This window comes from Rutidosis leptorrhynchoides, chromosome 6 (genome assembly GCF_046630445.1).
Source record: "Rutidosis leptorrhynchoides isolate AG116_Rl617_1_P2 chromosome 6, CSIRO_AGI_Rlap_v1, whole genome shotgun sequence".
NCBI classification, from domain to species: domain Eukaryota; kingdom Viridiplantae; phylum Streptophyta; class Magnoliopsida; order Asterales; family Asteraceae; genus Rutidosis; species Rutidosis leptorrhynchoides.
In genome coordinates this window covers 426,677,426-426,749,514 of record NC_092338.1, presented here as the reverse complement: position 1 = coordinate 426,749,514, position 72,089 = coordinate 426,677,426, and the positions used below count along the sequence as shown (strand labels likewise).

The following is a 72,089-nucleotide window of genomic DNA, read 5'->3' as shown; positions in this document are numbered from 1 at the left end:
TAACGAGTATGCAGTAGGCTTTGGTGGGTTTATTTTGGGTCATACCTGGATAGAAAAACACGATTGTAGCAGCAATCAATGGTTAACAAAAATGGTTCGGTTTGTTGCACATCGAATACAATGAATTATGATGGTGATTGATAAATGACTAAGTGAGGGTGGTGCTTTAGGGTGATCATGGGTTGATCAATGGTTTATGTTGGTGAACCGAATAGTTGACAAGAAAACAAAAGGTGACGGTTATCGTAGTTTATAAGTCGAGTAGTAGGTAATGGATAGTACTAACTTGGTGATGGTCTAGTAGTTGCAGTGGTGATGCTTGTGGTTATGATTTATTCTCAGTGATGGTGGTTTCAAGAATAAAAGAGAAGGTAGCAAGTGATATGGTGATCTACGGTTGTGGATCATGGTGAGTTTTTGGTTCATGAATGAAGAAAACATAAAGTGATTCGTAGTGATGATTGTGGGGAAGACAAAAGTGATGGGGTTTGGTTTATTACTAAGTAGAAAGAGATAGATTGATTCAATTAGAGATAAATCCATTTATGCAATGAAACAGACAATTAAGTTGTTCAAGTGGGGTGCATTATTTTTCAATTTATGTCCACAATCAATCACATGCATACAGGAAATCATGAATAATAATATCTAATTTTGATTTATAAATGTTTTCGTTTTTATCTGATTTTTTTATGTATATATAATATTTGATATTAAATATTAATAAATATATTAGCAATAATAATGATATTATTATTAATGACAATAATTTTCATAACACAAATTTTAACATTAATAATTATGTTAATAATAATTATTAATGGTAATAATTATTACTAAGAGTATTAATAATGATATTAATAATAATTATAACAAATTAATATTAATTCATAATTATTTATATAAAATGAAATATTGTAAATTTTTACATATTTTATTTATAAATTATTTATACTACAACGTTTACATATATATAATCATGTATAAAAATAATATATATTACACATATCTATTTAGATTGTTCGTGAATCGTCGGGAACAGTCGAAAGGTAATTGATTATATGAACAGTTCAAAATTTTGAGACTCATCCTAACAGACTTTTCTTATCGTGTCGAAATCATATAAAAATTAAGTTTAAATTTAGTCGGAAATTCCCGGGTCATCACACATAGACACTCTATATGTGAATGTTGGAGTTAGCTATACAGGGTTGAGGTTGATTCTAAAATATATATAGTTTGAGTTGTGATCAATACTGAGATACGTATACACTGGGTCGTGGATTGATTCAAGATAATATTTATCGATTTATTTCTGTACATCTAACTGTGGACAACTAGTTGTAGGTTACTAACGAGGACAGCTGACTTAATAAACTTAAAACATCAAAATATATTAAAAGTGTTGTAAATATATTTTGAACATACTTTGATATATATGTATATATTGTTATAGGTTGGTGAATCAACCAGTGGCCAAGTCTTACTTCCCGACGAAGTAAAAATCTGTGAAAGTGAGTTATAGTCCCACTTTTAAAATCTAATATTTTTGGGATGAGAATACATGCAGGTTTTATAAATGATTTACAAAATAGACACAAGTACGTGAAACTACATTCTATGGTTGAATTATCGAAATCGAATATGCCCCTTTTTATTAAGTCTGGTAATCTAAGAATTAGGGAACAGATACCCTAATTGACGCGAATCCTAAAGATGGATCTATTGGGCCTAACAAACCCCATCCAAAGTACCGGATGCTTTAGTACTTCGAAATTTATATCATATCCGAAGAGTGTCCCGGAATGATGGGGATATTCTTATATATGCATCTTGTTAATTTCGGTTACCAGGTGTTCACCATATGAATGATTTTTATCTCTATGTATGGGATGTGTATTGAAATATGAAATCTTGTGGTCTATTATTATGATTTGATATATATAGGTTAAACCTATAACTCACCAACATTTTTGTTGACGTTTTAAGCATGTTTATTCTCAGGTGATTATTAAGAGCTTCCGCTGTCGCATACTTAAATAAGGACGAGATTTGGAGTCCATGATTGTATGATATTGTGTAAAAACTGCATTCAAGAAACTTATTTTGTTGTAACATATTTGTATTGTAAACCATTATGTAATGGTCGTGTGTAAACAGGATATTTTAGATTATCATTATTTGATAATCTACGTAAAGCTTTTTAAACCTTTATTGATGAAATAAAGGTTATGGTTTGTTTTAAAATAAATGCAGTCTTTGAAAAACGTCTCATATAGAGGTCAAAACCTCGCAACGAAATCAATTAATATGGAACGTTTTTAATCAATAAGAACGGGACATTTCAGTTGGTATCCGAGCGTTGGTCTTAGAGAACCAGAATTTTGCATTAGTGTGTCTTATCTAGTTTTTTAGGATGCATTAGTGAGTCTGGACTTCGACCGTGTTTACTTTAAATATGATTGCTTAACAAATTTTGTTGGAAACTATATATTTTTAACATGTGAATATTATGTGATATATTAATCTCTTAACGCGTTTGATATTATGTGATAGATGTCTACCTCTAGAACAAGTCCCATTGACTCACCTAATAATAATGAAGACTCAAATGTAAATTGGAATGATTCGTGGACTGATTCACAAGTTCCCGAAGAGGAACCGGAAGAAGAGTCGGAACCGGAAGAAGAATCGAAACCGGAAGAAGAATCGGAACCGGATGAAGAAATAGAACCGGTGGGAGAAATAATAAAACGGTTAAGTAAAAGAAAATCCTCAACCAACCGACCAAGGTTAATTATGGTCAATGGTGTTTCCGCCAAGGAAGCAAAATATTGGGAGGATTACCAATTCTCCGATGAATCGGATTCCGACGAGAATTCCGATGATGTTATAGAAATTACCCCAACTGAATTAAAAAGGCAAAAGAAAATAATAAGGGAAAGGGCATAAAAGTAGAGAAATCTAATTCCAACCCCGATGAACTTTATATGTATCGTCAACCCCCGAAGTCCTTAAGTTGTAACAATGACCCGGGAACCTCTAAACCACCAGGTTTTTCTAAACCAATGTGGATAACGACGGCTCGTATTAGGGGAACATCATATATCCCTAGAAACTTGGCAAAACGAACCAAAACCGAAGAAGAAGAAACAAGTGAGTCGGAATAAGATAGTTGTATTCGTGTGGTGTAATATAAGTAATATAGTGTGCTTATGCTTTATGATATATGTAAAAATTGCTTGTATTAATAAGTATTTTTTTTTTATGAATCTAACTCTTGTCTATTTTACAGTATAAAAACACAAAATGGATAGACAACCCAATATTTTAAGAGACCTACCCGGAGACATGATTGATGAAATCTTGTCTAGAGTCGGTCAGAATTCTTCGGCACAACTATTTAAGGCGAGATCAGTTTGTAAGACATTCGAAGAACGTTTCAAGAATGCCTTGGTTTATAAAAGGCTTTCGTTCGAAAGATGGGGGATATCACATTGGGAAATCCATAAGTTACGATGTATTTACTTTGACGCATATATTGCGGGGAACCCAAATGCTATTTTACGCAATGGGTTAAGAAATTATTTTGACTCAATATATCCGAATATTGGACTTCGTGATTTAGAAAAAGCGGCTAACATGCAACATAAAGAAGCATGTTATGCTTACGGATTAGTAATGTTCGCTTCTCACCAAAGTGAGAACAAGAACATTGGGCTACAACTATTAAACAAAACGTTCCCACAAGTGACGGAGTCGGTAATTGGGGTAAGAAATGAGGTTTTTAGATTGTTACGGGACTGTTGGACATTACGTAACCCTCGTCCCTTTGACGACGTTACAACACGCTGTCTTATCAATGGCCATAACGGTTATGTTCCACAAGACCAAGGATGGGAAGTAGTCCTAGTAAAACCAGAATGCATGACTTGTTTCTGGACGTATGAATTATGTGTCTTTATTGCCTTTGCTGAACAACTTGTGTACTAGCTAGAATTATCTTCACAACCATCTTGTATCAAATTTATTGTGTGCTATATTTCATGCTATATGTAAAATAAGCGGTATTGTAAGTTTGTAAAATATTGTGTAAAAGTTTGAACGCGAAATATTATTATAATCAGTTTTTCATATAGAATTGTAGTAGTTGAATTGTATATTAGCTACTAAGTATGAACTTAACGGGTAGGTACTACCCGAATTTAAACTTATAAAAAGCTAATATGAAGAAAAAGCTTTTATAAATGAGTTCATATTATGCTACGAAATACTATTAACTACTCTTAATATTCTGTATGATTAACTTGTTCCATTTGACTATTTTGAAGGAAATGGCACCGACTACTCGACACACTGTGAATATGAATGAAGAGGAATTCCGTACTTTTCTAGCTTCAAACATAGCCGCAGTACAGGCTGCGCTACATACCAACAATAACCTTGGATCTAGCAGTACAGGAAATCGTGTAGGATGCACCTACAAAGAATTCACTGCCTGCAAACCTTTGGAATTTGATGGAACCGAAGGACCGATCGGATTGAAACGGTGGACCGAGAAGGTCGAATCGGTGTTTGCCATAAGTAAGTGTACTGAAGAGGACAAAGTGAAGTACGCTACGCATACCTTCACAGGTTCTGCGTTAACATGGTGGAATACCTATCTAGAACAAGTGGGACAAGACGATGCGTACGCACTACCGTGGTCAGCATTCAAGCACTTGATGAACGAGAAGTACCGTCCCAGAACCGAGGTCAATAAGCTCAAGACAGAACTTAGAGGGTTACGAACCCAAGGATTTGATATTACCACGTACGAAAGACGATTCACAGAATTGTGCCTATTGTGTCCGGGAGCATTTGAAGATGAGGAAGAGAAGATCGACACGTTTGTGAAAGGATTACCGGAAAGAATCCAAGAAGATATAAGTTCACACGAGCCTGCCTCCATACAACAGGCATGTAGAATGGCTCACAAACTAGTGAACCAGATTGAAGAAAGAATTAAAGAGCAGACTGCTGAAGAGGCCAATGTGAAGCAAGTCAAAAGAAAGTGGGAGGAAAACGGTGATAAGAATCACCAATACAACAACAACAGCAATTACAACAATAATCGCAACAATTATCCCAACAATCGTAACATCAATCGCAACTACAACAAACGGCCCAACAACAACAACAACAACAACTACAACAATCATCCCAACAACAATAATAACCGCAACAACAACAACAATCAGAAGCAGCTATGCCAAAGGTGTGAAAAGTATCACTCGGGGTTGTGCACCAAATTTTGCAACAAGTGTAAAAGAAATGGTCATAGCGCGGTGAAGTGTGAGGTCTACGGACCAGGGGTTAATAGAACGAAAGGAACAAATGGTGTCGGAACGAGTAATGGCGGAGCAAGTAGTTTCGGAGCAAGTTATGCCAATGTAGTTTGTTATAAATGTGGAAAACCGGGCCACATTATTAGAAATTGCCCGAACCAGGAGAACACAAATGGACAAGGCCGCGGAAGAGTTTTCAATATTAATGCGGCAGAGGCACAGGAAGACCCGGAGCTTGTTACGGGTACGTTTCTTATTGACAATAAATCTGCTTACGTTTTATTTGATTCGGGTGCGGATAGAAGCTATATGAGTAGAGATTTTTGTGCTAAATTAAGTTGTCCATTGACGCCTTTGGATAGTAAATTTTTACTCGAATTAGCAAATGGTAAATTAATTTCAGCAGATAATATATGTCGGAATCGAGAAATTAAACTGGTTAGCGAAACATTTAAGATTGATTTGATACCAGTAGAGTTAGGGAGTTTTGATGTGATAATCGGTATGGACTGGTTGAAAGAAGTGAAAGCAGAGATCGTTTGTTACAAAAATTCAATTCGCATTATACGAGAAAAAGGAAAACCCTTAATGGTGTACGGAGAAAAGGGCAACACGAAGCTACATCTTATTAGTAATTTGAAGGCACAAAAACTAATAAGAAAAGGTTGCTATGCTGTTCTAGCACACATCGAGAAAGTACAAACTGAAGAAAAGAGCATCAATGATGTTCCCATTGCAAAATAATTTCCTGATGTATTTCCGAAAGAATTACCGGGATTACCCCCACATCGATCCGTTGAATTTCAAATAGATCTTGTACCAGGAGCTGCACCAATAGCTCGTGCTCCTTACAGACTCGCACCCAGCGAGATGAAAGAATTGCAAAGCCAATTACAAGAACTTTTAGAGCGTGGTTTCATTCGACCAAGCACATCACCGTGGGGAGCTCCTGTTTTGTTTGTCAAGAAGAAAGATGGTACATTCAGGTTGTGTATCGACTATCGAGAGTTGAACAAACTTACCATCAAGAACCGCTGCCCACTACCGAGAATCGACGACTTATTTGATCAACTACAAGGCTCGTCTGTTTATTCAAAGATTGACTTACGTTCCGGGTATCATCAAATGCGGGTGAAAGAAGATGATATTCCAAAGACTGCTTTCAGAACACGTTACGGTCATTACGAGTTTATGGTCATGCCGTTTGGTTTAACTAATGCACCAGCTGTGTTCATGGACCTTATGAACCGAGTGTGTGGACCATACCTTGACAAGTTTGTCATTGTTTTCATTGATGACATACTTATTTACTCAAAGAATGACCAAGAACAAGGTAAACATTTGAGAAAGGTGTTAGAAGTATTGAGGAAGGAAGAATTGTACGCTAAGTTTTCAAAGTGTGCATTTTGGTTGGAAGAAGTTCAATTCCTCGGTCACATAGTGAACAATGAAGGTATTAAGGTGGATCCGGCAAAGATAGAAACTGTTGAAAAGTGGAAAACCCCGAAAACTCCGAAACACATACGCCAGTTTTTAGGACTAGCTGGTTACTACAGAAGGTTCATCCAAGACTTTTCCAGAATAGCAAAACCCTTGACTGCATTAACGTATAAAGGGAAGAAATTTGAATGGAATGATGAACAAGAGAAAGCGTTTCAGTTATTGAAGAAAAAGCTAACTACGGCACCTATATTGTCATTGCCTGAAGGGAATGATGATTTTGTGATTTATTGTGACGCATCAAAGCAAGGTCTCGGTTGTGTATTAATGCAACGAACGAAGGTGATTGCTTATGCGTCTAGACAATTGAAGATTCACGAACAAAATTATACGACGCATGATTTGGAATTAGGTGCGGTTGTTTTTGCATTAAAGACTTGGAGGCACTACTTATATGGGGTCAAAAGTATTATATATACCGACCACAAAAGTCTTCAACACATATTTAATCAGAAACAACTGAATATGAGGCAGCGTAGGTGGATTGAATTATTGAATGATTACGACTTTGAGATTCGTTACCACCCGGGGAAGGCAAATGTGGTAGCCGATGCCTTGAGCAGGAAGGACAGAGAACCCATTCAAGTAAAATCTATGAATATAATGATTCATAATAACCTTACTACTCAAATAAAGGAGGCGCAACAAGGAGTTTTAAAAGAGGGAAATTTAAAGGATGAAATACCCAAAGGATCGGAGAAGCATCTTAATATTCGGGAAGACGGAACCCGGTATAGGGCTGAAAGGATTTGGGTACCAAAATTTAGAGATAGGAGAGAAATGGTACTTAGAGAAGCTCATAAAACCAGATACTCAATACATCCTAGAACGGGGAAGATGTACAAGGATCTCAAGAAACATTTTTGGTGGCCGGGTATGAAAGCCGATGTTGCTAAATACGTAGGAGAATGTTTGACGTGTTCTAAGGTCAAAGCTGAGCATCAGAAACCATCAGGTCTACTTCAACAACCCGAAATCCCAGAATGGAAATGGGAAAACATTACCATGGATTTCATCACTAAATTGCCAAGGACTGCAAGTGGTTTTGATACTATTTGGGTAATAGTTGATCGTCTCACCAAATCAGCACACTTCCTACCAATAAGAGAAGATGACAAGATGGAGAAGTTAGCACGACTGTATTTGAAGGAAGTCGTCTCCAGACATGGAATACCAATCTCTATTATCTCTGATAGGGATGGCAGATTTATTTCAAGATTCTGGCAGACATTACAGCAAGCATTAGGAACTCGTCTAGACATGAGTACTGCCTATCATCCACAAACTGATGGGCAGAGCGAAAGGATGATACAAACGCTTGAAGACATGCTACGAGCATGTGTTATTGATTTCGGAAACAGTTGGGATCGACATCTACCGTTAGAAGAATTTTCCTACAACAACAGCTACCATTCAAGCATTGAGATGGCACCGTTTGAAGCACTTTATGGTAGAAAGTGCAGGTCTCTGATTTGTTGGAGTGAAGTGGGGGATAGACAGATTACGGGTCCGGAGATTATACAAGAAACTACCGAGAAGATCATCCAAATTCAACAACGGTTGAAAACCGCCCAAAGTCGACAAAAGAGCTACGCTGACATTAAAAGAAAAGATATAGAATTTGAAATTGGAGAAATGGTCATGCTTAAAGTTGCACCTTGGAAAGGCGTTGTTCGATTTGGTAAATGAGGGAAATTAAATCCAAGGTATATTGGACCATTCAAGATTATTGATCGTGTCGGACCAGTAGCTTACCGACTTGAGTTACCTCAACAACTCGCGGCTGTACATAACACTTTCCACGTCTCGAATTTGAAGAAATGTTTTGCTAAAGAAGATCTCACTATTCCGTAAGATGAAATCCAAATCAACGAAAAACTTCAATTCATCGAAGAACCCGTCGAAATAATGGATCGTGAGGTTAAAAGACTTAAGCAAAACAAGATACCAATTGTTAAGGTTCGATGGAATGCTCGTAGAGGACCCGAGTTCACCTGGGAGCATGAAGACCAGATGAAGAAGAAATACCCGCATCTATTTCCAGAAGATTCGTCAACACCTTCAACAGCTTAAAATTTCGGGACGAAATTTATTTAACGGGTAGGTACTGTAGTGACCCGAACTTTTCCATGTTTATATATATTAATTGAGATTGATATTTACATGATTAAATGTTTCCAACATGTTAAGCAATCATACTTGTTAAGACTTGATTAATTGAAATATGTTTCATATAGACAATTGACCACCCAAGTTGACCGGTGATTCACGAACGTTAAAACTTGTAAAAACTATATGATGACATATATATGGATATATATATATAGTTAACATGATACTATGATAAGTAAACATATCATTAAGTATATTAACAATGAACTACATATGTAAAAACAAGACTACTAACTTAATGATTTTTAAACGAGACATATATGTAACGATTATCGTTGTAAAGACATTTAATGTATATATATCATATTAAGAGATATTCATACATGATAATATCATGATAATATAATAATTTAAAATCTCATTTGATATTATAAACATTGGGTTAACAACATTTAACAAGATCGTTAACCTAAAGGTTTCAAAACAACACTTACATGTAACGACTAACGATGACTTAACGACTCAGTTAAAATGTATATACATGTAGTGTTTTAATATGTATTTATAAACTTTTGAAAGACTTCAATACACTTATCAAAATACTTCTACTTAACAAAAATGCTTACAATTACATCCTCGTTCAATTTCATCAACAATTCTACTCGTATGCACCCGTATTCGTACTCGTACAATACACAGCTTTTAGATGTATGTACTATTGGTATATACACTCCAATGATCAGCTCTTAGCAGCCCATGTGAGTCACCTAACACATGTGGGAACCATCATTTGGCAACTAGCATGAAATATCTCATAAAATTACAAAAATATGAGTAATCATTCATGACTTATTTACATGAAAACAAAATTACATATCCTTTATATCTAATCCATACACCAACGACCAAAAACACCTACAAACACTTTCATTCTTCAATTTTCTTCATCTAATTGATCTCTCTCAAGTTCTATCTTCAAGTTCTAAGTGTTCTTCATAAATTCCAAAAGTTCTAGTTTCATAAAATCAAGAATACTTTCAAGTTTGCTAGCTCACTTCCAATCTTGTAAGGTGATCATCCAACCTCAAGAAATCTTTGTTTCTTACAGTAGGTTATCATTCTAATACAAGTTAATAATCATATTCAAACTTTGGTTCAATTTTTATAACTATAACAATCTTATTTCAAGTGATGATCTTACTTGAACTTGTTTTCGTGTCATGATTCTGCTTCAAGAACTTCGAGCCATCCAAGGATCCATTGAAGCTAGATCCACTTTTCTATTTTCCAGTAGGTTTATCCAAGGAACTTAAGGTAGTAATGATGTTCATAACATCATTCGATTCATACATATAAAGCTATCTTATTCGAAGGTTTAAACTTGTAATCACTAGAACATAGTTTAGTTAATTCTAAACTTGTTCGCAAACAAAAGTTAATCCTTCTAACTTGACTTTTAAAATCAACTAAACACATGTTCTATATCTATATGATATGCTAACTTAATGATTTAAAACCTGGAAACACGAAAAACATCGTAAAACCGGATTTACGCCGTCGTAGTAACACCGCGGGCTGTTTTGGGTTAGTTAATTAAAAACTATGATAAACTTTGATTTAAAAGTTGTTATTCTGAGAAAATGATTTTTATTATGAACATGAAACTATATCCAAAAATTATGGTTAAACTCAAAGTGGAAGTATGTTTTCTAAAATGGTCATCTAGACGTCGTTCTTTCGACTGAAATGACTACCTTTACAAAAACGACTTGTAACTTATTTTTCCGACTATAAACCTATACTTTTTCTGTTTAGATTCATAAAATAGAGTTCAATATGAAACCATAGCAATTTGATTCACTCAAAACGGATTTAAAATGAAGAAGTTATGGGTAAAACAAGATTGGATAATTTTTCTCATTTTAGCTACGTGAAAATTGGTAACAAATCTATTCCAACCATAACTTAATCAACTTGTATTGTATATTATGTAATCTTGAGATACCATAGACACGTATACAATGTTTCGACCTATCATGTCGACACATCTATATATATTTCGGAACAACCATAGACACTCTATATGTGAATGTTGGAGTTAGCTATACAGGGTTGAGGTTGATTCCAAAATATATATAGTTTGAGTTGTGATCAATACTGAGATACGTATACACTGGGTCGTGGATTGATTCAAGATAATATTTATCGATTTATTTCTGTACATCTAACTGTGGACAACTAGTTGTAGGTTACTAACGAGGACAGCTGACTTAATAAACTTAAAACATCAAAATATATTAAAAGTGTTGTAAATATATTTTGAACATACTTTGATATATATGTATATATTGTTATAGGTTCGTGAATCAACCAGTGGCCAAGTCTTACTTCCCGACGAAGTAAAAATCTGTGAAAGTGAGTTATAGTCCCACTTTTAAAATCTAATATTTTTGGGATGAGAATACATGCAGGTTTTATAAATGATTTACAAAATAGACACAAGTACGTGAAACTACATTCTATGGTTGAATTATTGAAATCGAATATGCCCCTTTTTATTAAGTCTGGTAATCTAAGAATTAGGGAACAGACACCCTAATTGACGCGAATCCTAAAGATAGATCTATTGGGCCTAACAAACCCCATCCAAAGTACCGGATGCTTTAGTACTTCGAAATTTATATCATATCCGAAGAGTGTCCCGGAATGATGGGGATATTCTTATATATGCATCTTGTTAATGTCGGTTACCAGGTGTTCACCATATGAATTATTTTTATCTCTATGTATGGGATGTGTATTGAAATATGAAATCTTGTGGTCTATTATTATTATTTGATATATATAGGTTAAACCTATAACTCGCCAACATTTTTGTTGACGTTTTAAGCATGTTTATTCTCAGGTGATTATTAAGAGCTTCCGCTGTCGCATACTTAAATAAGGACGAGATTTGGAGTCCATGATTGTATGATATTGTGTAAAAACTGCATTCAAGAAACTTATTTTGTTGTAACATATTTGTATTGTAAACCATTATGTAATGGTCGTGTGTAAACAGGATATTTTAGATTATCATTATTTGATAATCTACGTAAAGCTTTTTAAACCTTTATTGATGAAATAAAGGTTATGGTTTGTTTTAAAATGAATGCAGTCTTTGAAAAACGTCTCATATAGAGGTCAAAACCTCGCAACGAAATCAATTAATATGGAACGTTTTTAATCAATAAGAACGGGACATTTCATGAAAGAGGAGTCAAAAAAATATTCTAAAATCTATTATCGATTTGGACTCCTTACGAAACTTTTTTAAACTACAAGGACTTATCAAGTAAAAAAAAAAGAACTTTCAGATTGTGTTAATTATTTTCGACAAATCCTTCGGACTTCCAGTGTAATATTGTCTAAATATACATATATTAAGTATAAATATAATATTAAGATTAAAGGTATAAATATAAATATGCATATAAAATGGATATATATATATATATATATATATATATATATATATATATATATATATATATATATATATATATATATATATATATAATGGAAAGATCCAGAACTAAACATCTTTTTGGGATAAGTGGATAAGTAAATTTTAGCCACACAATTTCAGGTCGTTAACATACATCGAATATATGATAATATTTTAAATGAACTTTAACGTGTAAAAATTAATGTTACGATGTCGGATATTAATTAAAATGAAAGTTAACATGATGTTTAAATGAATTTTAAGGGATTTAAAATATTATCATACATCTTATGTATGTTAACGGGCTAAAAATCTGTGGTTGAGAATTATTTATCTCCTTATACTCAAATTAGTACTTATCTTTTGCATCAAACGAGAACCACCTAAAATGTGAGAACTGCGAATACTATTTAATTTAACAGTTTTTATGTGTTTAAATGCAATAAATTACATGCAAATGTTAATTAATGCACATATCATTAACAAACATATGTTCATTAGCTCAAATTACATGTTAAATTGTTAATTATATGAAACTGTTCACATGTTCGGAAACAAATATGCACATGTGAACGAGAAACTATATATTTAATTATATAGGTAAAATATAAGTATTTTTCAACTATTTTATGTTCATTCATACTCTTCATCAAGGTTATGTGTGATCCAATCTAGTTACATGTGAAAATCTTTATAAATCAAAAGTCCTCGCAATTCTCGCCTTTTTTATGGTTCTCGTTTGAACTTTTGACTATATATATATATATATATATATATATATATATATATATATATATATATATATATATATATATATATATATATATATATTCAGAATGATCTCAGTGTGTATACAGACTAATATTTTATATACATATGGTAATTGCATCTAAAGATATTAGTCTGAATAAGAATAAAGATGCATACGGTAGATGCTTCTAAAAAAACTTATTGATTTAAAATCATTCCACAGCTATGTTGATTAAATTCAAAACTTAAACAATTTCAATCAGTCTATCTAACCCTAAAAATCAAAACTTAAACAATTTCAATGAAATTGAGGTGAATTGAATGGATCTGGGTAAACGTACATCAGAAGCAGTGTAAAAAAAATAGATGAAGAGGAAGTTGTGACAAATTGATTGATACAACAAAATCAACCCGAACGTGACCAATGTACAGAAAATTGGAAGTTGAACTCGTAATTCTATCGGGATCGAACATACCTGACCGTGTCATTTCTTACAAATTGGCCAAGCATTTCTTTTTTCCTTTAGTTCTATAGTTTCTCTCATATCAAAAGTTCTCTTTGGATCCTTTCAATATATATATATATATATATATATATATATATATATATATATATATATATATATATATATATATTACTGATATGAACAGTTTAAATCACAAAATTGAATTGAACTAGTAACAACTTTAAAGTTCATAGAATATAATAAGAAAAGAACAATGGAGTTGTTACTGAAATTGACTTTATTAAAAGGTCAACTAGTTTACAGAGAAAGGGGGAAGAATCGTGTTCTGACACACATACAAATCAATATTTTCCATTATTAAGTTTGTGAATAGTATTTATAGCCATTCCACACTAACATGATCAATACCTTAATTATAGTGTATTCATTTGATGAGATCATTGCAACCAGCTCCTTTGAAGTCACGTGTGAGTTGTGAGACACATGTTTACTTAAATGGACTCATAACAATCCTTCCTTCTTGAAAACATTCTGTCCACAAGAGTGAAATGTAGTCACGGTGAACTCACGCAAAATGTTGCATTGTGTCATTGATCAACTTGGCTATGACAACAATGTCTTCATACACTAACTCAGGTTGTTCCGCCCTATCTTGAAATTGAATGAGAAGTCAATGTTGATTTCTCTTAGTTCCCTCTCCAGAGCAGAAAGTTGCATCGCTTTATTTAACTTCATGTGATACCCAAGAACTAAAACTGGACTTTCTGAAGGAATCCCAAAGAGTCCCCTAACAACATCCCATTTTCCACATAAATTTCCATACAAGTGGATCCATAAAGAATAAAAGGTATGGCCGAGAAGGTCAGAGAACATCTCTATAACTAAGAACCTCTGAGAGTCCTGTATCTGTTTCTTGTGTAGCTTGTTTCCACGCATTATCTGCTCTCATGCATGTTGTCATCGGATTGAGAATATAAACTGGTCCAACATCAAGTTCTTTTAACATGGATTCTAACATGGGTAGCAATGGGTGAAAGTGTGAGCCAGTAAACAATGTAGCTAAATTATTAGGTACAACTAAAATAAGACAGATATGAGGACTTCGTGCAACAACAACTACTGTATTGTAAGCTCCGAAAGACTGGCCAACAAGATATATTGACATCACAAGTGATTGGTTATTCTGAAAAACATTGCTTTCAACTAGTTTTAGAGTTTTGGGAATGATGTTCTATCTTCTAAATCCATTATCACCACAACTTGTCAAAATTCACATTAGCCTTTTTCTTTTTGTACCATTTCCAATTGTCAAGCTCTAAACTGAATACAACAACAAACAAGAACAAAACTCAATCTCACAAAAGTGAAGTGGGGTATGTGGGAGGTAAGATGTAGACAATAATCCCCTATCCTAGAATAAAGAGAAGTCATTTCTTCACCAGAGTGAAACACCCCAAGAGTAAACAAATTCCTCTCTCTCAATGTTCTATGAATAGAGAGATTGCTTTCGAATGGACATCCGTCCAATAAGTAGGTTAAAAAAGTGTGAGACGCCATGAATATAGTAGAATCAAATTTTCATGGGTTTTAAGCCTGCCTGAAGTTCAATTTAGGCTCTAAGCGACAGTTCAATTTAAGCTCTAAATTGAATGATGTTTCCTTATCATTTGTGTTTACAATTATCACATGAAGAGCAATTCCATCTGTGTCATATTGAAACTTATTAGGGTGCAAACCAAAGTCCTACATCGGTCATGGGATAAAACAAATTATGTATATTAGTCTAAGGAAGTCCCTTTATCACCAATTGGTTTTAGAAAAAGGATGGACTCTTGGGCTTATATTGCAGGACATGTTGTTTGGGCTATCGATCCTAACAACTGGTATCAGAGCTACGACTAAGGTTCTTAATTGAACAACTAGGGTTTGCAATCGAGAAGAAGGTGCGTTTTACAAATTTTGAGGCAAATTATCAATTGGTTAGGCAAAATGGTCGGAACTAAGTTTGATTTGGAGAAGTTTGATGGCAAGAACGATTTTGGTCTCTGGAGGTTAAAGATGAAGGCATTGTTAGTTCATCAAGGCGTAGCTATATCCTTAGAAGGTGAAGAAGCTCTCCCTGATACAATGTCAGATAAAGAGAAGAAAGAAACACTTGAAAAGGATCACCAGTATGATCATTCTCTGTTTAGGAGATCGAGTATTGAGAGAGGTTGGCAAGGAAATAACTGCAATTGGAATTTTGGAAAAATTGTAAAGTTTGTACTCCCTTCGTCCCAAATGTATTGTCTCCAGACAAAAAATACACAGTTTAAGAAACAATATATGTCACATGTACCTTTTTGTTAACTTTTCAGTTTTACCCTTTACTTTTTACCCATCTTTTTGTCTAACATGAATAAAGTATGGGTACAAAAGATTTTTATCACATTATTCTTTTCCATTTATGGAAGTGGACAATTAATTTGGGACATTCCAAAATGAAATACTAGACCATAGATTTAGGACGGAGGGAGTATATGACAAAGTCTTTGGCTAATCGGCTATATTTGAAGAAGAGAGTGTATATATTTTAGATGGATACATGGAAGACACTTGAAGATCATGTAGATTAATTCAACAAGATCATCTTAGATCTTGAAAATATAAACATCAAGATTGATGATGAAGATCAAGCCATTATGTTTCCGTCATCATTGCCATCTTCTCATGAGCACTTTGTAGATACTATGTTGTATGGAAGAGACACTCTAACAATGGAAAAAGTCTTGCCAGCAGTTAGCTCAAAAGAATTGAAGAAAATGTGTGATTTTAGATCTGACACGGGTATTGAGGGTCTGTATGTCAGAGGTAGATATGACAAAAGGAATCATAAATGCAGAAATTCTGGTAGGTCTAAGTCAAGAACCAGAGTTAGAAAGTGCTTCATTTGCCATCAAGAAGGTCATTTCAAAAACGACTGTCTTGACAAATTTATAGAAAAGAAGAAGAATAGAGAATCATCATTCAAGAATAAAGAAGCAAGTGTTGCATATGCCTATTCAGATGGTTATGATAGTGCAAATGTTTTGATGGTGACCACACCAGTGATTAAGAATTAGATAATGAATTCTGGATGTTCTTACCATATGACCTCTTGTAAAGAATATCTGTCAAATTATCAAGAAGTTGATCATGGATATGTAATGCTTGGAGATGATAGTCCCTGTGATGTAAAAGGAATTGGTACAGTCACCTTCTCATCAGATAATGGTGGTACATATTATCTATGTGAAGTCATGCATATCCCAAAACTTAAAAGAAATCTTATATCATTAGGCAATCTTGGAAGTAAAGGCCTAAAAGTGTCAATGGAAATTGGTAAAGTCAAGGTAGTCAAGGGTGCTATTTCTATATTACAGGGTACAAGAATAGCCAATAATATTTACATTTTCACTGGTCACGTTATAGTGAACAATGTAAATGATGTGATTGACAAAAGAAATGATTTAAGGTGCGTTTGTTTACCTCTTAATGGAATGGTTCAGCACTGAATGTTGAACCATTCAGCATTCAGTGCGTTTGTTTCTGACCTCTGAATGACATATGGTGCTGAATGGTTCAGAATTAAGCTCTGAACCATTCAGAGCAGAAACACTCTCTTAACCATTAAGAGCCTAAATTTTCTGTAATATTGTCCTGAAATTATATCCCGATCACTTAACTAACAAGTATATTAAATTTTTTTATTAATGTAACACGTTAATAAGGTAGTTTTACTCAGTTCATATCGTTCATTCTAAATGATTATCAAACAGCTTATTTTCATTCTGAGCAAACTTTATTCAGAGGCTCTAAACTATTCAGATTCTGGACCATTCAGCACTAAATCATTCAGTTTTATCAAACGCACCCTTAACCATGTTGTAGCACAAAAGAATGGGGCATATCAGTAGTCAATGCTTAGTTGAGTTAAACAAAAAAAAAGTGGTATCAGATCCAGACTGTAGCCCGGATGTGGTGGACAGCGCATGTGGCGCACCTCTCAGCGCATGCGTGTGCACCCCTGACGACGATGAGTCGCTCCTGGAGCCTTGTACCGAAATCTCCCTGATCTTAGACCCAATCAGGTGGAGAGTTCTGAGGTTGCGGCGGTAAAGGTTGGACCGGACTATCGTTGGAGGGGAGCCCCTATGTACTTGGATTTAATAGGAGGTTTGTTAGGGTGCAAACCAAAGTTGCAAACCAAAGTTCCACATCGATCATGAGACAAAATAAATCTATGTATATAAGTCTAAGGGGAAGTCCCTTTATCACCAACTGGTTTAGAAAAAGAATAGACTCTTAGGCTTATATTACATGACATATTGTTTGGGCTATCGATCCTAACAGAACTCTTGAACTAAACTTTTTACTTGATCCAGAGTCCTCTTTAAGTAACCAATAACATTCTTCAACTGCAAGAATATACTTACCTGATTTATTCTAATGAAAACGATAAAAAAAAGTACTCAATCCTAACTGATTAATAGTGGTAGTAGCCCCTTTGATCCCAAGCAACAGTTGTCATTATTTACTTCATCTGAAACTTTAAGACTAGCTGGTGGATCAACATTTCTCTTCATATGGTTGTAAAAACAACCCACTTTAGACTTCCATTTAGGCTACAAGTGCATCCGTGACTTCCTTTTGAATTGGTTCTTGAAATTCTGAAACCAACAGAACTCCCTCTTCCTTGCCACTTCATTTTGAACTGTGTGCTTCTCAAACCAAGTTTGCTTGACCCATTGCATCTTTGTAACAGTGGCGGCCTTCTTCCTGGTCCTTGATTCTGATTTTGATCATGTGATAGCAAACATGTACGCATATCATGAACTAGGGTAATATAAATGGTATTTGGGTGATATAAATGGTATTTTCATGTTCATCTTTTAAATCACTCTTAACCACGACTACATCTTTGGTTTCCTCTTTCACGACTACATCTTTAATTTCTTCTTCCTAATATGATAAATGGGAAGTGAAACTTAAGGAGGAGGGGTGAGGTGGCTACTGGTTGCTGTGCGATGGTGTGTGGTGTTTCTGACATCGAAAACACATTCATGGTGGCAGTTGATGGTGGTACCTTCTACCTAAAACGATAAACTCAAAAATAACTAATATTTTTGTTTCTACAGCATCAAGAACCAAAAAGTTTTATACTTATAATTCAAAATAAAATAAAATAAAATAAAATAAAAAATAATTAAAGCCATTTTCCTTCAAATGTTAAGAAATAAATTACAAGTTTTGACCATCCAACACCAATACTTGAAATTACCACCTCCGTATAAGCAACTCCTCCACATTGGCCACTGTCACCGGTTCTGAAACCACCGTCGTCGGATATGAAACCACCGCTCCCGCATTCATAGATTTTTTTTTAACATCCAACACAAATCAATACGTTAAAGATGGTGAAATTCAGTAACATGTAACCAAAATGTGGTTTTTTTATGGCTAATACACACAAAATAATAATGTCTAAATTTTAAACCCATACTTGTTTCAAGAGACTCATATTAATATAGCAATTTAAATATTAGATTAGATAAATCTTGATTACATTTAAATAAACCTACAGTGGGTTGGTTCCTCACGAATTAGCCACTCAATTAACCTCTACAAACCACAATCCAAACAGAAATACCAAGAATCTCTCTCTCTCTCTCTCTCTCTCTCTCTCTCTCTCTCTCTCTCTACTCTGGTAATCACTATCACTATGTTATGGTTCATGTGGGGTTGACCCAAGTGCGGGCCCCATTGTCCGATGACGGCCCACCTTTGATCCCAGCCTGAAACGCCGCATCGCTGTTGAGAAGCTGCATTCCCTCTTCACCAATCTGCTGAACCTCGGAAGGGGATAGAATCCTGATGCAACGCACGCACCCAACAAATTCCCTGCAAGTTACAAAAACAACAAAATGCTGTTAAACACAATATCACTTTTAAGTACCATTAGGTTCTTAATTACAACATGGCCCGTGCGGGTCAAGTAAAAATTTAATCATTACAAATTTAACGCTTCAAAAGTCGCTCAAAAGTTTAGTTGTATAGCAAAGAAACAGAACTTACTCCCATGGATCATCTCCAACAAGAAGAACATCGTTCTCAAAATCCACGTACACCAATTTCCAACAAGATCCTCTGGTGTCATTTAGTAACCCCTCGAGCCCAAACATCTTTTCAATTTCACTAGAGAGTTCATCATAGTTCTTGAAACTCGATACATCAATAGACCTACCCACTGATCCGGCCTTTTGTATCTGCAACATGCAAAAAAAGAAGGAAAAAAAACAATTACTCTACCAAACGAAACCATAATAAACAAAACCCGTAATGCAAAAACTTCAAATTATGAAAAAGTTTGGACCTTTGTATATGTGCGAACACGTGCAGGCGCAGTAACTTGTTTCCACGAATTATTCTGCAAGAGTCCGCTATCATCGAATTCTCCGTTGCTAGAAGAGGCCCCACCCGAATGATCAGGCAGTTCTTGCACAGAATAAGATTGGGAATCCACAAGACTAGCTGAAGTGATTTGTGACTGAACATCTTGGCTTGAGCTTAAATTATTATTACTCACTAAATAACTTGAAGGATTTTGGAACTCGGTATCTTTCAAGTTGCAAAATTCGTCCAATACTGTCGTTGAAACTGAAGGCTCAACAATGGTACTACCAGCATTACTATCTTCAAAATTGAGACAATTGTATAGATTTCCATTTTGAGTAGTAGTGTTGTGTTGATTCTCATCGGATAGGTCTTTAAAACCGTACGTGCTTGATGGATAGGTGTTTGATTGAAAAAAAGATTTGGAGTTATTGTTTGTTTGTGGGTCCCACGTTTCATGTCCCAGAGACGGATACGGGTTCAGTACGTTTGTATCAAATAGCCCGTTTAAAGTTGAAGAATCAATTTGGGGTGAATCGAAGTGTTGAGTTTGAAGAACAGTTGAATCGAACGGTGACAATGGATTAAGTTCTTGTACAAGATTCTGAGTATTCATTGTTTTCGAGTCTGATTTTATTGTTTCCAACTGTTGCGGCGGAGTGTGTGACAATACGGCGGCGGTGTTGGTTGCAGTTGTGATAGTGTTGGATTGAATGTGGTGAAATTGAGGGCGGTTTTCAAGTTGAAACTGGTTTCTGTTGGGAAAAGTTTGTTGAATATCAGGTGAAACGGTTGTCATGTTGTTACCATTTTGAGGTTTCGTTAACATGTTGACAAGTTGTTCTGACCATAAGCTAGAGATAGAAGGGTTCGCAAAATTTCCAGTTAGGGTTTCGGGGGCCCGCATGAATGACCGGTTAACCATATTGTCCCATTCAGGTTGTGCTCCTAATACATTTAAAGAAACATCACAAAAGAGTATTTTGAAAGACCGTGAAATCACTACATTACATATTTGATGTGCACAATTTATGTAATGTATCCTTGGAAAAGGTTTAGTTGTTGCTGAAGTTGTTCACACATGTAATCAAGTGAACTATAAACAGGTATACGAAAAGAAAAAAAACATGTTTTACATTTATAAGCATGGAGACTTAAGGATTTTGCTGACGACAGCCCTTAGGGCTATCGTTAACGTGCATAAAATGGTTGTACAATCCAATAACCGCCACCATAGTGTAACCACCGTGTACAATCATTTTATGCACGTTAACGACAAATAGCAAATTCCTTTTTGGAAATTTGAAGCCATTAAATTATTAAATTAATGGGAATATATCAAATGTTTAGAAAACACATTTCACGCTAGACTGCAAGAAAAGCACACACTTTACAATGTCTGTATAATATGAATATGTTTTACTAAAGTATGTTTACATGTTTGATTATGCGTAAAAAAATGTAGAACGAGAAGATGGAACTCACCTAGAAAGGCAGAATTGAAGGGTCGTTTAAGACTTGACGTAAGAGAAGGGAAAATGAAGAGACTTTCGGGAGCCTCGATATCCCACGGGCTCACCCTACTTTGCTTATCACCACACCCTGGCTCATCCCATTCAACCTAATTACATAACACATTCAACCATCAAATTAAGATTGACATTTTATGATAGTTAATCTAAGTAAAAATAGACGAAGTAGATGTTCACATAACACAGTAATTACCTGGAGGTTATGCCACTTAGAACCGGGCCATCGTAATGGATCAAGGTCACTTATACCGACAATTGTGCCCATATATCTGCATTAATAACAACACAGTTGATTAGGCCAAAACAATCTTTTACATAGTTCAATAGTATTATTAAGGCTATGTTTGGCGACGAGCTTATTGGACCTTTTTGGAGTTTTTAGCATTTAGCTTTTATGAAAAAGCTCTTATTTAAGAAAAAGCTCTGTTTGGTTAGAGGAGCTTAAAGCTTTAGGACAGGGGAAAAAGCTAAAAGTTACTTGAAGTAGTGTTTAGCTTTTAGCTTCTAGCTTTTTGTCACTTTACTCTTTATTTAAGAGATTCAGCTAGACAAACATTAAAATATATTTAAAAAGCTAAAAGCTACCAGCTAGTTTTTCCAAACATACCCTAAGTACTACAAATATCGGCATACAAATACCTGCGTTTCCCTGACTCCTCGGTTTCAAACATCATTCCAAACCGCATGCCTACAGAAATTTGTGTCCCATAAACAGACTTTCGATATCTCGCCAGTGGAATAACAAAATCCGAAGGACAAGCCCTAAAATCAAGTGAAAGTATAGTTGATTAACAGATATAAGTTTTTGAGTACAAGTTTTCAATATTACACAACTACCTAGGATTGTAGAAAATCGTAAACGGACTTCTGTTAGCAGCAGCATGGGCTGCAGCTGCAAGGACTCCAATGTGCATACTATCAGCAGATAAAACCGATGATGGCAAAGAAGTTTGTTGACGATTTGCTCGTCGTACTCCCAATAATAATTGTGACTTTTCATCCCTAAAAACAAAATTATATTTAATATGAGTATTAGGTTGTGGGCTGAAATATGTGTTAGGACATGAGTGTGTCGGTTTATTAACAGTTACAAAATATCCTTTAAGGGGATGCATTAGGTATATTAGATAGTTTGTTTTGATCTGTCAAATTTGTAAACCCATTTTAGAAACCAAAGAATTGATACACAAAAAACCCTTACAATCGTCCTGTGAAAAATGTGACATCTCTTTTGGGAACTTTCACCGAAAAATATTTCTTTTGCTATTTACGGCATTTTGTTAATATCATTACTTTTAATCGGTGTTGTAAAAAACTGCAGAGAAGGCCGTCGCAACGGATTTACTCGTGTACCGTCGCAACGGATCTAAAAACGGAACGTTAAAACAATGGTCAACAACGTAAAAAATGGTCAAAAGCCTTAAAAACGGTCGAGACGGAGTCGGGACGGATTTTGACCAACGTTGACTTTTAATATATATTTCAAATTAAAGGCAAATATTTGAAATTAAACATAGATATTTGCCTTTAATTTTACTTTTTATGTTTGAAATACATATAAAAAGTCAATGTTGATAACATCCGTCTCGAACCCATTTTGACCGTTGCGACGCTCCAAAGTCCTAACCGCCTCGACCCCGTCTCGCGTGTTTTACAACCTTGCTTTTAATCAACAAGATTCAACTACTTATCCTTTGTTAAACGATATTTTAGGCATTTGACAAAAAAGGTAAAACAAAAAGAATGATATCCATAATCGACTATAAATAGAAAACGGTATACCTTATAAATAGAACAGCATCACCAGCTTTGAGTCTTTTTGCACCAACAAACATACTCCACCCAGTAGTCAATAGGTGTCTTTTTGGTTGCCCTGCATTAAAAACAAAAGCATGCAACAACGTTTCGTTATTTTGGCTAAATTCAAGTTTGAAACTTTCTTCTCAAATATCGGAAACTTTAAAGTTATCATGAAAACTTAACCAAGAACACGAAGAAAAAAATATTATTATAAAGCCCACCTCGGTATATATGTCGAAATGTCCATGTGTTGTCATGCAAATCTCGAACAATAAGCTCTTGAGTAGGAGGTTGCATGGAAAAATCCTGAAATCGAAATCATATTCGAGTAAAAATAGGTCAAAATAAAGGGTCTTAACATTTGGTCATTACGAAAATGGAAATGATAAAAATGAAATAATCAGTTAATCACCAATTGGGGAAAAAGTTTTTCTGCAGCTCTACGAGGTACCGAAAAGCCGCCATGTGTACTTGTATCACTAGGAGTCAAAGTCTTACAAAAGAATTCGCTTGGATGTCTGCTCAGTTTCATCCCGAAGTCTGGTATAGGAAGAACATCTTTTTCCTGAATTACAAAAAAAAAAAAAAAAAAAAAATTAATAATAATAATAATAATAATAATAATAATAATAATAAATTCTATGTTGAAGATAAAATCATTTTCAGTATTTGGTCAAAATCACATCTTTTGGACATCAATAGCATTGAACTCACCGAGTTCACGGGTCGTAGGCTCATTTGGGCGAAGATCTCATCCGTATCTTTGTCTGCCTATTAAGACAATTAGAATTAAACAAATTGATTTGAAGGGCGGCTTAAATAAAGGAACAAGTAACATGAGTATAACAGGAATTAAGGGTATATACGTGTAATGTAGCACCCAAAACTTGGCACAACAGTTGAGATGGTAGATTCGGATAATTAGGAACTTGTGATGTTGCGGTTCTATTCGTGGAAACTGCAACCTGGTAAACAAATCTGGTTAGCCAAGAGCTTTAAACCCTACACCTCTTCTTGAAAACCAAAAGAAACAGTCAACTTGGTAACCCGAATAGTGATTCTCAATGCAAAAAAAAAAAAAAAAAAAAAAAACTTAGTTAACTTCTAAAAAATTGTTAGTGTCTACTCCATTACAGAAGGAAATTTAGGACAGCATGTCAAAGTAATACATGTCCTTTGCATTTATTGTAAATATTTATATATTTATATAATATTTATATAATTATAGACATAAAATCCAAAAATTGTCTGACTTGTTTCAAAACATGCTTCATTAGCAACAAAATATACATACAAAATAATATATAAATCAAAGAAAGATAGTTAAAGTAATTGTTATATAAAGAACAAGAAGTATTTCATAACAAATTAAAAACTTGTGTAAAAAACAAGGTGCACTAATCAAAACAACAAATTATACAATACAAGAGATGGAAATCACCTGTTCACTGTGTCCTTGTGGGAAGTAATAAACAAGGCTTCCCACCTGTGGGAGGCTCACCAATGGCCCAGCACATGCATGCCATAGCTCAGAATTAATCGGCTTCTTTATCGCTACAAATTTTAACAAGAACACAAAATTTAAAATTAATCCACAACTAATCTAAAAGCCTACAAAGATACAATCTAAAAAGATCGAAACTTTGTTCAAATTCTTTAGGATTTGAGTCTATTTTAAAAAAGAGGCAATATCCAAAGTTAAAAAAAGTAATAAAAGTTTACAAGAAAAAAACTGTTGGAAAGTAAATAAATTTTTTTTACCAGAATGGTTCTGCATTTCCTTCAACAATTTCATCTCCTCAAGTAAACTATGCGTCCCACTATTCACACCTGTTGAATTAAGTTTCTCTTCAATGGTGGACATACTAAACAATTTCTTTCCACGTCAACAACTTAAACATAAAAAGTAATAAAATAAGCCCCTTTTCATAATCAAACAATCAAACCCATATTTAACAAAAAGAACCCATTTCATAAAGACTCGATCTTGACCAAACTTTGACTTTGACCCAAGTTTTTCAAATTCAAGAAACACATAAAAGGGGCAAAATTATCCAAGCACAAAAAGAAACCTTCACACATTACTTGGAACAAAAACAACCCATCACAACATGTTCTTAAAGATTCAATCTTGACATGAATTTGACCAAAGTTTTTCACTCAAGAAACAAAGAAACCCCACCACCATGGTAAAAAAGGGAAAAATCAGCCAAAAACAAAAAGAACCCTTCTTACATTACTTTGACCCAGTGAAATAAAACAAAGATTTGAAAGGAATCTGATGTCTAATTTAAGGGGCAAACACACATGATTCTAAAATACAATCCAAAATGCATAAAGAAAATGCCCCAAAAACGCACAACAAAGAAACATTAACCTGCAAAATCTTGGTGGGGCTAACTTGTAATCAAAACAACAACAGTAAAAAGATATTTTTTTCTTTAAAATAAAACAAAGTTTCTGTTTTTTTACATCAAAGCACGCCTACCAAAGCATTAGGAGTGCCTTTGTGTATGAGTGTTTACAGGGTCCTCCATGAAAAAAGCAATCACCTTTCTATGAAAGTGGTCATTAATAATACTAATTTTCACTTCACAAACAAACAAAAACTTTTGGATATTAACAAAATTAACAAATATGTTAAAAGCAAAAAAGAAAGAAAGAAAGCAAAAAAAAGTGCATGCTAATATCCTAACCTGCTGTGTCACATGCGGATATTGGGTGATTACATTTGCAGCTTTCAACTCAATATTCTTTTTTTAATAATTTTTTTCCAACCTAAGAATTTTGCAGAAACGGAAATAAGGAAAGAGTATAGATACACGAAAACTAAATCATACTTTCAAGATCAAGACAGGAGAAAATTTATTAAAATAATGGTAGTTAAGTAGGGGATGATTCTCACACACATATACATCACCTCCCTAGGAAAGACAAATTCTTTGATGTATGTAACATATTTATATACGGAATTTGGCAGATACATTGGTATCACTCCGTATTTATTTTTTTATTATTTATTTATTTATTTATTTATTTATTATTATTATTATTATTATTATTATTATTATTATTATTATATTATTACTATTATTATTATTATTATTTACTTATACGGAGTAATTTATAATTTATAATTATAATTTACGGAGTATAATTTATAAATTATAATTATAATTATTATATCATATATTATATTTATATTTTATATTATAAATACGCGAAGAGTGAATATGATGTTATTATACATATAAATATAAACTTATACTATATGACAAGCACTTTAAAATCAAATAAAATTGATTTTTTGTAAAATAAATTTGAAATACGTTATTAAGTTGAAACAAAGAAACAATATTTTTTCCTCTAGTTTTATTCTTGAATTCATTTTCTATAATGACGTTGAGTTGTAATTAGGGATGGCAATGGTCACCCGATCCGGCGGATATGCATCTGATTCACCCGCTTTGTGATGGATATGGACGAACCTAAATGGATATGGATACGGATATGATGAACCTAAACGGATATGGATATGGACATTGATGAAAAGTTTCATCCATGGATATATCCATTACCACCCGAAATACATATACAAATATATAAATATGGATATATGCTTACATATTTCCTATTACAATTTCATTTACCGTTAGATTTATATTTTGCTTTCAACCTTACAATGAAATAACTATAATATATTACAATAAAACACGCATACATAATAAAATAAACTTACAAATTTAGATTTAATTTTTCATAATCCATGTTTTATAGTAAAATTTAACAAATTTTGTTATATCTTCGACAAAGATTACACATTCTTATGGATAGATTTTAATTATGTCATGTTATATTTATTTGTGATATACTACATTTTTATTTTAATCGCATATTAGAAAATATCATAACATTTTTTAAATATCCATTGGATATCCATTAACCCGCTTAATCCACTGGATATGGATATGGATGGATGACATCAAACTAAACGGATATGGATATGGATATGGATATGGATGAACAAAAACTAAATGGATATGGATACGGCATCACCCGCTCCATATCCGATCCATTGCCATCCCTAGTTGTAATCACTTGAAATCACTTATTTGCTTGAAATCAAAGGGACCAATGAGAACACGACATGTGGTGCGACAATCACATGTGATTAAATAAAAAAATAATTTTTTTTTTCGGAAGAAAAAAAATTCAAAAAAAAAAATTTCGTAATTTTTTTTTCCAATTTTTTTTTTTTTACAATTGGCTTTTACAATCACATGTGATTGGGTTTTACAATCATATGTGATTGGATTTGACAAGCAGAATCACATGTGATTGGGTTTTACAATCACATGTGATTGTCATGCAGAATCACATGTGATTGTGTTTTACAATCACATGTGATTGCCTTTTATCGTGTTCTTCAAAGTTGAGTGATATGTTCATCATCTGAATTCAGATTTTGATGACGTTTTGGAATGCAATTCGTCCACATATCATATAGTGGTTATCAATCACTGATCATTATCACATTCATAGGTTCGAAAAAAAAATACAGGTTCATATTTTTTGAAGATTCGCTACAGTAGTCGTCATCTTCATCATGAGCTCAACAAAATCAAAATCTCATTTGATGATTCAAAGATCAAATTGATTCTGGAAATTAGTTCCTACAAATAAACCTAAACTTCGTGCATCATCAAAACAGATTCACATCAACATATTCAAGCTAATCGATCTCATGTTCTTCGTTTAACCGAAAACGTCATTAATTTGAGCTTCGGATCAATCTGGAGTGTTAGAGCGAAAAGTAAAAATGCAGATTTGTTCATTTTCAACTCGTTAAGCTCTCTGAAAATTCTCAGATCTCAATTTGAAGAATCAAATCCGAATTTTGGAGACAAAGTTTCGGTGAAAAAGTCAAACGAATGTTTGAATCATCGAATTGATGATTTGTGTGTTGTTTCAGTTGAAGATGATGATTGATGAGTGTTCTAGACATCATTTGCAGCACTTTTCATTCAGGAATCGCGATCTAAAAAGCCTTACATCTTGAATTCGATTTTATTGTTCATATGAAGAGAACGCATCTGATGTTCATTCGACATTATATTTATAGATCTGAATTTATCCGAGATTAATCCAAGGGCTGAGATGCGTTCCTTGATCTCAACTTAATAAAAGGTTTCAAATGAATAATTCTCTAATGACGTTTCATTAATATATAAAGAAAAAATTACGTCGTTAGCCCTGGTCACCACAATTGTTGTGCAGATTAAACATTAAAGAAAAAATAATAATTACTGACATCGTTTGAGAAAAATTTACTCTTTCTTTATTCATAAATTGACATTATCTACTACCGAGGTTTTTTTTTCTTTGAGAGTCAAGTTGTTGGCATCGAATACTCTCATATGCCACGCACGCACGCGGTTTCGGGCAGGAAACCCGAACCGCATTACAGGGATCCGAACCTTAAACCATCCCGAGGGACAGGCGGTCAGATCTGGGTCCTGAATACGAGTCGGTAAAACCTTCCCCGGAGCAATTCGGCTTTCAGAAATAAATTCCACGTATATTTTTCAGGGGAGAGACTCGAACTTGAGACCTCCCCACCCTCATCCCAATGCACAAGTGCAAAGGGGTGAACCACTTACCACTAGACCACTAGGGTGAGTTCAAGAGGTGAACCACTGGATCACTACCGAGTTTTTTATATGTTCGGTTACGTTTTCAGGCCAATCATGACATTTAAAATTCCGTTATCTTGTTCTTTTATTAAGAACTGAATTGCAAGAATACAATTGTTGTGTTGTATATAGTCTATACTATTTTTTTTATATCTTTTATACCTACAGCAAAAATTATGTCGTTGGTCTATAACGTCGTTGGTTTACAAATAATAATTACTGACATCGTTTTTGAGAAAAATTTACAAATAATATGGATCAACTTGAATTTTGTTTTTTCAAATTAATGTTTAGTCTTGATAATGATAAATGTTACGTATTAAATATTCAAAATGTATTTCACTACAAGAAAACATTAAAAAAAAAAATGTGCTTTTGAGGCGTTTGTCATACAAGCGTATGTGTACAGCCTCATCATATTAATTAAAAAAAAAAGTAAAAGGTAGAACCGTAGAAGCATTTTTCCTGTTCACGCTATCCGGAAGGAAAAGTTATCCGGCTTCATATTCTAGTGTACGCAGCCCAGCATGATTATTTTCTTACTGTTTTCAACTCTTCCCTGACCACCACAAAATATTCGTCTTAGACATGATTCGAATATGAGACCTCTTGCAATGTGACCACGCGTTGTTGCGAAAAATGATTTCGCTATATACCTTAATATTGTTTTAGTAGTATAGATGACACGAGCATTATGGTGCGAAATTGTTTGAAATTATAAATGGTTCCACTGTATACATTAAACTTTGTTTTGGTTATAAAATACATTATATCTGCATCTCGGAATGGTTTACGTGTTGGGAAGTTATCCCACATCGGTTATGGATAAAAACAAATGTATGCATATAAGTCAAATGGAAGTCCCTCTATCACCAATTGGTTTTAGAAAAGGATGAACTCTTGAACTTATGTGTTGTGCATGTTGTTAGACTATACGATTTATCAATTCTGTCATCGTATCAGAGCTCATGTAAATGGTTTTACAAAGCGAGTTCGAGTCAGGACCCTATGTGTGTGCCGCCGTCGCTACAAAGAGATTGAGTCAGGCCTTCTTCTTGCCGCCATCTCTACAACCGTTCCACGCCTCGATGTTAGGGGGCGTGTTGGGAAGTTATCCCACATCGATCATGGATAAAAACAAATGTATGCATATAAGTCAAAGGGGAAGTCCCTCTATCACTAATTGGTTTTAGAAAATGATGGACTCTTGGACTTATGTGTTGTGCATGTTGTCAGACTATACGATTTATCAATTCTGTCATTAAGGATCGAGTTCTTGCAATGTGATTCGAGTTTTCTCTCGAAAGCGCGTGTGTGCATTGCAAATGAGAGTATTTGATGCCGACTACTTGCCTTTAAAAAAAAATTTACATTTTTTTTTATATAAAATGATACGGATCAAAGCAAAAAGACACAAATGAAAACAATAATATTAAACGAATAAAAATACTCAATTCGTCTCAGAATAAATGTCACTTTTTGACTTTAAAAGTATTTCTTCAACTTCTACGTTAACAATATTTTTTATATAATATTCGATGATGATCATATCGATGAAACCACGTTTAAATGTAATCCATTCATATAAATTTTATTTAATATTATATTCTGTATAAAACAACAAATTTATTTTAAGTTAAAACCAAGAAAAAAGTTAAATGAAGCAATTATTTTGAACGCGTGAAATATATATATCTATATACCGCAAACAAATGCTCCATTAAATTGATTATAATAGTAACACTAAAAATAAGAATAATCTAATAAAAGGTGGACAAAATAGCATGGGTATAATAATGTAAGAAAAGTAAAAATAAATTTTAACCTTACAGAATTAGAGGAGAAACAAAAACGATGTAGAGTAGAAAAAATTTGCGCTCGAGGGACTTGATTAGGCTAGAGAATCATTAGAACTCGATGTTCGCACAAAAAGGAGAAGAGTACAATTCGGGCTGTGTTACAACAATTTTCGTTGTACTCGTGCTGTGTTAAAACAATTTTCGTTCTACAACAAAAATTGCCTAACACACAATGGGCTAATCAAATGTATATGTTAACAATAACAGGGATAATAAGCTCGAGTGCTAGATTTAGAGAAAAATGGATGATTCGATTGTTTTATCTCTAATAGTCGTGCAAACTCGTTTGGAATTTGAATTTGTGAATTGTGAATAATCGAATAATTAATCTACTCAACAGATTAAGACTTCCGACTGAGACAATTGAAATTTAGTAGGATTTGATAAACCCCAGATTTGAGGATTAATTTTTGCAGTGTAAGTTTAATGTGTGTTAGATGCTGAAATGAATGACCCCAAAGGTATTTTTATATTCGAGAAAGTTTGTTACATGAGCGAGGCTAACGTGACCCATGTACCACTTATGTGCGTAACAAACTATTTGAAACGTAACGACTTGCTTGGCAAGCACAATCCGCTCGTGTGCACACTGCAAAACATTTTTGGGCTCATATTACCGGCTATCGGATAACGTGTAGAATGCACATACTACAGGGATACAATATGTAGCTATAAACAGTTATAACTTGGTCTTCGTTCATGCTCAATTATACCAATCCCAAAAAAGGAAGCACATAATCGATAACAAAAGATGATTAGATTAAACCACATTTATCCATAGTTAGTGTCACAAGGAGTGTAATTATTTTAAGTTAATTTAATGTGGTTTTGAGCATGCATGGAGTTATATACGTAGTATATATGTTGGTTCTGGTCGCATTAACTTGTGTTTGGTACAATAATAACATCCCCTGCCAAAAAATAATAATAATAGAAGGTTATCTCTGTAAATTCTTTAATGCAATTAATAGGTGAATATTATTTGGTGTATGCTTTTATTTATGGTTTATCTATTACGAAGTATTTCAACACTATACTCGATTTTGAAGGTTTTTTTCTTAAAATAAAATATAATGTTTTTAGCCACACATGTTAGAAAAACGAGTTTGTAGTTGATAATTTGGTTGGTTCTTGAATCGTTAAATCATTTACTTAATTAAAAATAAAATATAAACGAGATTTGATTATAGAGAAAAAGATTCAAATCTAGGTGTATGAGAGAATATATGTTTATGTTTTTCGGTATGAAAGCAATTGAATGTTTTCCGGAGGAAAAACATACTAGATCTCGTTGCAACTTGAAGAGATGCAACGAAAAGGTGTAACGAAAGATTGCATCCTCTTATTTTTGGCGAGAAAAATTGTTACCCGAAAAGGTGTAACCGTTGGCGAAAAATCCGTTGGGATGTGATGATTCGGTATATTATACAGTACCCAAAAATTTTGGGACCCGAACTAGGGGCGCACTGCTCCTTGAACCCCGCTAGAGGGCGCGATCTTTTTTACCCTCACAAATTATGCGAAAGTGTTCAGTCAACTCTTACAAAGGTACATTTCACATTTTGCAAACCCGTTTTTTAGTATAACTAGTCAACTCTTGTTTTCAAGTATATTCAAATTAACCAAAATAATTGTTAGATGGTATTAAAATCACTAACAGACAACTATAGAATAAAAAAAATATAATTTTAGTTAATTATTGTTACTTTAATTTGGTAAAAACTCTATTTGTTAAGGGTACACGTATTATGCAGCGTAAATAAATATATGATGTGATACTTCGTATTTGTTTCTGTAAAATATATAATATGAGTACAATATTGTAATTTAAGTTAATTATTGTTACTTTAATTTGGTGAAAATTGTATTTGCTAGGGTACACGTATTACAATAACAACAACAAAATTCAATCTTATAAAATGAGGTATGAAATTTGACACCGTTATACGTATTATGCAGCGTAAATAAATATAAAATGTGGTACTTGTTAATTACATGTCATTTTATTTTATGTAAAATATAGAGTTGATGCAACATATCGTTATTTGTGATAAAAATTTACATAGTGGCATATCATATTTCATCTTTAAGTGAAATAACAATTGATAAATATACAATGTATCAAACTCAAAGACAAAATATGCTATACTATAACATTTGATAAAGACAATTTGATATGCTTTATATGCGAGTATATATAAAGTATAAATACAATAAACATTAGTAATTGCCAAGATATTAAAAAGACAAAATTTCATTCCTCGTCCCTGAACTTTACATCAACTTTGACTCCTCGTCCTTTTTTTTTTTGGTGCATCCCTCGTCCTTAATGTATCACAATTATACATCCCTCGTCTTCCCGTATAGTTTCTGTCAATTTCAGCCGTTTGTTCAATCATGTGCAAACCATGTGAGGGTAGTTTAGTCTTTTTATGTTATTTATTTTCTTTATTATTCAACTTAAGTGTTTTTATTTTATTTATTTTCTTTATTGTTCTGTCATGTGCAAACCCTAATTTTATACTTCTACAAAATCAAGAAATCAAATTATAAACTCGTCATCATCAACTCATCATCATGAACACCTAATCGATTTTAGGGGAGATCGTCTCATCTTCAACCCAGCGTAATCCATCATCATCGTCATCATTTTTTTTCTCAGATTCATCATCATCGTCATCATTTATGTCACAAAAAATATCAAAATTTGATTTCCCCATTAGAACATGAAATTGAAGCTAGATCTAGTATCCTCATCACCACAAGAATCTGAAACAATCCTCAAAACGTATTTACAGTCCCTGAAATTGCCGGAAAGTGAATATTTTGGCCGGAAAGTGGTTCCGGTGATGGTGGTTACTGTGATGGTGGCTCTGAAGATGGTGGTTACAGTGATGGTGGTTACAGTGATACTTTAATCGCAATCTTCATCATTTGTCAACAATGATCTAGGAAAACTGCAGGTACTTATTGGGTTGGGATTGAAGCGGGTCATTTTTACTACAGGTCACAAAAATTCGGGCATGCTGGGTTAAATCACAAACATGCTTTGATGTAATCTCAAATATTTTCTTTCTGTACCTTTGATAGGTGGTCTTGTTGCTTTCCATATATGAATTAAGTTTTCTTTTGTGGAGAAGCTTTACTAATTAGTGATGTTATTTGTTATTTTTCTTTTCACTTTTTAGTTCCAGTCACAAAGGTGTACAACAACCTTTGCCTCAACTGTCAAGCGAGCATAAAGGTGTTCTTCCAAAAGTTTTGCTTCAAGTGAGGCAGGTTTGTATCTCATGAATCTCATTGCCTTTTTTTTTTTTGTGGAAGAAATGAGTATGACAGATTTGCAAAAAGAAATGGTGATGTTATTTTTATTGAATTAAGAAATTAGGGTTTATGTTTTGAGTTGAATGAGGGAGAAATCAATGGAAGAAAAAAAGTAAAATAGAAGAAAAGGATACCATGACTAAAATACCCTCACATGTTCTACACGTGAAGGAGTTAACGGTCAAAATTGACAGAACCTAGACGGGAGGACGAGAGATGTATAATTGTGATACATTAGGGACGAGTGATGTTATGCAAGGGGTATATGAAATAGTATTAATTTTTACAAGGAAATACTATTAAATACGATACAATTTTACACAAGTGATTTATTTATTTATAGAGTGGATATACCTAAACCTTGCTACAACACTTATAGGCAGTGTACCTAATCGTACAGTAGTTTAGTTTTTAGTAAGTCCGGTTCGTTCCACATGGATCTTTTAAACAAGCTTAACGCTATATTTCTAACTTATAATTGTAAAAATACAAATATATATATATATAAGTAGTATTATTATTATAAAATGGGGTTTTTACCGTTTAATGACCGGTTTGTCGATTTTAAAACTTTAGTCGCAGTTAAAACCTAATGTAAAATATTAAAAATAAATATAACTTAAATTAAAGCGTAAAGTAAATAATGATAATGAAATTGCGATAAATAAAAGTGCGATAAAATAAAATTGCGATAATTAAAGAGAACGATAATTAAAAGTGCAATTAAATACGATGACAGTAAATAAAAGTGCGATAATTAAAAGTGCAATTAAATATGAAATAAAGGAATTATGCTTATTTAAACTTCCATAATCATGATGTTTGACGTGTTGATTTTTAGTTTATTCCCATGGGTTAATTGTTCTTTGTCCTGGATTATTCAATATGTCCATACGGATTTGTCCATAATAGTCCATCAGTCATAATCATAAAATGCGAAAGTCTTCGTCAAATTATTCTTATTCCCGAAGTTAAATATTCCAACTAATTGGGGATTTGAATTGTAACAAGGTCTTAATACTTTGTTTAATGAATACATCAGGTTATCGACTGCGTGTAAACCAAGGTTTTACTACTTTGTTAACAATTACACCAATTACCCTTGAATGTAATCCACCCCTGTTTCAACAAGTCTATTAACTATTAATCCAGTTCCGTGTCCGGTAAAATGAACAATTATTGGTATTTATAGATATCCCGCCCACCGTACCCAGTCAAGCGTATGTGGTTATATATAAATACGTCAAATTATAAGTCTATATATTAAATTAACGAGGTATCGTTTAGTTAATATAAAACCCATTAATAGCCCATAGTCTAATTTCCACAAGTGTCGTTCTTTTGTCCAAACCCCAATTATGGTCCAAAGCCCAATTACCCAATTTTAGTATTTAGCCCAACATCATGATTATTTCGGCATTAAATAAGCATAATAATAACTTAGCTACGAGACATTAAATTAAAAAGGTTGAACATAACTTACAATGATTAAAATAGCGTAGCGTTACACGGACAGAATTTCGACTTACACCCTTACAACATTCGCTAACATACCCTTATTATTAGAATTTAAAATTAAAATTAAAATTAAAATTAAAATTAAAATATAATATATATATATATATATATATATGTATATATATATGTATATATATATATATATATATATATATATATATATATATATATATATATATATATATATATATATATATATATATATATGTATATATATATATATATATGTATATATATATATATATATGTATGTATACTTGAGAGAGATAGAGAAAAAGATGTGTAAAATATCGCTCAAAACTGCGAAATTTATAGCATGTGGCCTGACTTTTTGGCTCATGCGATCGCATGAGATTATCTCATGCAGGCCATGCGATCGCATTAGATTATCTCATGCAGGCCATGCGATCGCATGGCCTGGGATTCCAGCTCACATGTCTTTGTTTGCATTCTGCCGACGGTTTTAAATATAATATATAATATATAAATAATTTTAAGAATTATTTAAATATTATATTATATTTATGTGCATAGTTGACTTGTAATTTTTAGTCTGTTGCGTCGAGCGTTGAGAGTTGACTTTGGTCCCGGTTCCGGATTTACGAACGTCCTTGCGTTCAATTTAATATCTTGTATTTTGCGTTTCGCGTCTTGTACTCTTGTAATTTTGAGACTTTTCTCATCAATAATTGGAACCACTTTGAATGTATTTTATACTTTTGAGCTTTTTGGTCGTTTGCGCCTTCAATTTGTCGAATCTGTCTTTTGTCTTCACCTTTTATTATTTAAACGAATATCACTTGTAAATAGAACAATTGCAACTAAAAGCTTGTCTTTCTTGAGGGATAATGCTCTGAAATATATGTTCATTTTTAGCATTATCAAATATTCCCACACTTGAGCGTTGCTTGTCCTCAAGCAATATAGTCTTGAAATAAAAATACTAGAATCACTTCTTTATTCTTCACACTTTGTACATCAGTGATTTCTATACGACGGTATGAACAATGGTAGTAACGATGTGGTTTACAGTCCCACGTGACTATAAAAATTTAGATCCTTAAGGAAATTGGATCTTTATGAAAACATTTGATCTTTTGAAAATACGATCTAGCTTTTTCCCTAGATAAGTTTTCCGGAATAACCCTTCACCGGTGTTGCAAAATGTTTTTGTGGGTTTGGTGGGTTTCAGATTTTAAAATTTAGCACAAAACTTTTGGTTTTGTGTCACCCACTTGCTAACCTTGTATTTGGAAAGCAACACGTCCAGTATACTTGCTCCGTATATTACCTTTCGGTAAACTACCGTCCGGTTGTAAAGGAAAGCGTTGAACAAGCAACTGTTAAGGCAATGTCCCCTGACATGCTTTTAATTATGGTCTATAACGTGTCGGATGCAATTACTATCCTTTGTAGGAGCAATAGTAAAGCTCACCCTATAGTTTTTCGGTCTGGCACAAGGTCCTGTGTTTGACCATGCTATGCAACCACCGTTCTTACAGTTGACACCCGATTTGGTTCAGGTGACCTAATGAATTCTAGGTGAATACCTAGGATTTTACGTTCAATGGTAATGAACGCATTAAAAATGGGTTTTCAGAAAACAAATCGGTTTGTAATTTTGATCAAAATATTTTCTCGTTCAAGCTCGAGTTTAGATATCGTCGAATTCCATGAGTTTGAATTCTCAATCTTTCAGGTCAATCTCAAGGATTGAGTAATATCAGTCTTAAAAGCTGATTTTTGATCTTTTAAGGAGATTATCCTTTCTGGGGATCTGATTCATTAGTCTTATCAAGCTAATTTGCACGGTGCCCTCCCCATTTTACGAGACAGACCCTCTCATGGTTAGGATAAGTCTGACCACTTGGCGACCCTGTTTAATGCTGAGGTCCGTGGATTTCCTGCTGATTTTAGAGATGAATTTTCTAGATTTTTAGTCAACCTACAGCTGGTCTGGACGACAACTTCATGACCTAAATCAAGAAGCGCGTGTCTTTTTTGGAAGACTTTACTTCCTTTTAATGATGGAATTGATTAATCGTGTAGATCCATCTTTCTTTCAAATATATTATAGTAAATAGGGTAAAACTGATAAAATTGTCCAAAACAAAAGTATCTTCAGTTATTTGTACAAAAATATGTGATATATGTTTTAAATAACTTGGTAAATTTTTTCCACACTTGGCTTTTATTTTCCTTTCTTTGCTTTTTTATTGTCTTATATTCCATTTTAAATGAATTCTAACATTTTGGGTTGTTTCTCAATTTATGTCCTTTCTGAGGTAACAATAATTTTGGTGTTTAACACCTAATTTTATCGTTCATAAATATGTATAAACATGATTTTGAGTTCATTTAATTGAAAATTTTAAAAAATTTTACTAGAATTGGGTAGTAAGTATATAAGACTAGGGCTGTTCTTTATTATCAGAAAGCACTAGATTCTAATACAACTACTGCGTTACTAGCATTTTAATGGTAACCAAGTGTTTAAATTTAAAATTTTAAAAATCCGAAAGAATTTAACCCCTTTCCACACTTAAGATCTTGCAATGCCCTCATTTGCAAGAAATCAGTAACAATTTAAATTATTGAGGGTGATTTGCGTAGAAAAATGATTGAATTTAACCAAAGTTTCTAAACATATTGGCGTTTGTTTGTTGAATGATAAATGGTGCACATCATTTGTTCATTCCGTCTTGTTGTTACATCACATTTGTTTTTCGTTTTGTCGTCAAAATTAGTAGTTTTTGCTGAACTTAATGCCAGTCTTTGAAAATGCGCTGTTTTACCCTGTTGTGTACAATTGACAATATACATACATACATATATAAACATGCATGGTAATTTGAAATGGGACTTAAAATCCCACTTTCAAATTAAATATGAAATATTAGTACCAAATAATAAAAATATTAAACAATACATTAATGTATCACAATATCATATGTTTAAACATAAATAAATAAAAATAATAAAAAGATAAAAATCATAGAAATCACCAACAGGAACTATATCAATCTGGATAGGGGTTCCAGTTCATGTCGTCGTCCGGGTTCCATGGTTGGTGATAGGTGTACTGGTATGCCTGGTTAGGGTCGTAGAGAGTATATGGTGGTCTCATCTCGGGCTGATGTGGAGGATAGTAAGCGGGTCGGGTCGGGACGTAGTGATCCTGAGGTGACAGCCAGCTCATAATCTGACGCTGATGATAGTCCCATCTATCATGTTGTCGTTGCCTGGAATGCTCGTAATCATTCCGGACTTGCCACTGCTCCATCCGACAAAATCTCTCCGCGTTTGTCATATCTACCTCATCTACACGCTGGTAGACATCAGTCATAGCCTCCCGAATGACATCCCTAATATCATCCGCTTCCTCCATTTTCTCGCCTGAACCTCTCTCTACCTGAGGATGACTACCTTCATAGGGTACTGCCTGATTGCGTATACTCTTTAATACCTTAGCACCCGCATAAACCTTCAATCTTAAAGGCTCAACCTGTTCTCTACATACCAAAAGTGGACCCCCTTAATCCCTATCTACACCTAAATACTCTCCAATGAGAGTAACAAAAATACCTCCTCCAATTATCCCCCCTTCCTGCATTCCTTCCACCATTTTAGACAAATAAAAACCAACACAGTAAGGGATATTAACAAAGCCTCTTGGGTCTCGAATACACTTTAGGTAAAATAGATCATGTAAGGTCAATTTTTCCTTGTTGTGACCTCTCTATGTAATCGAGTTAGCCAAAAATCTATGAATTATACGAAGCTCTGCTCTGTTAATATGTAAGTAGGTATGTGTTCCTGCCCGCCCAAAAACATTATAATCTGACATACGCCTCCAGACGGCGTTCGCATCAAAATTCCTATCTACCCTTTCACCATGATAAATCAAATTAATACAATCGGGTAGTAGTAATTCAGCGGGCGTATATATCTGCAAAGCCTTGGCCATGTCCAGCATGGACATCCTGTACATCCTACGGCCAAGTATAAATCTAAGAAAACTTCTATCATCTAAGCTATCTACATCTGCATTTAATGCTATAGTACTCATAAGCTCTATACACCATTCCTTATATACAGGTCTACGAATGGTGAATAAACGTTCCCAATTGTAGTGACCCGAACTTTTCCATGTTTATATATATTAATTGAGATTGATATTTACATGATTAAATGTTTTCAACATGTTAAGCAATCAAACTTGTTAAGACTTGATTAATAGAAATATGTTTCATATAGACAATTGACCACCCAAGTTGACCGGTGATTCACGAACGTTAAAACTTGTAAAAACTATATGATGACATATATATGGATATATATATATAGTTAACATGATACTATGATAAGTAAACATATCATTAAGTATATTAACAATGAACTACATATGTAAAAACAAGACTACTAACTTAATAATTTTTAAACGAGACATATATGTAACGATTATCGTTGTAAAGACATTTAATGTATATATATCATATTAAGAGATATTCATACATGATAATATCATGATAATATAATAATTTAAAATCTCATTTGATATTATAAACATTGGGTTAACAACAATTAACAAGATCGTTAACCTAAAGGTTTCAAAACAACACTTACATGTAACGACTAACGATAACTTAACGACTCAGTTAAAATGTATATACATGTAGTGTTTTAATATGTATTTATACACTTTTGAAAGACTTCAATACACTTATCAAAATACTTCTACTTAACAAAAATGCTTACAATTACATCCTCGTTCAGTTTCATCAACAATTCTACTCGTATGCACCCGTATTCGTACTCGTACAATACACAGCTTTTAGATGTATGTACTATTGGTATATACACTCCAATGATCAGCTCTTAGCAGCCCATGTGAGTCACCTAACACATGTGGGAACCATCATTTGGCAACTAGCATGAAATATCTCATAAAATTACAAAAATATGAGTAATCATTCATGACTTATTTACATGAAAACAAAATTACATATCCTTTATATCTAATCCATACACCAACGACCAAAAACACCTACAAACACTTTCATTCTTCAATTTTCTTCATCTAATTGATCTCTCTCAAGTTCTATCTTCAAGTTCTAAGTGTTCTTCATAAATTCTACAAGTTCTAGTTACATAAAATCAAGAATACTTTCAAGTTTGCTAGCTCACTTCCAATCTTGTAAGGTGATCATCCAACCTCAAGAAATCTTTGTTTATTACAGTAGGTTATCATTCTAATACAAGGTAATAATCATATTCAAACTTTGGTTCAATTTCTATAACTATAACAATCTTATTTCAAGTGATGATCTTACTTGAACTTGTTTTCGTGTCATGATTCTGCTTCAAGAACTTCGAGCCATCCAAGGATCCGTTGAAGCTAGATCCATTTTTCTCTTTTCCAGTAGGTTTATCCAAGGAACTTAAGGTAGTAATGATGTTCATAACATCATTCGATTCATACATATAAAGCTATCTTATTCGAAGGTTTAAACTTGTAATCACTAGAACATAGTTTAGTTAATTCTAAACTTGTTCGCAAACAAAAGTTAATCCTTCTAACTTGACTTTTAAAATCAACTAAACACATGTTCTATATCTATATGATATGCTAACTTAATGATTTAAAACCTGGAAACACGAAAAACACCGTAAAACCGGATTTACGCCGTCGTAGTAACACCGCGGGCTGTTTTGGGTTAGTTAATTAAAAACTATGATAAAATTTGATTTAAAAGTTGTTATTCTGAGAAAATGATTTTTATTATGAACATGAAACTATATCCAAAAATTATGGTTAAACTCAAAGTGAAAGTATGTTTTCTAAAATGGTCATCTAGACGTCGTTCTTTCGACTGAAATGACTACCTTTACAAAAACGACTTGTAACTTATTTTTCCGACTATAAACCTATACTTTTCTGTATAGATTCATAAAATAGAGTTCAATATGAAACCATAGCAATTTGATTCACTCAAAACGGATTTAAAATGAAGAAGTTATGGGTAAAACAAGATTGGATAATTTTTCTCATTTTAGCTACGTGAAAATTGGTAACAAATCTATTCCAACCATAACTTAATCAACTTGTATTGTATATTATGTAATCTTGAGATACCATAGACACGTATACAATGTTTCGACCTATCATGTCGACACATCTATATATATTTCGGAACAACCATAGACACTCTATATGTGAATGTTGGAGTTAGCTATACAGGGTTGAGGTTGATTCCAAAATATATATAGTCTGAGTTGTGATCAATACTGAGATACGTATACACTGGGTCGTGGATTGATTCAAGATAATATTTATCGATTTATTTCTGTACATCTAACTGTGGACAACTAATTGTAGGTTACTAACGAGGACAGCTGACTTAATAAACTTAAAACATCAAAATATATTAAAAGTGTTGTAAATATATTTTGAACATACTTTGATATATATGTATATATTGTTATAGGTTCGTGAATCAACCAGTGGCCAAGTCTTACTTCCCGACGAAGTAAAAATCTGTGAAAGTGAGTTATAGTCCCACTTTTAAAATCTAATATTTTTGGGATGAGAATACATGCAGGTTTTATAAATGATTTACAAAATAGACACAAGTACGTGAAACTACATTCTATGGTTGAATTATCGAAATCGAATATGCCCCTTTTTATTAAGTCTGGTAATCTAAGAATTAGGGAACAGACACCCTAATTGACGCGAATCCTAAAGATAGATCTATTAGGCTTAACAAACCCCATCCAAAGTACCGGATGCTTTAGTACTTCGAAATTTATATCATATCCGAAGGGTGTCCCGGAATGATGGGGATATTCTTATATATGCATCTTGTTAATGTCGGTTACCAGGTGTTCACCATATGAATGATTTTTATCTCTATGTATGGGATGTGTATTGAAATATGAAATCTTGTGGTCTATTATTATGATTTGATATATATAGGTTAAACCTATAACTCACCAACATTTTTGTTGACGTTTTAAGCATGTTTATTCTCAGGTGATTATTAAGAGCTTCCGCTGTCGCATACTTAAATAAGGACGAGATTTGGAGTCCATGCTTGTATGATATTGTGTAAAAACTGCATTCAAGAAACTTATTTTGTTGTAACATATTTGTATTGTAAACCATTATGTAATGGTCATGTGTAAACAAGATATTTTAGATTATCATTATTTGATAATCTACGTAAAGCTTTTTAAACCTTTATTGATGAAATAAAGGTTATGGTTTGTTTTAAAATGAATGCAATCTTTGAAAAACGTCTCATATAGAGGTCAAAACCTCGCAACGAAATCAATTAATATGGAACGTTTTTAATCAATAAGAACGGGACATTTCAGTTGGTATCCGAGCGTTGGTCTTACAGAACCAGAATTTTGCATTAGTGTGTCTTATCGAGTTTGTTAGGATGCATTAGTGAGTCTGGACTTCGACCGTGTTTACTTGAAAAATGATTGCTTAACAAATTTTGTTGGAAACTATATATTTTTAACATGTGAATATTATGTGATATATTAATCTCTTAACGCGTTTGATATTATGTGATAGATGTCTACCTCTAGAACAAGTCCCATTGACTCACCTAATAATAATGAAGAGTCAAATGTAAATTGGAATGATTCGTGGACTGATTCACAAGTTCCCGAAGAGGAACCGGAAGAAGAGTCGGAACCGGAAGAAGAATCGGAACCGGAAGAAGAATCGGAACCGGATGAAGAAATAGAACCGGTGGGGGAAATAATAAAACGATTAAGTAAAAGAAAATCCTCAACCAACCGACCAAGGTTAATTATGGTCAATGGTGTTTCCGCCAAAGAAGCAAAATATTGGGAGGATTACCAATTCTCCGATGAATCGGATTCCGACGAGAATTCCGATGATGTTATAGAAATTACCCCAACTGAATTTAAAAGGGCAAAAGAAAATAATAAGGGAAAGGGCATAAAAATAGAGAAATCTAATTCCAACCCCGATGAACTTTATATGTATCGTCAACCCCCGAAGTCCTTAAGTTGTAATAATGACCCAGGAACCTCTAAACCACCAGGTTTTTCTAAACCAATGTGGATAACGACGGCTCGTATTAGGGGAACATCATATATCCCTAGAAACTTGGCAAAACGAACCAAAACCGAAGAAGAAGAAACAAGCGAGTCGGAATAAGATAGTTGTATTCGTGTGGTGTAATATATGTAATATAGTGTGCTTATGCTTTATGATATATGTAAAAATTGCTTGTATTAATAAGTATTTTTTTTATGAATCTGACTCTTGTCTATTTTACAGTATAAAAACACAAAATAGATAGACAACCCAATATTTTAAGAGACCTACCCGGAGACATGATTGATGAAGTCTTGTCTAGAGTCGGTCAGAATTCTTCGGCACAACTATTTAAGGCGAGATCAGTTTGTAAGACATTCAAAGAACGTTCCAAGAATGCCTTGGTTTATAAAAGGCTTTCGTTCGAAAGATGGGGGATATCACATTGGGAAATCCATAAGTTACGATGTGTTTACTTTGACGCATATATTGCGGGGAACCCAAATGCTATTTTACGCAATGGGTTAAGAAATTATTTTGACTCAATATATCCGAATATTGGACTTCGTGATTTAGAAAAAGCGGCTAACATGCAACATAAAGAAGCATGTTATGCTTACGGATTAGTAATGTTCGCTTCTCACCAAAGTGAGAACAAGAACATCGGCCTACAACTATTAAACAAAACGTTCCCACAAGTGACGGAGTCGGTAATTGGGGTAAGAAATGAGGTTTTTAGATTGTTACGGGACTGTTGGACATTACGTAACCCTCGTCCCTTTGACGACGTTACAACATGCTGTCTTATCAACGGCCATAACGGTTATGTTCCACAAGACCAAGGATGGGAAGTAATCCTAGTAAAACCAGAATGCATGACTTGTTTCTGGACGTATGAATTACGTGTCTTTATTGCCTTTGCTGAACGACTTGTGTACTAGCTAGAATTATCTTCACAACCATCTTGTATCAAATTTATTGTGTGCTATATTTCATGCTATATAAGCGGTATTGTAAGTTTGTAAAATATTGTGTAAAAGTTTGAACGCGAAATACTATTATAATCAGTTTTTCATATAGAATTGTAGTAGTTGAATTGTATATTAGCTACTAAGTATGAACTTAACGGGTAGGTACTACCCGAATTTAAACTTATAAAACGCTAATATGAAGAAAAAGCTTTTATAAATGAGTTCACATTAAGCTACGAAATACTATTAACTACTCTTAATATTCTGTATGATTAACTTGTTCCATTTGACTATTTTGAAGGAAATGGCACCGACTACTCGACACACCGTGAATATGAATGAAGAGGAATTCCGTAGTTTTCTAGCTTCAAACATAGCCGCAGTACAGGCTGCGCTACATACCAACAATAACCTTGGATCTAGCAGTACAGGAAATCGTGTAGGATGCACCTACAAAGAATTCACTGCCTGCAAGCCTTTGGAATTTGATGGAACCGAAGGACCGATCGGATTGAAACGGTGGACCGAGAAGGTCGAATCGGTGTTTGCCATAAGTAAGTGTACTGAAGAGGACAAAGTGAAGTACGCTACGCATACCTTCACAGGTTCTGCGTTAATATGGTGGAATACCTATCTAGAGCAAGTGGGACAAGACGATGCGTACGCACTACCGTGGTCAGCATTCAAGCACTTGATGAACGAGAAGTACCGTCCCAGAACTGAGGTCAATAAGCTCAAGACAGAACTTAGAGGGTTACGAACCCAAGGATTTGATATCACCACGTATGAAAGACGATTCACAGAATTGTGCCTATTGTGTCCGGGAGCATTCGAAGATGAGGAAGAGAAGATCGACGCATTTGTGAAAGGATTATCGGAAAGAATCCAAGAAGATATAAGTTCACACGAGCCCGCCTCCATACAACAGGCATGTAGAATGGCTCACAAACTAGTGAACCAGATTGAAGAAAGAATTAAAGAACAGACTGCTGAAGAGGCCAATGTGAAGCAAGTCAAAAGAAAGTGGAAGGAAAACGGTGATAAGAATCACCAATACAACAACAACAGCAATTACAACAATAATCGCAACAATTATCCCAACAATCGCAACATCAATCGTAACTACAACAAACGGCCCAACAACAACAACAACAACAACAACAACAGCAACCACAACAATCATCTTAACAACAATAATAACCGCAACAACAACAACAATCAGAAGCAGCTATGCCAAAGGTGTGAAAAGAATCACTCGGGGTTCTGCACCAAATTTTGCAACAAGTGTAAAAGAAATGGTCATAGCGCGGCGAAGTGTGATGTCTACGGACCAGGGGTTAACAGAACGAAAGGAACAAATGGTGTCGGAACGAGTAATGGCGGAGCAAGTAGTGTCGGAGCAAGTTATGCCAATGTAGTTTGTTATAAATGTGGAAAACCGGGCCACATTATTAGAAATTGCCCGAACCAAGAGAACACGAATGGACAAGGCCGCGGAAGAGTTTTCAATATTAATGCGGCAGAGGCACAGGAAGACCCGGAGCTTGTTACGGGTACGTTTCTTATTGACAATAAATCTGCTTACGTTTTATTTGATTCGGGTGCGGATAGAAGCTATATGAGTAGAGATTTTTGTGCTAAATTAAGTTGTCCATTGACGCCTTTGGATAGTACATTTTTACTCGAATTAGCAAATGGTAAATTAATTTCAGCAGATAATATATGTCGGAATCGAGAAATTAAACTGGTTAGCGAAACATTTAAGATTGATTTGATACCAGTAGAGTTAGGGAGTTTTGATGTGATAATCGGTATGGACTGGTTGAAAGAAGTGAAAGCAGAGATCGTTTGTTACAAAAATGCAATTCGCATTATACGAGAAAAAGGAAAACCCTTAATGGTGTACGGAGAAAAGGGCAACACGAAGCTACATCTTATTAGTAATTTGAAGGCACAAAAACTAATAAGAAAAGGTTGCTATGCTGTTCTAGCACACGTCGAGAAAGTATAAACTGAAGAAAAGAGCATCAATGATGTTCCCGTCGCAAAAGAATTTCCCGATGTATTTCCGAAAGAATTACCGGGATTACCCCCACATCGATCCGTTGAATTTCAAATAGATCTTGTACCAGGAGCTGCACCAATAGCTCGTGCTCCTTACAGACTCGCACCCAGTGAGATGAAAGAACTGCAAAGCCAATTACAAGAACTTTTAGAGCGTGGTTTCATTCGAGCAAGCACATCACCGTGGGGAGCTCCTGTTTTGTTTGTCAAGAAGAAAGATGGTACATTCAGGTTGTGTATAGACTACCGAGAGTTGAACAAACTTACCATCAAGAACCGCTACCCACTACCGAGAATCGACGACTTATTTGATCAACTACAAGGCTCGTCTGTTTATTCAAAGATTGACTTACGTTCCGGGTATCATCAAATGCGGGTGAAAGAAGATGATATTCCAAAGACTGCTTTCAGAACACGTTACGGTCATTACGAGTTTATGGTCATGCCGTTTGGTTTAACTAATGCACCAGCTGTGTTCATGGACCTTATGAACCGAGTGTGTGGACCATACCTTGACAAGTTTGTCATTGTTTTCATTGATGACATACTTATTTACTCAAAGAATCACCAAGAACACGGTGAACATTTGAGAAAAGTGTTAGAAGTATTGAGGAAGGAAGAATTGTACGCTAAGTTTTTGAAGTGTGCATTTTGGTTGGAAGAAGTTCAATTCCTCGGTCACATAGTGAACAAAGAAGGTATTAAGGTGGATCCGGCAAAGATAGAAACTGTTGAAAAGTGGGAAACCCCGAAAACTCCGAAACACATACGCCAGTTTTTAGGACTAGCTGGTTATTACAGAAGGTTCATCCAAGACTTTTCCAGAATAGCAAAACCCTTGACTGCATTAACGCATAAAGGGAAGAAATTTGAATGGAATGATGAACAAGAGAAAGCGTTTCAGTTATTGAAGAAAAAGCTAACTACGGCACCTATATTGTCATTGCCTGAAGGGAATGATAATTTTGTGATTTATTGTGACGCATCAAAGCAAGGTCTTGGTTGTGTATTAATGCAACGAACGAAGGTGATTGCTTATGCGTCTAGACAATTGAAGATTCACGAGCAAAATTATACGACGCATGATTTGGAATTAGGCGCAGTTGTTTTTGCATTAAAGACTTGGAGGCACTACTTATATGGGGTCAAAAGTATTATATATACCGACCACAAAAGTCTTCAACACATATTTAATCAGAAACAACTGAATATGAGGCAGCGTAGGTGGATTGAATTATTGAATGATTACGACTTTGAGATTCGTTACCACCCGGGGAAGGCAAATGTGGTAGCCGATGCCTTGAGCAGGAAGGACAGAGAACCCATTCGAGTAAAATCTATGAATATAATGATTCATAATAACCTTACTCCTCAAATAAAGGAGGCGCAACAAGGAGTTTTAAAAGAGGGAAATTTAAAGGATGAAATACCCAAAGGATCGGAGAAGCATCTTAATATTCGGGAAGACGGAACCCGGTATAGGGCTGAAAGGATTTGGGTACCAAAATTTGGAGATATGAGAGAAATGGTACTTAGAGAAGCTCATAAAACCAGATACTCAATACATCCTGGAACGGGGAAGATGTACAAGGATCTCAAGAAACATTTTTGGTGGCCGGGTATGAAAGCCGATGTTGCTAAATACGTAGGAGAATATTTGACGTGTTCTAAGGTCAAAGCTGAGCATCAGAAACCATCAGGTCTACTTCAACAACCCGAAATCCCGGAATGGAAATGGGAAAACATTACCATGGATTTCATCACTAAATTGCCAAGGACTGCAAGTGGTTTTGATACTATTTGGGTAATAGTTGATCGTCTCACCAAATCAGCACACTTCCTACCAATAAGAGAAGATGACAAGATGGAGAAGTTAGCACGACTGTATTTGAAGGAAGTCGTCTCCAGACATGGAATACCAATCTCTATTATCTCTGATAGGGATGGCAGATTTATTTCAAGATTCTGGCAGACATTACAGCAAGCATTAGGAACTCGTCTAGACATGAGTACTGCCTATCATCCACAAACTGATGGGCAGAGTGAAAGGACGATACAAACGCTTGAAGACATGCTACGAGCATGTGTTATTGATTTCGGAAACAGTTGGGATCGACATCTACCGTTAGCAGAATTTTCCTACAACAACAGCTACCATTCAAGCATTGAGATGGCGCCGTTTGAAGCACTTTATGGTAGAAAGTGCAGGTCTCCGATTTGTTGGAGTGAAGTGGGGGATAGACAGATTACGGGTCCGGAGATTATACAAGAAACTACCGAGAAGATCATCCAAATTCAACAACGGTTGAAAACCGCCCAAAGTCGACAAAAGAGCTACGCTGACATTAAAAGAAAAGATATAGAATTTGAAATTGGAGAGATGGTCATGCTTAAAGTTGCACCTTGGAAAGGCATTGTTCGATTTGGTAAACGAGGGAAATTAAATCCAAGGTATATTGGACCATTCAAGATTATTGATCGTGTCGGACTAGTAGCTTACCGACTTGAGTTACCTCAACAACTCGTGGCTGTACATAACACTTTCCACGTCTCGAATTTGAAGAAATGTTTTGCTAAAGAAGATCTCACTATTCCGTTAGATGAAATCCAAATCAACGAAAAACTTCAATTCATCAAAGAACCCGTCGAAATAATGGATCGTGAGGTTAAAAGACTTAAGCAAAACAAGATACCAATTGTTAAGGTTCGATGGAATGCTCGTAGACGACCCGAGTTCACCTAGGAGCGTGAAGATCAGATGAAGAAGAAATACCCGCATCTATTTCCAGAAGATTCGTCAACACCTTCAACAGCTTAAAATTTCGGGACGAAATTTATTTAACGGGTAGGTACTGTAGTGACCCGAACTTTTCCATGTTTATATATATATTAATTGAGATTGATATTTACATGATTAAATGTTTCCAACATGTTAAGCAATCAAACTTGTTAAGACTTGATTAATAGAAATATGTTTCATATAGACAATTGACCACCCAAGTTGACCGGTGATTCACGAACGTTAAAACTTGTAAAAACTATATGATGACATATATATGGATATATATATAGTTAACATTATACTATGATAAGTAAACATATCATTAAGTATATTAACAATGAACTACATATGTAAAAACAAGACTACTAACTTAATAATTTTTAAACGAGACATATATGTAACGATTATCGTTGTAAAGACATTTAATGTATATATATCATATTAAGAGATATTCATACATGATAATATCATGATAATATAATAATTTAAAATCTCATTTGATATTATAAACATTGGGTTAACAACATTTAACAAGATCGTTAACCTAAAGGTTTCAAAACAACACTTACATGTAACGACTAATGATGACCTAACGACTCAGTTAAAATGTATATACATGTAGTGTTTTAATATGTATTTATACACTTTTGAAAGACTTCAATACACTTATCAAAATACTTCTACTTAACAAAAATGCTTACAATTACATCCTCGTTCAGTTTCATCAACAATTCTACTCGTATGCACCCGTATTCGTACTCGTACAATACACAGCTTTTAGATGTATGTACTATTGGTATATACACTCCAATGATCAGCTCTTAGCAGCCCATGTGAGTCACCTAACACATGTGGGAACCATCATTTGGTAACTAGCATGAAATATCTCATAAAATTACAAAAATATGAGTAATCATTCATGACTTATTTACATGAAAACAAAATTACATATCCTTTATATCTAATCCATACACCAACGACCAAAAACACCTACAAACACTTTCATTCTTCAATTTTCTTCATCTAATTGATCTCTCTCAAGTTCTATCTTCAAGTTCTAAGTGTTCTTCATAAATTCTACAAGTTCTAGTTACATAAAATCAAGAATACTTTCAAGTTTGCTAGCTCACTTCCAATCTTGTAAGGTGATCATCCAACCTCAAGAAATCTTTGTTTCTTACAGTAGGTTATCATTCTAATACAAGGTAATAATCATATTCAAACTTTGGTTCAATTTCTATAACTATAACAATCTTATTTCAAGTGATGATCTTACTTGAACTTGTTTTCGTGTCATGATTCTGCTTCAAGAACTTCGAGCCATCCAAGGATCCGTTGAAGCTAGATCCATTTTTCTCTTTTACAGTAGGTTTATCCAAGGAACTTAAGGTAGTAATGATGTTCATAACATCATTCGATTCATACATATAAAGCTATCTTATTCGAAGGTTTAAACTTGTAATCACTAGAACATAGTTTAGTTAATTCTAAACTTGTTCGCAAACAAAAGTTAATCCTTCTAACTTGACTTTTAAAATCAACTAAACACATGTTCTATATCTATATGATATGCTAACTTAATGATTTAAAACCTGGAAACACGAAAAACACCGTAAAACCGGATTTACGCCGTCGTAGTAACACCGCGGGCTGTTTTGGGTTAGTTAATTAAAAACTATGATAAAATTTGATTTAAAAGTTGTTATTCTGAGAAAATGATTTTTATTATGAACATGAAACTATATCCAAAAATTATGGTTAAACTCAAAGTGAAAGTATGTTTTCTAAAATGGTCATCTAGACGCCGTTCTTTCGACTGAAATGACTACCTTTACAAAAACGACTTGTAACTTATTTTTCCGACTATAAACCTATACTTTTCTGTATATATTCATAAAATAGAGTTCAATATGAAACCATAGCAATTTGAATCACTCAAAACGGATTTAAAATGAAGAAGTTATGGGTAAAACAAGATTGGATAATTTTTCTCATTTTAGCTACGTGAAAATTGGTAACAAATCTATTCCAACCATAACTTAATCAACTTGTATTGTATATTATGTAATCTTGAGATACCATAGACACGTATACAATGTTTCGACCTATCATGTCGACACATCTATATATATTTCGGAACAACCATAGACACTCTATATGTGAATGTTGGAGTTAGCTATACAGGGTTGAGGTTGATTCCAAAATATATATAGTTTGAGTTGTGATCAATACTGAGATACGTATACACTGGGTCGTGGATTGATTCAAGATAATATTTATCGATTTATTTCTGTACATCTAACTGTGGACAACTAATTGTAGGTTACTAACGAGGACAGCTGACTTAATAAACTTAAAACATCAAAATATATTAAAAGTGTTGTAAATATATTTTGAACATACTTTGATATATATGTATATATTGTTATAGGTTCGTGAATCAACCAGTGGCCAAGTCTTACTTCCCGACGAAGTAAAAATCTGTGAAAGTGAGTTATAGTCCCACTTTTAAAATCTAATATTTTTGGAATGAGAATACATGCAGGTTTTATAAATGATTTACAAAATAGACACAAGTACGTGAAACTACATTCTATGGTTGAATTATCGAAATCGAATATGCCCCTTTTTATTAAGTCTGGTAATCTAAGAATTAGGGAACAGACACCCTAATTGACGCGAATCCTAAAGATAGATCTATTGGGCTTAACAAACCCCATCCAAAGTACCGGATGCTTTAGTACTTCGAAATTTATATCATATCCGAAGGGTGTCCCGGAATGATGGAGATATTCTTATATATGCATCTTGTTAATGTCGGTTACCAGGTGTTCACCATATGAATGATTTTTATCTCTATGTATGGGATGTGTATTGAAATATGAAATCTTGTGGTCTATTATTATGATTTGATATATATAGGTTAAACCTATAACTCACCAACATTTTTGTTAACGTTTTAAGCATGTTTATTCTCAGGTGATTATTAAGAGCTTCCGCTGTCGCATACTTAAATAAGGACGAGATTTGGAGTCCATGCTTGTATGATATTGTGTAAAAACTGCATTCAAGAAACTTATTTTGTTGTAACATATTTGTATTGTAAACCATTATGTAATGGTCGTGTGTAAACAGGATATTTTAGATTATCATTATTTGATAATCTACGTAAAGCTTTTTAAACCTTTATTGATGAAATAAAGGTTATGGTTTGTTTTAAAATGAATGCAATCTTTGAAAAACGTCTCATATAGAGGTCAAAACCTCGCAACGAAATCAATTAATATGGAACGTTTTTAATCAATAAGAACGGGACATTTCACCAATCATGAAAAGAAGTGATGCCATACCTTTGGATCAAATGCTGTCTAACTGAGTTAGCAAGTTGGACCCTTTCCAAAGGCTCCCAATCAATTACCCTAGGCACCTCTACATCTTTCGTTACTAATTTGAATTTATTACTTTGATATGCCGGGTAATCTCTCCAGCTTCTATCGAATCTCAGATTATGATGCAATGTATGTTCAGGAATCGTTGGGTATTCTACTGGCGGATGTATCGGAAATACTGTGAAGGCATCAACAAATTGTAGCGGATCATAATAAGGTACATGTTGATCAGGTTGATGTTGTTGTTCTTGTTGTGGTTCTTGTTCGGGTTCTGGCTCGTATTGCGGCTCATATTCTGGTTCAGGTTCTTGTTGTGGTTGTCTAGATGATGATGAAGCACCAGCAGTATCGGTTTTCTGCAAAACACATTAAACACAAAATTTGTGCATCCAAATATGCATTAGTGTTAGCAAAATAACAACTTGAAACAATTACAATAACATGTTAAATCAAAATTAAACTTATACACATTTTCACAATTTTATTAATTCTACACTTTTTCAAATAAGCCTATATGAAAATGTATACAAAGTTCATAAGCATTTAACTCAAATAACATGTCAGAATAGTCATTACTAACAATTAAACAAGTCTCAAATGGCAATTATATCAAATTAATCAAGTTCATGAATTTTGTACCTAAAAAGTCTAATTTAATTCTTCAAAAATCATGTTTAGGATCAAAGTTTGGATCATTTAACTACCTAAACATGTTACACTACTTAATTTAGCAATAATTCATGACAAAAATCGGCCATAACCTGTTTATATCAAAAAGCCCCAAATTACTCAAGAACACAAACCCTAGATTTCTAAAATTTTTGAAGTTTTTGGCTTCAAATCATGTTAAATAGCATCAATCTAGGTTATACATGCATAAAATACTAACAATTTAGCACTAATTACACTAGAAATTAACAAAATCAAATTAGGTAAAATATTGGTAATTATCACAAAAACTAGAAAATTTATGAGTTTAGGGGTGTAATTTTTACCTTTTTGTTGAAGAATCCGAACCTAGGCATGATTAGAGCAAGAAATTTGACGAATTAGGGTGAAAATTTGCGATTTTTAGAGATTATTTGGGTGTATTTTCGTGATATGTGTGTGTGTTTGTGGAGTGGACAGAACAGCTCGACTGATATTTGATCCTGGCCTGTTTTCCAGCTCCATGCGATTGCATGGACTGAAAGGCCAAATCCCATGCGATCGCATGGGGTTCGGGTACAGTACAAATTTTTTTTATTTTATAAAAACCTTATAAATTTTAAAACATATATTAATAAAATTTTAAAAATTTATTTCTTTTTAGGATGAGGGCGTTTCGGAACGATGTCCTAGTCCGTCCCTCGACAAAATTTTAAAATTTGTCAATTTTAAGCGCAGTTTTAAAAGCAAAGGTTTTGGGGTTTTTTTAAATGTTTTTGGCATACTTTTAATTCAATAAGATTAAAAATAATGATAATAAAAGTTCTCGTCCCTCCCTTGGGTAGAGTAATTTCGGTTCAACGACCTAGTTTTCAACTCACGACGAATTTTAAAAATCATATTTTTAACTTAACGAAATAAAGTAAATTTTTGTTTTTAAATTCACACCAAACTTAAATGCATAAAATTAAAAATTCATATTATTAAAATTTTAAAAATTTACACCAAATGTATATTATAATTTTGTTTTTATATATACAAACTTATATTAAAAACATAAAATTTTCAAATATTTACAAACTTAAATATATTGATTTTAAAAAGTTTACAATATTATTTTAATATTAATTTTAAAAACAAAGTAAAAATAAAATTAAAAATCTTTTTGGTCTTTTATCTCACTTTAATCAATCAAATATTATCAAAAATATACGCCCCTCTTTTCGGTAAAGTAATTTCGGTTTCATAACCTAGTTTTACTCCTGACGAATTTTTGAAATATTTTGGGTTGATTGATTTAAGATATTTATACATTAAAAATAAACGGTAAATTTCGCTGTGATGTAATAAATTTTTGTATGATATCAATAATTTCGGTTACGCATACCTAATTTTATTGAATACCAATTTAATACTTTATAGTGAACAATTTAGCGTTTAATATCAAAAGGTTAAAAGCAATAAAATAAAAATAAAAAATGTACATACTTACCTGTGAGATAGAATTCTCAGTGACCTGCTTTAGCCCACTCATAAGATAGTCGGACTAATTGGTTTTCCATAGCTACATAGGCATAACCTCGAGCATTCAATGATTTTTCTTCGAAACATATGAACGGTCCTTCTCTGCATAAAGTAACGAACTCGGTATTGGAATATGTTTGATTCGTCGAGCATTTTCCTTTGTGTGACCATCTTCCGCATTTGTGACATCTTTCAAGGTGTCATGCTCTTCTTTTCGCTGCGGATTTTGATTTTCCTTTACCAAAATATAACTTATTATGACCGTTTCTGAGTTCTTTTCTTACTCCGTCCAATTTGGCTCTTATTACTGATACCAGGTCACTCGGGAGTGTGTCATTATTACGTTTAGTGATCAAAGCATGTAGCATTAGACCATGGTTTAGTTCACATGAATTCTTCATCTCGTAAAACCTAAAAAAAAAAAAAAAAAATCAGAATGGGGGGAGAAGACTAGTTCTTTAGGGTCTGCTAGGGAAAGACCATTCGGATTCCATTCTCGAGAACTACACGAAAACAGAAAATCTAACTCTAACAGAAATACATATTACCCTAAAAAGATTCGAACCTCTCACACTTAGTTGAAATTGTGATTAACGTTATTTTCAATTGGATCATCAACAACTTGTATTTCTCTGACTTTTGCTTCAATCCATTTGTTGATTTCCTCTGTAACTTTCACAAATTCAACTAACATCGCCTTTTCTTTTGGCGATAAATTGGATAGTAATCGGTTACATAACTTAAAGTTTTCCTTAATCCTAGCATCGTGAATCCGTTTATAAAGTTTCTTCGTTGAACTGTTAAAAACGGGTTCATTTAATTTCTTATCATCAACGGGGTTCTTTGTGATCGGATCATCATTAAGTGCTTCTTCATCTTCCCCACACTTATGCATTTTTATTGGTTTAACTGTTTTGGTTGGTGGAGATCTAAACTTTCGGTTCACAAAGGTGATCGATGATTTATCACCATCCCTAAGTGTCATTCTACCTTCTTTTACATCAATGAATGCCTCGGTGGTTGCTAAAAATGGGCGACCTAAAATTAGAGGAATATCAAGGTTTTCCTCCATATTAATAACTATAAAGTTTGCAACAAAGGTCAAACTTCCCACATTAACAAGTAAATTACTTGCTATTCCAACCGGGTGTTTAATGGTTAGGTCAAATGATTGAACACCTATTTTGGTTGGTTTTAATTTATCCATACCTAATCTTTTGTATAAGGAAAGAGGCATAATATTTGCACTTGCTCCTAAATCTGCGAGTCCATTATATACAGCACCATCATTAAGCAAGCAAGAAATGATAAATTCACCCGGGTCTCCTGCTTTAGTAAGTCGAGTTAGTTTGTAAACCTTTTTCGGGTGTTTTTTTCTTGGTTCTTTCACTTCTATTTGAACTTCTTGTTCACATTTTTCTTCGTTTCTTGGAATGGGAGGTTTGTATAAGAATTCTTCTTCATCACTCCAATTTGAATCCTCCCTATTTTCCAATTTTGATTTTTCATATGTTGTTGATAACATATTTATGTTTTCATTTTGAGGGTTTTCTTGGGTGGTGAAATTATGATTGACTTCATTGTCAACTTCCATTGGACCATGTATGTAATGTTTAACTCTGTGACCATTAACTTTAAATTCAATCTCATTTGAATTTATTAACTCTATTGTTCCGTATGAGAAAACTCTTTTGACTATGAATGGTCCAGACCATCTTGATTTCAATTTTCCAGGAAATAGCTTGAATCGTGAATTGAAAAGAAGAACTCTGTCCCCTTCTTTAAATTCTTTTGAACTTCTGATTCTTTTATCATGCCATTTCTTCGTTCTTTCTTTATAGATTAACGAATTTTCGTATGCTTCCTGTGTTAATTCTTCTAATTCGTTTAATTGACTTAACCGTAGACGTCCGGCTTCATGTAAATCAAGATTACATGTCTTCAAAGCCCAAAATGCTTTGTGTTCAATTTCTACTGGAAGATGACATGCTTTTCCGTAAACGAGATTAAAAGGTGTGGTCCCAATTGGAGTTTTGTAGGCTGTTCTAAAAGCCCATAGCGCATCCTCCAATTTCATGGACCATTCCTTCGGATTTGATCCTAAGGTTTTCTCTAGAATACGTTTTAATACTCGGTTGGTATTTTCAACTTGTCCACTAGTTTGTGGATGATAAGCAGTGGAGATTTTATGAGTTACTCCATATCTTTTGAGAACTTTCTCAAGTTGATTGTTACAAAAATGAGTACCCCGATCACTTATTAAAGCTTTCGGTGTTCCAAACCTAGCAAAAAGACGTTTTAAAAAGTTGACTACAACTCGTGCATCATTAGTCGGGAGAGCTTGTGCTTCCGCCCATTTAGATACATAATCAATGGCAACGAGAATGTAGAGATTATTATGAGATTTTGAAAATGGACCCATAAAGTCAATACCCCAAATGTCAAATACTTCACATACTTGAATGACATTTTGTGGCATTTCATCACGTTGACTTATTTTTCTGGCCCTTTGACAAGCATCACAGGATTTGCAAAGAAGGTGTGCGTCTTTGAAAATTGTAGGCCAATAGAATCCAGCATCGTAAACTTTTCTTGCTGTGAGCTGAGGCCCATAATGCCCTCCTGTTGGTCCTGTGTGACAATGGTTTAATATTTGACTAGCTTCATCTCCGAATACACATCAGCGTATTATTCCATCGGGACAACTTTTAAACAAATGTGGATCTTCCCAGAAATAGTGTTTTATATCACTGAAGAATTTCTTTCGTTTTTGGTACGACAACCCTTTTTCAAGGAATCCGCATACTAAGTAGTTTGCATAGTCTGCAAACCATAGAATTTCACTATAATCTATCTTCAATAGATATTCATCAGGAAAGTTGTCTTGTATGGCCGATTCATTCAGAATTTCTAATTCGGGATTTTCAAGACGAGAAAGATGATCAGCGGCGAGATTTTCTGCTCTCTTTTTATCTCGGATTTCAATATCAAACTCTTGTAAGAGTAAGATCCAACGGATTAATCGTGGTTTAGCATCTTGTTTCGAAAATAGGTATCTAAGAGCAGAATGATCGGTATAGACCACCGTTTTTGCTAGAACGAGATATGAACGAAATTTGTCAAAAGCAAAGACAATAGCAAGGAGTTCTTTTTCAGTAGTTGTATAATTCGTTTGTGCTCCTTGTAACGTCTTACTAGCATAATATATAGGTTGAAATAGTTTTTCAATCCTTTGTCCTAAAACGGCTCCCATTGCAAAATCACTTGCATCGCACATTAGTTCAAACGGTAGATTCCAATTTAGAGTTATCATAATCGGTGCATTAGTGAGTTTTTCTTTAAGAATATTAAAAGATTTGATGCATTCATCTGAAAAGATGAATGGAGCATCCTTTTCTAGGAGTTTATTCATAGGAGTGGCAATTTTAGAAAAATATTTTATAAAACGTCGGTAAAAACCGGCATGCCTTAGAAAACTCCTAACTTCTCTAACATTGGTGGGATGTGAAAGTTTAGCAATTACATCTACTTTAGCTCTATCCACTTCAATTCCTTCCTTTGAAATTTTATGACCAAGAACAATGCCTTCTTTAACCATGAAATGACATTTCTCCCAATTAAGTACTAGATTTGATTGTTCGCATCTAATAAGTATTCGTTCAAGATTAACTATACATGATTCAAATGTATCACCAAAAACTGAAAAATCATCCATGAAAACTTTCATGCATTCTTCTATCATGTCGTGAAAAATCGCCATCATGCACCTTTGAAAGGTTGCAGGGGCGTTGCAAAGTCCAAATGGCATGCGTTTGTAAGCAAAAGTACCATAAGGGCACGTGAATGTGGTTTTCTCTTGGTCCTCGGGTGCTATTGGAATTTGAAAATATCTGGAAAAACCATTAAGAAAACAATAGTAACTGTTTCCGGCTAATCTTTCTAACATTTGATCAATGAAAGGTAAGGGAAAGTGATCTTTTCTGGTGGCGTCATTTAATTTTCTATAATCAATACAAACACGCCATCCTGTTATAGTCTTAGTAGGAATAATCTCATTTTTCTCATTTGCGATGACAGTCATGCCACCCTTCTTAGGTACGCATTGAACTGGACTTACCCATGGACTATCAGAGATTGGATAAATTAAACCTAAATCTAGCAGTTTAATAATTTCTTTCTTAACAACATCTTGCATATTCGGATTTAGTCTTCGTTGGCGTTGCACATATGTTTTATGACCTTTTTCCATAAGGATTTTATGTGTGCAATACTGTGATGACCCGGAAATTTCTGATCAAATTTAAACTTAATCGTTGTATTATTAACATTTCCGACACGATAAGCAAAGTCTGTAATATTGATTCTCAAAATTTTTGAACTAATGTTATATATTCAGTTAACCTTTGACTATTGACCAACGATTCATGAACATCTATTTGAAGATATATATATATATATATATATATATATATATATATATATATATATATATATATATATATATATATATATATATATATATATATAAATTGGAATATTAATTATTCATAAATAACTTGCAATGTGTATTTAAAAACTGATTTATGTATATTAAAAAGATATATACATATATATAATTTCAAGTTATTTAGTAAACGATAGTAACATTCGTTTATTGATTCGATTGATATTTAGATAAGTTAACTAAAGCGTTTAAGATGAACCAGTAAAACACTAATTTGCTACAGTATTTTCAAATTGCTACAGTACCCAAAATGCTATAGTGCTTTCGAAAATCACTATTTGCTACAGTGAAATTGACTTTGCTACAGTGAATTGCTACAGTTAAAAAACCTTACTTCTTATTCTAAACCTTCACAGACAGATTTTTCGCATCATCCTCTGATATTAGAAATTCTAAGATATTATCATATCTTTCATTATAAATATCCTCGATATTTCTGAAATATTTTCGTAACTATTATTATCCGAAATTATTTATCTCCTCGCACTATCTGTATTACATAATAAAAGAAACTATTTTAGTTTCTAAATTCTGAAACCTTCGAGTTTAAAATATGAATATTTTTGAAGTGGTGTTGGGAGCTGAAGCATGAGTTAGTATAATATAATGACACTTGATCAACGTGATTATATTACAGTAAGTCATGTTGAGTTTCTAATGGAACGTGACAAAGGTTCACAGATCACACCCTCGTCATAAACCATGTTACATAACTCTTTCATTCTATATAATCTCTAAATATATCAAGAAAATATATTTCTTGATGATTCGGTCTTTTCCGGATAGTCTGGTAATTTGACAAGTCAGATCGTGCCATTACGATTACCTTCTCAGAACATTAACTGTGTTCATCCAAAACTCCATACCTACGAATTCTGGACCATTACAAGAGATGCCTAATCGCAAAAAGAAGAAACAAAGGGACAAAGCTCCAAAATAGAAATTGGAGTATAAATTGCAGCAAATAGGAGGGAGTATTAACTGTGAATGATAATGATTATAGAAGACAGAAGTAGGGACATTGAAATATAAGGGGAGATATAAAGCCCTATAACAAACCCGAAATTACAAACCGTGTATATCAATGCGTATAGCAATATAAAGACACGGGAGAATGAAAAACACTATAACCCCAAGGTAATGGTAGAAGAAAGTAATTTCCTCTGGTGGTAGATGAAAAAGAAGAATGACAGATATGAAAGTTAGGAGTATTTCAAGAATCAGAACTGGATGAAGCCTTTCACAATCTTTTGAAAGTATGAAATGAGGAAGAAGATGTAGGAGTAGTGAAAATAATGAAACGGAAGAGGTCAATTTATAGCAAAATATCGGACGCAGCAATAGAGGCAGATTACGCATTTAATCAAAGAAAATCCTAATTTCCGCAAATTTCGAAAAATTTAATCTTATTTAAATTATGAAGATTTTCTATTCCTTAAAATCCGGAAATCAATCGTTACTACATCAAGAGATAAGACGCATCTCTATTCTCCATTTCACTTGATTACGATAACTTCTCTCATACGCTTCGAGTAATTGGATTATTTTATCCATATTATTCAAACATAGATAAAACTCTATTATCAACTCATATTCGTCATTAAAACATTTTTATTGTTAGCCATGATGACCTCACTCAAATTTCGGGACGAAATTTCTTTAACGGGTAGGTACTGTGATGACCCATAAATTTCTGATCAAATTTAAACTTAATCGTTGTATTATTAACATTTCCGACACGATAAGCAAAGTCTGTAATATTGATTCTCAAAATTTTTGACTAATGTTATATATTCAGTTAACCTTTGATTATTAACTAACGATTCATGAACATCTATTTGAAAATAGATCTATATATATATATATATATATATATATATATATATATATATATATATATATATATATATATATATATATAAATTGGAATATTAATTATTCATAAATAACTTGCAATGTGTATTTAAAAACTGATTTATGTATATTAAAAAGATATATATATATATATATATGTATATATATATATATATATATATATATATATATATATATATAATTTCAAGTTATTTAGTAAACGATAGTAACATTCATTTATTGATTCGATTGATATTTAGTTAAGTTAACTAAAGCGTTTAAGATGAACCAGTAAAACACTAATTTGCTACAGTATTTTCAAATTGCTACAGTACCCAAAATGCTATAGTGTTTTCGAAAATCACTATTTGCTACAGTGAAATTGACTTTGCTACAGTGAATTGCTACAGTTAAAAAACCTTACTTCTTATTCTAAACCTTCACAGACAGATTTTCCGTATCATCCTATGATATTAGAAATTCTAAGATATTACCATATCTTTCATTATAAATATCCTCGATATTTCTGAAATTTTTTCGTAACTATTATTATCTCAAATTATTTATCTCCTCGCGCTATCTGTATTACATAATAAAAGAAACTATTTTAGTTTCTAAATTCTGAAACCTTCGAGTTTAAAATATGAATATTTTTGAAGTGGTGTTGGGAGCTGAAGCATGAGTTAGTATAATATAATGACACTTGATCAACGTGATTATATTACAGTAAGTCATGTTGAGTTTCTAATGGAATGTGACAAAGGTTCACAGATCACACCCTCATCATAAACCATGTTACATAACTCTTTCATTCTATATAATCTCTAAATATATCAAGAAAATATATTTCTTGATGATTCGGTCTTTTCCGGATAGTCTGGTAATTTGACAAGTCAGATCGTGCCATTACGATTACCTTCTCAGAACATTAACTATGTTCATCCAAAACTCCATACCTACGAATTCTGGACCATTACAAGAGATGCCTAATCGCAAGAAGAAGAAACAAAGGGACAAAGCTCCAAAATAGAAATTGGAGTATAAATCGCAGCAAATAGGAGGGAGTATTAACTGTGAATGACAATGATTATAGAAGACAGAAGTAGGGACATTGAAATATAAGGGGAGATATAAAGCCCTATAACAAACCCGAAATTACAAACCGTATATATCAATGCGTATAGCAATATAAAGACACGGGAGAATGAAAAACACTATAACCCCATAGTAATGGTAGAAGAAAGTAATTTCCTCTGGTGGTAGATGAAAAAGAAGAATGACAGATATGAAAGTTAGGAGTATATTAAGAATCAGAACTGGATGAAGCATTTCACAATCTTTTGAAAGTATGAAATGAGGAAGAAGATGTAGGAGTAGTGAAAATAATGAAACGGAAGAGGTCAATTTATAGCAAAATATCGGACGCAACAATAGAGGCAGATTACGCATTTAATCAAAGAAAATCCTAATTTCCGCAAATTCTGAAAAATCTAATCTTATTTAAATTATGAAGATTTTCTATTCCTTAAAATCCGGAAATCAATCGTTACTATATCAAGAGATAAGACGCATCTCTATTCTCCATTTCACTTGATTACGATAACTTCTCTCATACGCTTCGAGTAATTGGATTATTTTATCCATATTATTCAAACATAGATAAAACTCTATTATCAACTCATGTTCGTCATTAAAACATTTTTATTGTTAGCCATGACGACCTCACTCAAATTTCGGGACGAAATTTCTTTAACGGGTAGGTACTGTGATGATCCGGAAATTTCTGATCAAATTTAAACTTAATCGTTGTATTATTAACATTTACGACACGATAAGCTAAGTCTGTAATATTGATTCTCAAAATTTTTGAACTAATGTTATATATTCAGTTAACCTTTGACTATTGACCAACGATTCATGAACATCTATTTGAAAATAGATCTATATATATATATATATATATATATATATATATATATATATATATATATATATATATATATATATATATATATATATATAATTGGAATATTAATTATTTATAAATAACTTCCAATGTGTATTTAAAAACTGATTTATGTATATTAAAAAGATATATAGATATATATAATTTCAAGTTATTTAGTAAACGATAGTAACATTCGTTTATTGATTCGATTGATATTTAGATAAGTTAACTAAAGCGTTTAAGATGAACAAGTAAAACACTAATTTGCTACAGTATTTTCAAATTGCTACAGTACCCAAAATGCTACAGTGTTTTCGAAAATCACTATTTGCTACAGTGAATTGCTAAAGTAAAAAAAATTGACTTTGCTACAGTGAATTGCTACAGTACTTTGCTACAGTAAACGCTATTTTAAAATGTATTTTAACAAATATCGAGACAATGATTTATAGAAGTAAATGACCAAAACACTCAAATGTTTAAGTTATATTTCGAGTGATATAATTTAAGGATAATTTAAGGCTATATTTTAACTAAGGTACGTGTCCCAAAATGTAATGTACAGGTTTTCTCAGCGTACGAAAGGACATTCGAAAAACCAAAACCGAGACATAAGTCGAGTGATGACGTACGACTTATCGGAGCAAAATTTACAAGTCCACTAAGCACGGGAATAAAATATAATATATAATTAATTAATTTAAATTATATATATTATATATATTATATTATTATTAAATTATGTCGACAAATAAAAAGTTAAAACTTTGTGACCAGGTACAGCTGGCCATGCGATCGCATGGCCATATCAAATGAAACTCATGCGATCGCATGACAATGGATTCCAGATTACATCTATAAATTGATCGATTTCTGCACTTTGATCTTATTTATTTTCATATACTCCGTAAACATTTAATTATTTATATTATTATTATTATTATTATTATTATTATTATGATTAATATTATTATTAATCTTAATATTATTAGTAATATTATTATTAATTAGTATTATACATAAAATACTACGACGAGGTCATGAGCGTGTCACTTTCAAAATGGTTTTCAAGCGGGATAGAGCTAAGGAAATTATGGGTTATTTCCAAGGAGATTATGGGTAATGTTCGGGGGTATATTTGTGAATCAAACCTAGTGTTTATCATCTCCGTTGCGTCTACGTACTTTCCTACAATATTGAATCTCAATATTGATACGTTGAGATCTACGATTATTTGATATTTCGAGTTTCGGTCACATTACGATGAACAACTTTATGTGCTACTAAGGTGAGTTTCATTGATCCCTTTTTAATTGCTTTTGCAATATATTTTTGGGCTGAGAATACATGCACTTTATTTTAAACGCAGTGGATACAAGTACATACTAAATTCTACACTGAGTTTGAACCGAAAATCCCTTAGCTTTGGTAACTAGTAACTGCCGGTTATAAGAACTGGTGGGCGCGAGTAGTTATATATGGATCCATAGGGCTTGATATCCCCGTCTGAGCTAGAGCACTAGCCTTTTAACGGACGTATGCTATTTGAGAAGTGTACACGTTGGTTTGCGTGTATTATTAAGATGATTATACAAAGGGTACAAATTATATATACGTTAAGTTTAGTTACCAGGGTGCTCAATTTCGTAGAATATTTTGATAAACGTTTTTGGATGAAACAACTGAAATCTTGTGATCCACTTTTATATACAGATTATGCGTAACACTAAAATTATGAACTCACCAACCTTTGTGTTGACACTTGTTAGCATGTTTATTCTCAGGTTCCCTAGAAGTCTTCCGCTGTTTGTTTATATGTTAGACAAGCTATGTGCATGGAGTCATACATGGCATATTTTTCAAGGAAACGTTGCATTCACCAAATCATCACCATGTATCTTATTTTGACTGCATTGTCAACGGAAGTACTATTGTAAACTATTATTTACAGTGATTGTCTATATGTAAAAATCATCAGATGTTGAAAACCTTTGATTTAAATATTCATTTATGGTGTGCCTTTTCAAAAGAATGCAATGTTTACAAAACGTATCATATAGAGGTCAAATACCTCGCAATGAAATCAATGAATGACGTATTGTCCATATGGATTTGGAGCGATCGTCACAGTGATACACTATGACCTGACCTAACTTGATAGACATTTATTGACCAACATATGTTCTCTAGGTTGAAATCTACGGTTATTTGGTAATCCGTGTTTCGGTCACATTTTGGTGAACGACTTTATATGCTGCTAAGGTGAGTTTCATTGATCCCTTTTTAATTGCTTTTGCAATATATATTTTTGGGCTGGGAATACATGCACTTTATTTTAAACGCAATGGATACAAGTACATACTAAATTCTACACTGAGTTTGAACCGAAAATCCCTTAGCTTTGATAACTGTTAACTGCCAGTTATAAGAACTGGTGGGCGCGAGTAGTAGTATATGGATCCATAGGGCTTGATATCCCCGTCCGAGCTAGAGCACTAGCCTTTTAACGGACGTATGCTATTTGAGAAGCGTACACGTTGGTTTGCATGTATTATTAAGATGATTATACAAAGGGTATAAATTATATATACGTTAAGTTTAGTTACCAGGGTGCTCAATTTCGTAGAATATTTTGATAAATATTTCTGGATGAAACAACTGAAATCTTGTGATCCACCTTTATATACAGATTATATGAAACATTAAAACTATGAACTCACCAACCTTTGTGTTGACACTTGTTAGCATGTTTATTCTCAAGTTCCCTAGAAGTCTTCCGCTGTTTGCTTATATGTTAGACAAGCTATGTGCATGGAGTCTTTCATGGCATATTTTTCAAGGAAACGTTGCATTCACCAAATCATCACCATGTATCTTATTTTGACTGCATTGTCAACGAAAGTACTATTGTAAACTATTATTTACGGTGATTGTCTATATGTAGAAATCATCAGATGTCGAAAACCTTTGATTTAAATATTCATTTATGGTGTGCCTTTTCAAAAGAATGCAATGTTTATAAAATGTATCATATAGAGGTCAAATACCTCGCAATGAAATCGATGAATGACGTGTTCGTCCATATGAATTTGGAGCGATTGTCACAAATACGAAGGACTTATTCCTTTAATATCATGAATTTTCCATGCAATAGCTGATTTATGAGCTTTTAGCATAGAAATGAGTTGAGATTTTTCATTTTCAGTAAGAGAAGACGATATTATTACAGGTAATTCAGATTCACCATGTAAATAAGCATATTCCAAATGGTTTGGAAGTGGCTTTAACTCTAATGTCGGTGGTTCTTCTATCGATGATTTATATCGATATCTGTCTTCTTCTTTTAGCATTTGAATTTCTTCTGTTGTTGGTTCATATCCATTAGCCATAAGTGTAACTAACATTTCAGCTTCTTCAATTGGTTCAGTTCCTTCTCCTAAAGAACATTCTCCCGTTCCTTGTAATTCTGGAAATTCTTCTAACAATTCTACATGTGATTCTATAGTTTGAATATAATAACATGTATCATCTGCAGATTCCGGTTGTTGCATTGCTTTATCAACAGAAAAGGTAACACTCTTATCCTCTATACTTAGGGTCAGTTTCTTACCAAACACGTCTATTATTGCTTTAGCCGTGTTTAAGAATGGTCTTCCTAATATGAGAGGAACTCGAGAATCTTCTTCCATGTCCAGAATAACAAAATCTACTGGAAATACTAAAGTACCAACTTTAACTAGCATGTTCTCCATTATCCCTCTAGGATATTTTACTGATCGATCGGCTAGCTGTATACTTATTCGTGTTGGTTTCAATTCTCCAAGGTCTAGTTTAGCGTATAGTGAATATGGCATTAGATTTATACTAGCACCTAAGTCTGCCAATGCTTTTATTGAACTAAGACTACCCAGAAAACATGGAATTGTGAAACTTTCTGGATCTGATAATTTTTCTGGTATCTTATTCAACAGCACTGCAGAACAATTAGCATTCATTATAACAGCCGAGAGTTCTTTCATTTTCTTTCTATTTGTGATTAGATCTTTCAGAAATTTAGCATATCTAGGCATTCCTGAAATCACATCAATGAAAGGAAGATTTACATTTATTTGTTTAAACATATCCAAGAATTTGGATTGCTCGGCTTCAAGTCTCTCTTTTCTCATTTTACTTGGGTAAGGAAGTGGTGGTTGGTATGGTTTAACATAAGGTTTAGCTTTAACTGTGTTATCTTCATTAACCTTTTCAACTACCGGTTCTTTTTCCTTATCTTGTTCAGATTGTTGTTCTTGTAGAGTATGAATAGCTTCATCAGAAATTACAGGTATTTCTGGTGGTTTAAGTGTAATACCACTTCTTGTGGTAATGGCTTTAGCTGTTTCATTTCGGGGGTTAGCATTAGTATCACTAGGTAAACTTCCCAGTTTTCTTTCACCTATCAACCTTGCTAGGTTGCTTACTTCTTGTTCAAGATTTTGAATAGAAGCTTGTTGATTTCTAAATGCTTGAGCATTTTGTTCATTGGTTTGTTTCTGAGATGTGAAAAACTGCGTTTGAGATTCAACTAGCTTCGACATCATGTCTTCTAAATTTGGCTTTTTATCATTGGTTTGTGGTGGTTTGTTTTGAAAAATAGGTACTTGCTGATTGTAAGTATTATTGGATACTTGTTGATTGCTAGGACCTTGTTGGTTGTTGTATGGAACATTTCGGTTATAATTCTGGTTTTGATTGTAAATTGGTCTTGGCGGTTGATAATTATTCTGATAATTATTTCCAGGCCTTTGGTTTATGTATGAAACATTCTCTCTTTGTTCCATTGTTAGTTCAATACTGAGACAATATTTTGTTAAATGTGGTCCTCCACACTGCTCACAACTAATTCGTATTGAGTGAATATCTTTAGTCATCTTTTCCATTCGTCTCTCGACAGCATCTATCTTTGTAGAAATGGAATCAAAGTCATGGCTAGAATCGGCTATAGCTGCTTTAGATGATCTAACGATATCTTTTTCTTGGTGCCACTCATGTGAGTGGGAAGCAGTGTTATCAATAATTTTGTAAGCATCAGTTGCGGTTTTCTTCATAATGGAACCACCAGCTGCTATATCGACGTCTTTTCTTGTAGTGATGTCGCATCCTTGGTAGAATATTTGTACTATTTGACAAGTGTCTAAACCATGTTGCGGGCATCCTCTTAATAACTTTCCAAATCTGGTTCACGCTTCATATAGAGTTTCATTTGGCTTTTGTGTGAACGTAACAATTTCTCCTTGAAGTCTTACGGCTTTAGATGCCGGAAAGAATTGTTTAAGAAATTTTTCAACTAAAACCTCCCATGTATCAATCGCCCCTTCAGGTAACGATTCTAACCAATCTTTGGCTTCTCCCTTTAGAGTCCAGGGAAATAACATGAGATATATCTGTTCATCCTCCACTTCTCTTATTTTAAATAGAGTACAGATCCTATTAAAGGTTCGAAGATGTTCATTTGGATCTCCCTTCGGCGCACCACTAAATTGGCATTGATTAGTTACCATGTGTAGAATTTGTCCTTTGATTTCATAATCTGGCGCATTAATGTCTGGTTGAGTAATTGCGTGACCTTGGCCAGTGCGTTTAGCTCGCATTCGGTCTTCCATACTTAGAGGTTCCAGATTCTCCATGATTGAATTTGTTGAATCTGAATCACTAGAGGATTCTGATTTAATGGTTCGTTCCTCAACAATCTCCGTTTGAATGATTGGTGGTTCCGGAGGAAAGATTAGTGGTTCAGGATCTATGAATTGTCCCTGAATATTCTCCGGATTCTCAATTGTGAGGTCGAGTTCAAAAAATGGATTATCGGAAATTTGAATTGGAGTACTTGGTCGACTAGATGACGATTCTAAAGAAAAATCAACGGCGACAATATTTGCTAGATGTCTTGATCGAGTTACAGGTGGTGAACGTACAAAAGGTGGTGAACGTTTCGCTCGGTGCATTCACTGAATATCCTATTAGTTATAAAAATAAAAATTATATAAGTTATCAAAATAATAGACTTTTCTGCTTTTGCCCACGTTTCGAATAGCCAATAGATGCAGCAGGGAGCCAGAACCCTTTAAATCGGAAGCTCACAACTCAGCCACTAACAAATCCAACTATTACTACGAAGCAGAAAATTTGGATGTCTATCAATTTAACCGCTTAAAATAATTTTTCGATGAAATTATAAGAGATTTTAGATAAGAAATAGAAAATTCTATGTCCTAAAAACTAGAGCGTCGAGAAATAAGAAAGAAAAAGAGCGCGTCGGAAAACGTCGAAAAATAGAAGGTCGAAAAATAAAAAGAATGTAGCGCGTCGAAACTTAAAAGTCTAAAAACTAAGAATTAAAAGTTGCGTCTAAAAATATTAAATCTTAAAAGGAATTCTATATTCAAAAACGGCAATTACTTAAAAAGGTACTAAAATATAAAAAACGGCGTCGCAAAATTCTAAAGCACCTAAATCTTAGTCTAAAGAAAAAGCACTTAAGGGATTTTACGGTAAAGCCTAAAAATCTAGAAATAAAAATAACTATGGCAAAAACTATGACTTAAAACTAAATACGAGCAAAAAATACAAATATTACGCTAAAACGAATAAAAAGATACAAAATATAAAAATATACTTAAAGTTGTAAAAAGTACAATTTTATAAAAATATTATTTTTATATTATTTATTTTATAAAACTATTAATTTTATAATTTATTAAAACTAATTAATACTTAAAATACAAATAAAAACTAAAAACTAAAACAAAAACTAAATTAATTATTTAATTAACTAACCCTAATTAGGGTTTAGAATAATAATAATAATAAATACTCCGTAATTAATGCTGTGGAAAGTCAAATTGTGGCGTGTCAGAATACTTCATGCGATCGCATGAATTTTTGCCTTCGGGCTCATGCGGTCGCATGAGCTAGGGTTTCGGGCCAGGGTATGGGCTGCTACAGTGATCGGGCCAAGTGTTTTTATATTTTTTTCAGTTTTCTGTTTTATATTAATACAAAATATTTAAATAACTTATATTTTATAAACTAAAAATAAAGAAACTTTATAAAACTTATATATTTAACAATCTCTTAAAAATATATAAATTTTGTTTTTCTTTTTATATTTTTGTATTTTAAAATTTAAAACGTATATTTTTATACAAAGAACTTAATAAAAAAAATCTTTTTTTTTATATAGCGTTGCGCTTTCGGCGTTGTTTGTTTTTCCGGCAGCGGCGCCAAAAATACTTGATGTTATGCGAGGGGTATATGAAATAGTATTAATTTTTACAAGGAAATACTACTAAATACGATACACTTTTACACAAGTGATTTATTTATTTATAGAGTGGATATATCTAAACCTTGCTACAACACTTATAGGCAGTGTACCTAATCGTTCAGTAGTGTAGTTTTTAGTAAGTCCGGTTCGTTCCACAGGGATCTTTTAAACAAGCTTAACGCTATATTTCTAACTTATAATTGTAAAAATACAAAAATATATATATAAGTAGTATTATTATTATAAAAGGGGGTTTTTACCGTTTAATGACCGGTTTGTCAATTTTAAAACTTTAGTCGCAGTTAAAACCTAATGTAAAATATTAAAAATAAATATAACTTAAATTAAAGCGTAAAGTAAATAACGATAATGAAATTGCGATAAATAAAAGTGCGATAAAATAAAATTGAGATAATTAAAGATAACGATAATTAAAAGTGCAATTAAATACGATGACAGTAAATAAAAGTGCGATAATTAAAAGTGCAATTAAATATGAAATAAAGGAATTATGCTTATTTAAACTTCCATAATCATGATGTTTGACGTGTTGATTTTTAGTTTATTCCCATGGGTTAATTGTTCTTTGTCCTGGATTATTCAATATGTCCATACGGATTTGTCCATAATAGTCCATCAGTCATAATCATAAAATGCGGAAGTCTTCCTCAAATTATTCTTATTCCCAAAGTTAAATATTCCAACTAATTGGGGATTCGAATTGTAACAAGGTTTTAATACTTTGTTTAATGAATACACCAGGTTATCGACTGCGTGTAAACCAAGGTTTTACTACTTTGTTAACAATTACACCAATTACCCTTGAATGTAATCCACCCCTGTTTCAACAAGTCTATTAACTATTAATCCAGTTCTGTGTCCGGTAAAATGAACAATTATTGGAATTTATAGATATCCCGCCCACCGTACCCAGTCAAGCGTATGTGGTTATATATAAATACGTCAAATTATAAGTCTATATATTAAATTAACGAGGTATCGTTTAGTTAATATAAAACCCATTAATAGCCCATAGTCTAATTTCCACAAGTGTCGTTCTTTTGTCCAAACCCCAATTATGGTCCAAACCTCAATTACCCAATTTTAGTATTTAGCCCAACATCATGATTATTTCGGCATTAAATAAGCATAATAATAACTTTGCTACGAGACATTAAATTAAAAAGGTTGAACATAACTTACAATGATTAAAATAGCGTAGCGTTACACGGACAT

General features: G+C 33.4%; 1 protein-coding gene across 1 annotated transcript; it reads right to left on the bottom strand.

Moving 5' to 3' along the window:
• Nucleotides 1–19,183: 19,183 nt before the first annotated feature.
• On the bottom strand, nucleotides 19,184–25,288 carry LOC139852889 (auxin response factor 5-like). Its single transcript, XM_071842230.1, has 14 exons — nucleotides 25,148–25,288; nucleotides 24,828–24,940; nucleotides 24,253–24,351; nucleotides 24,101–24,157; nucleotides 23,799–23,951; nucleotides 23,608–23,692; nucleotides 23,369–23,459; nucleotides 22,424–22,588; nucleotides 22,226–22,348; nucleotides 21,780–21,855; nucleotides 21,540–21,675; nucleotides 20,035–21,002; nucleotides 19,737–19,927; nucleotides 19,184–19,562 (listed from the first exon to the last, which is right to left on the bottom strand). The coding sequence occupies exons 1-14, from the start codon at nucleotides 25,248–25,250 to the stop codon at nucleotides 19,394–19,396; spliced, it is 2,529 nt and encodes an 842-aa protein (XP_071698331.1). The 5' UTR covers nucleotides 25,251–25,288; the 3' UTR covers nucleotides 19,184–19,393.
• Between the last annotated feature and the right edge of the window lie 46,801 nt (nucleotides 25,289–72,089).

Coding starts and splice junctions, on each gene's coding strand:
- LOC139852889 (XM_071842230.1), bottom strand. CDS start 25,250: ATGTCCACCATTGAAGAGAAACTTAATTCAACAGGTGTGAATAGTGGG. Junction 24,941..25,147: donor GGAAATGCAGAACCATTCTG/GTAAAAAAAATT, acceptor TAAAATTTGTAG/CGATAAAGAAGCCGATTAAT. Junction 22,349..22,423: donor ACGATTTTCTACAATCCTAG/GTAGTTGTGTAA, acceptor ACTTGATTTTAG/GGCTTGTCCTTCGGATTTTG.